The following is a 72,089-nucleotide window of genomic DNA, read 5'->3' on the forward strand; positions in this document are numbered from 1 at the left end:
TGGTGCCCTTCATTTCACCTGTAAATGAACAGATACCAATTAGTATTTTATTCATACTCTCCTGTGGTCCCACTTGGGTAAAGATCCTGTGGTCCCAGCTTGTGTGTATGACAAAATATAGCAGAATGCCATTGTGCAGCTTGCCATGTACTGGAATACATGCAAGCTGCAGAAGCCAAACAGTTAAAAAAAATATATATATATATTATAGAAATAAGTTTTAGTCTATAATACTTTATGGAATTTTATTTAAGGGCATCTGTCAGCAGATTTGTATCTATGAAACTGGCTGACCTGCTGCACATGCGCTTGGCAGCTGAAGGCATCTGTGTTGGTCCGATGTTTATACTGTATGTGCCCGCATTGCTGAGAAAAATAGTTTTTATTATATGCAAATGAGCTTCTAGGAGTAACAGAGACATTGCTGTTACACCTAGAGGCTCTGCTCTCTCTGCAGTGGAGCACTCTCTCCACTTTGATTGACAGGGCCAGGCAATGATAACATCATCACACCTGGCCCTGTCAATCAAAGTTAAGAGGGTGCGGCAGTTGCAGTGGAACCTCTAGGTGTAATGGCAACGCCCCCGTTGCTCCTAGAGGCTATTTGCATATGTTAAAACATAATTTTTCACAGACATATGTGAACATGGGACAAACACAGATGCCTTCAGCTTGCTGCATGTGCACTACATGCAGCAAGTCAGCCAGTTTCATAGGTACAGATCTGCTGACAGATGCCCTTTAAAATAAACATTCTGAGTTTTAAGAGTTAAATACCGAGATAATCTTAAAGCGAACCTTTCACCTCATTTTCACTTTATAAACTAGCAACAGTACCTTATAGATTATCTTGAGTGTGTTGTTATCCATGTTAGTGCCGCTTTCCTGCGCTGTTTATTCATAAAAATATAGTCTTATAAAGTTCAAATTTCGTGCTCCAACAGTCAAGCAACAAGTCAAGGGGGTAGCCCTTCCCTCTCCTCTGGCCGTACCTCCCCTGCCCTAACGCCGCTTCTATGCGCTGTAATTGACAGCCGGCACAGCGCTTGTGAATCCTGAGCATGCGCCGTCCTCCTCCTCCGCTTGATCCAGTCTTTCTTTCGGACACAAGCGCGATCCTGTAACAGTGCAGGAAAGCGGCACTAACATGGATAACAACACACTCAAGATAATCTATAAGGTACTGTTGCTAGTTTATAAAGTGAAAATGAGGTGAAAGGTTCGCTTTAATGGCTTGTCATGGGAAATGCCTGGTGTTAGACCATGTCTGTGCATCATTCATGGTGTGCATATTTAAACATATTTTTGATGCTTCTATTAGTATTACTATTAATACAGACTACAGCGCACATAGTGGAGTGTTTTATTAGATTTAAGTCAAACATTATCAGACCTGAATTACAAAGACGTGCCACTAACAACAAGAAATCAATACATGGGACAAAATCTAATCTCTATCAGCAGCTTTATATGCTTGATCTTATCTTCTTCTTCGCTTTGCCTATCTACTAATTAAATAATTTGTCTTATTGCCATGGTTGATCTTTACCCAAGTGGGACCACAGGAGAGTATGAATAAAATGCTAATTGGTATCTGTTCATTTACAGGTGAAATGAAGGGCACCATGTTGGGAGTTAGGTTTCCACCCCATTGCCCATTTAATAAGTCCCTTTCACTTCATAGTTCTCCGCAGTAAGTTGGGTAGTGGGTGGTGTTCAGCCCAAACTTTGTTGTTCAATTTCTTTTATTCAAAAGAGTTATGAAAGAACATTACCTCAAGAGACATTAACAGCTCGATGACAAGTCGAAGCTGTGTACAAATAGAAATATACACTCCAATGTTTAAAGATACAGAGAACTTCAGGGAGCATATAAGGGTACAACCAGTGGTCATTCTTTACAGTTAAGTGGCGCAGCACAGTCTGGTTGACGGACGCTGTAAAGTAAACGCTCTGTAGCATACAATCACAGAAAGACAAATGACATAGACAGGACATACACAAAAGAACATGGGGGGGGAAGGGGGAGATAGATCCTGACCATAGATGTAGAGAAACAAAAGTCAGAATAATAAAATGCAATTGAAGCGAGCGAGCCAGTCGGTAAACCTATACCCATTTCAGGTGGGAATGGTAACCCGGAGAAGGGAATAGGGTAATGGAGACTAGAGAGGGGGCCAACATCTCCTCAGGGACTGGCCTCATCCCTATTCAGCCAGTTGGTAAATTCGTTAGATCCCTTAAACAAAATCCAGGGAGTCCAGATCTTTAGGAATTTGTCCTCCGCCCAAAGTTCCTCCATTCTATAAATTTTCTCAAAGGTAATAAGCCAGTCCCTAAGGAGAGGGGGAGAGGTGGATTTCCAGAATCTAGGTATAACCAGGCGAGCTGCCTGAACAAAAAATCGTAACAGGCCTTTCCTCAGGGTGGAAGTAGAGCCGGGAAACATGGAGAGTAAGGCACCCTCTGGCGTCCACCTAGTAGAGCTACCACAAACCAGAACATAGAGGTCATTAATGGCCTCCCAGAAAGGTGTAATCCTATTGCAAAACCACCAAATGTGGGACATATTACCCTCTTCATTACCACACCTCCAACAAGTGTTGGGGCATGTGGGAAAGAAAGAGTGCAGCAGGGCCGGGGTCCTATACCACCTAGATAACACTTTAAAATTCTTCTCCTGGAGACCGCAACTGATAGAAGACTTGTAAGAAAGCTCAAATGCCTTCTCCCACTGGTCAGCAGGGAAAGTCTTCCCCAGTTCCCTCTCCCACACCTTTACAAAGGGTAAGGAGGAGATGGTGTCATCTCTCCCCTGGAGTAGCCCGTAGGTCAGAGACACTAAATGTGTAGGAGGGGATGTTTGAGTGCATAATGATTCGAACGAGGTGAGATCCCTAGCCAGAGCTGACTTGGGCCCTAAAGAGGATAAGTAGTTCTTAATGCTATTGTGCTGCAACCACGCCCCTGGCGACGTGTTCTCCGTAAAGGAGGACAGCGGCCGTATAGATCCCTTCTCCATAACTGAGAGTAAAGTAGGATTACTTGCAGGTTCCAACCCCAAAAATGACTTACTCTTCAAACCCATAGGGAAATCAGGATTATTAAAAAGGGGGATTAGGGGGCTAGGTGATTGTGTGAGACCCAGTGGTATTGCGATAGTATCCCAAATCTTCAGAACACCCGAGGTCAAGAGGGGGAGGCGTGGGGGCCTTTTAGATCTAGAGATCCAGAGTAGGCTATGGGTTGAGAACCCAACCTCATGCTTCTCAAACTGGACCCACCTCTTAGATTGTCCGTTGTGAAACCAATCCAGTATATATGAGAGGATGGACGCTTTGTGGTAATTTGGTAAATCCGGGGCCCCCACGCCCCCCCCTTAATCTAGATCTCACCAAAAATCTCATCCCTATCCTAGGAGAGGAGCCCGCCCAGATAAATTTAAGGAACATAGATCTAAGGGTTCTAAAGAAAGAGTTTGGAAGAGGTATGGGGATAGTGCGAAAGAGGTACAGAATGCGAGGGAGAATATTTATTTTGAGCGTGTGAATCCTACCAAACCAGGATAGTGGTAGCCCTTTCCAGCTTTTTAAGTCTTTTTTGATGTCCTCAATAAGGGGAGTAAAGTTCAGGGGGAATAAATCCGTCAAATTAGATGGAATGACCGTACCTAGATAAGCTATATGGCGACGTGCCCACCGGAACGGAAAAGAGGCTTGTAAATTGTTAACCAGGTCTTGGGGTAAGGTGATATTAAGGACCTCCGACTTATGGAGATTAACTTTAAAATTACTGAGGTCTCCGAAGGTCGAGAACTCTCTTAATATATTTGGGAAACCAATTAGCGGGTCTGTGCAGTAGATAAGGAGGTCATCAGCATATATGGCTATTTTCGACTCCAGGTCGCCCATCTTAAGGCCTTTAATAGACTCATTAGCCCTGAGAGCTCTAGCTAAAAATTCCATGACCATAATGTACAACAGAGGGGAAAGAGGGCACCCTTGTCTGGTGCCATTATGGATACGGAAAGGAGTCGATAGAGATCCATTAACTCGGACCTGCGCGCTAGGGTCGCGGTAAAGTGCTAAAATTCTATCAATCATGCCAGGGCCAAACCCAAACGCCTTCAAGGATTCGTGCAGAAAGGACCAGTCTACGCGATCAAACGCTTTCTCTGCGTCGATCGATAAGAGACACAGAGGTGATCCCAATCTGTTAGCTCTGTTAATGATGGCCATAGAACGAATGGTGTTATCGCGCGTTTCCCTCCCCGGGACAAAGCCCGCCTGATCTACATGAATCAGAGATTAAATGAACGGTTTCATTCTGTCCGCGAGGATTTTTGCATAAATCTTCACATCAATATTGATCAGGGATATAGGGCGATAGTTACTACAAAGAAACGGGTCTTTCCCCGGTTTCGGTATAACGCATATATGGGCCATTAGTGCCTGGGGAGGGAAAGACGAGCCAGCAGCTAGGGAGTTACACATAGTGGTGAAAGGAGGGGTTATTACTAGAGTTGAGCGAACACCTGGATGTTCGGGTTCGAGAAGTTCGGCCGAACATCCCGGAAATGTTCGGGTTCGGGATCCGAACCCGATCCGAACTTCGTCCCGAACCCGAACCCCATTGAAGTCAATGGGGACCCGAACTTTTCGGCACTAAAACGGCTGTAAAACAGCCCAGGAAAGGGCTAGAGGGCTGCAAAAGGCAGCAACATGTAGGTAAATCCCCTGCAAACAAATGTGGATAGGGAAATTAATTAAAATAAAAATTAAATAAATAAAAATTAACCAAAATCAATTGGAGAGAGGTTCCATAGCAGAGAATCTGGCTTCCCGTCACCCACCACTGGAACAGTCCATTCTCAGATATTTAGGCCCCGGCACCCAGGCAGAGGAGAGAGGTCCCGTAACAGAGAATCTGTCTTCATGTCAGCAGAGAATTAGTCTGCATGTCATAGCAGAGAATGAGGCTTCACGTCAGCCACCACTGCAACAGTCCATTGGCATATATTTAGGCCTAGCACACAGGCAGAGGAGAGAGGTCCCGTAACAGAGAATCTGGCTTCATGTCAGCAGAGAATCAGTCTGCATGTCATAGCAGAGAATGAGGCTTCACGTCAGCCACCACTGCAACAGTCCATTGGCATATATTTAGGCCCAGCACACACACAGGCAGAGGAGAGAGGTCCCGTAACAGAGAATCTGGCTTCATGTCAGCAGAGAATCAGTCTGCATGTCATAGCAGAGAATGAGGCTTCACGTCAGCCACCACTGCAACAGTCCATTGGCATATATTTAGGCCCAGCACACACACAGGCAGAGGAGAGAGGTCCCGTAACAGAGAATCTGTCTTCATGTCAGCAGAGAATTAGTCTGCATGTCATAGCAGAGAATGAGGCTTCACGTCACCCACCACTGCAACAGTCCATTGGCATATATTTAGGCCTAGCACACAGGCAGAGCAGAGAGGTCCCGTAACAGACAATCTGGCTTCATGACAGCAGAGAATCAGTCTGCATGTCATAGCAGAGAATGAGGCTTCACGTCACCCACCACTGCAACAGTCCATTGGCATATATTTAGGCCTAGCACACAGGCAGAGCAGAGAGGTCCCGTAACAGACAATCTGGCTTCATGTCAGCAGAGAATCAGTCTGCATGTCATAGCAGAGAATGAGGCTTCACGTCACCCACCACTGCAACAGTCCATTGGCATATATTTAGGCCTAGCACACAGGCAGAGCAGAGAGGTCCCGTAACAGACAATCTGGCTTCATGACAGCAGAGAATCAGTCTGCATGTCATAGCAGAGAATGAGGCTTCACGTCACCCACCACTGCAACAGTCCATTGGCATATATTTAGGCCTAGCACACAGGCAGAGCAGAGAGGTCCCGTAACAGACAATCTGGCTTCATGTCAGCAGAGAATCAGTCTGCATGTCATAGCAGAGAATGAGGCTTCACGTCACCCACCACTGCAACAGTCCATTGGCATATATTTAGGCCTAGCACACAGGCAGAGCAGAGAGGTCCCGTAACAGACGATCTGGCTTCATGTCAGCAGAGAATCAGTCTGCATGTCATAGCAGAGAATCAGGCTTCACGTCAGCCACCACTGCAACAGTCCATTGTCATAAATTTAGGCCCAGCACCCAGGCAGAGGAGAGAGGTCCCGTAACAGACAATCTGGCTTCATGTCAGCAGAGAATTAGTCTGCATGTCATAGCAGAGAATCAGGCTTCATGTCAGCCACCACTGCAACAGTCCATTGGCATATATTTAGGCCTAGCACACAGGCAGAGGAGAGGTTCATTCAACTTTGGGTAGCATCGCAATATAATGGTAAAATGAAAATAAAAATAGGATTGAATGAGGAAGTGCCCTGGAGTCCAATAATATATGGTTATGGGGAGGTAGTTAATGTCTAATCTGGACAAGGGACGGACAGGTCCTGTGGGATCCATGCCTGGTTCATTTTTATGAACGTCAGCTTGTCCACATTGGCTGTAGACAGGCGGCTGCGTTTGTCTGTAATGACGCCCCCTGCCGTGCTGAATACACGTTCAGACAAAACGCTGGCTGCCGGGCAGGCCAGCACCTCCAAGGCATAAAAGGCTAGCTCTGGCCACGTGGACAATTTAGAGACCCAGAAGTTGAATGGGGCCGAACCATCAGTCAGTACGTGGAGGGGTGTGCACACGTACTGTTCCACCATGTTAGTGAAATGTTGCCTCCTGCTAACACGTTGCGTATCAGGTGGTGGTGCAGTTAGCTGTGGCGTGTTGACAAAAGTTTTCCACATCTCTGCCATGCTAACCCTGCCCTCAGAGGAGCTGGCCGTGACACAGCTGCCTTGGCGACCTCTTGCTCCTCCTCTGCCTTGGCCTTGGGCTTCCACTTGTTCCCCTGTGACATTTGGGAATGCTCTCAGTAGCGCGTCTACCAACGTGCGCTTGTACTCGCGCATCTTCCTATCACGCTCCAGTGCAGGAAGTAAGGTGGGCACATTGTCTTTGTAGCGTGGATCCAGCAGGGTGGCAACCCAGTAGTCCGCACAGGTTAAAATGTGGGCAACTCTGCTGTCGTTGCGCAGGCACTGCAGCATGTAGTCGCTCATGTGTGCCAGGCTGCCCAGGGGTAAGGACAAGCTGTCCTCTGTGGGAGGCGTATCGTCATCGTCCTGCCTTTCCCCCCAGCCACGCACCAGTGATGGACCCGAGCTGCGTTGGGTGCCACCCCGCTGTGACCATGCTTCATCCTCATCCTCCTCCACCTCCTCCTCATCCTCGTCCTCCTCGTCCTCCAGTAGTGGGCCCTGGCTGGCCACATTTGTACCTGGCCTCTGCTGTTGCAAAAAACCTCCCTCTGAGTCACTTCGAAGAGACTGGCCTGAAAGTGCTAAAAATGACCCCTCTTCCTCATCCTCCTCCTCCTCCTCCTGGGCCACCTCCTGTTCCATCATCGCCCTAAGTGTTTTCTCAAGGAGACATAGAAGTGGTATTGTAACGCTGATAACGGTGTCATCGCCACTGGCCATGTTGGTGGAGTACTCGAAACAGCGCAACAGGGCACACAGGTCTCGCATGGAGGCCCAGTCATTGGTGGTGAAGTGGTGCTGTTCTGTAGTGCGACTGACCCGTGCGTGCTGCAGCTGAAACTCCACTATGGCCTGCTGCTGCTCGCACAGTCTGTCCAGCATGTGCAAGGTGGAGTTCCACCTGGTGGGCACGTCGCATATGAGGCGGTGAGCGGGAAGGCCGAAGTTACGCTGTAGCGCAGACAGGCGAGCAGCGGCAGGATGTGAACGCCGGAAGCGCGAACAGACGGCCCGCACTTTATGCAGCAGCTCTGACATGTCGGGGTAGTTGTGAATGAACTTCTGCACCACCAAATTCAGCACATGCGCCAAGCAAGGGATGTGCGTCAAATTGGCTAGTCCCAGAGCTGCAACGAGATTTCGCCCATTATCACACACCACCAGGCCGGGCTTGAGGCTCACCGGCAGCAACCACTCGTCGGTCTGTTGTTCAATACCCCGCCACAACTCCTGTGCGGTGTGGGGCCTGTCCCCCAAACATATGAGTTTCAGAATGGCCTGCTGACGTTTACCCCGGGCTGTGCTGAAGTTGGTGGTGAAGGTGTGTGGCTGACTGGATGAGCAGGTGGAAGAAGAGGAGGAGGAAGCCGAGAAGGAGGAGGTGGCAACAGGAGGCAAAGAATGTTGCCCTGCGATCCTTGGCGGCGGCAGGACGTGCGCCAAACAGCTCTCCGCCTGGGGCCCAGCTGCCACTACATTTACCCAGTGTGCAGTTAGGGAGATATAGCGTCCCTGGCCGTGCTTACTGGTCCACGTATCTGTGGTTAGGTGGACCTTGCTACAGATGGCGTTGCGCAGTGCACACTTGATTTTATCGGATACTTGGTTGTGCAGGGAAGGCACGGCTCTCTTGGAGAAGTAGTGCCGGCTGGGAACAACATACTGTGGGACAGCAAGCGACATGAGCTGTTTGAAGCTGTCTGTGTCCACCAGCCTAAATGACAGCATTTCATAGGCCAGTAGTTTAGAAATGCTGGCATTCAGGGCCAGGGATCGAGGGTGGCTAGGTGGGAATTTACGCTTTCTATCAAATGTTTGTGAGATGGAGAGCTGAACGCTGGCGTGTGACATGGTTGAGACGCTTGGTGACGGAGGTGGTGGTGGTGGTGTTGGTGGTACATCCCCTGTTTGCTGGGCGGCAGGTGCCAACGTTCCTCCAGAGGCGGAGGAAGAGGCCGAGGCGGCAGCAGCAGAATAGGCCGAGGCGGCAGCAGCAGAAGAGGTAGCAGGGGGAGCCTGAGTGACTTCCTTGGTTTTAAGGTGTTTACTCCACTGCAGTTCATGCTTTGCATGCAGGTGCCTGGTCATGCAGGTTGTGCTCAGGTTCAGAACGTTAATGCCTCGCTTCAGGCTCTGATGGCACAGCGTGCAAACCACTCGGGTCTTGTCGTCAGCACATTGTTTGAAGAAGTGCCATGCCAGGGAACTCCTTGAAGCTGCCTTTGGGGTGCTCGGTCCCAGATGGCGGCGGTCAGTAGCAGGCGGAGTCTCTTGGCGGCGGGTGTTCTGCTTTTGCCCACTGCTCCCTCTTTTGCTACGCTGTTGGCTCGGTCTCACCACTGCCTCTTCCTCCGAACTGTGAAAGTCAGTGGCACGACCTTCATTCCATGTGGGGTCTAGGACCTCATCGTCCCCTGCATCGTCTTCCACCCAGTCTTGATCCCTGACCTCCTGTTCAGTCTGCACACTGCAGAAAGACGCAGCAGTTGGCACCTGTGTTTCGTCATCATCAGAGACATGCTGAGGTGGTATTCCCATGTCCTCATCATCAGGAAACATAAGTGGTTGTGCGTCAGTGCATTCTATGTCTTTCACCGCTGGGGAAGGGCTAGGTGGATGCCCTTGGGAAACCCTGCCAGCGGAGTCTTCAAACAGCATAAGAGACTGCTGCATAACTTGAGGCTGAGACAGTTTCCCTGGTATGCATGGGGGTGATGTGACAGACTGATGGGGTTGGTTTTCAGGCGCCATCTGTGCGCTTTCTGCAGAAGACTGGGTGGGAGATAATGTGAACGTGCTGGATCCACTGTCGGCCACCCAATTGACTAATGCCTGTACCTGCTCAGGCCTTACCATCCTTAGAACGGCATTGGGCCCCACCATATATCGCTGTAAATTCTGGCGGCTACTGGGACCTGAGGTAGTTGGTACACTAGGACGTGTGGATGTGGCAGAACGGCCACGTCCTCTCCCAGCACCAGAGGGTCCACTAACACCACCACGACCATGTCCACGTCCGCGTCCCTTACTAGATGTTTTTCTCATTGTTATGGTTCACCACAACAACAAATATATTATTTGGCCCAATGTATTGTATTCAAATTCAGCGGGATATAAATTTGAGGCCTAGTATTTAGGCGCTGGGTGACCGGTATGGATTTAGTGACAGAATTAGACTTGGAAATGCACAGAAGCGTGTGTGTGAAGTTATTCTGAATGACCCAATGTGCACCTTGAATATTATATACCCTTTTTGGGATAGATTTCAAATAGCTCTGATATAGCAGGAACCACTAAATTATGAAATTGCTAAATTGGGAATTGTACTTCAACCCAGAACAAAAAATGTGCTTTGACGGGCACTAAATAACTTTCCCAGCTACAACAGTACAGCGGTAACGAGAGATTTAGAGGGATTTAAATTTGAGGCCTAGTATTTAGGCGCTGGGTGACAGGTATGGGTTTAGTGACAGAATTAGACTTGGAAATACACAGTAGCGGGTGTGTGTGAAGTTATTCTGAATGACCCAATGTGCACCTTCAATATTATATACCCTTTTTGGGATAGATTTCAAATAGCTCTGATATAGCAGGAACCACTAAATTATGAAATTGCTAAATTGGGAATTGTACTTCAACCCAGAACAAAAAATGTGCTTTGACGGACACTAAATATCTTGCCCAGCAACAACAGTACAGTGGTGGGTAACGAGAGATTTAGAGGGATTTAAATTTGAGGCCTAGTATTTAGGCGCTGGGTCACCGGTATGGATTTAGTGACAGAATTAGACTTGGAAATGCACAGAAGCGTGTGTGTGAAGTTATTCTGAATGACCCTATGTGCACCTTCAATATTATATACCCTTTTAGGGATAGATTTCAAATAGCTCTGATATAGCAGAAACCACTAAATTATGAAATTGCTAAATTGGGAATTGTACTTCAACCCAGAACAAAAAATGTGCTTTGACGGACACTAAATATCTTGCCCAGCAACAACAGTACAGCGGTGGGTAACGAGAGATTTAGAGGGATTTAAATTTGAGGCCTAGTATTTAGGCGCTGGGTCACCGGTATGGATTTAGTGACAGAATTAGACTTGGAAATGCACAGAAGCGTGTGTGTGAAGTTATTCTGAATGACCCTATGTGCACCTTCAATATTATATACCCTTTTAGGGATAGATTTCAAATAGCTCTGATATAGCAGAAACCACTAAATTATGAAATTGCTAAATTGGGAATTGTACTTCAACCCAGAACAAAAAATGTGCTTTGACGGACACTAAATATCTTGCCCAGCAACAACAGTACAGCGGTGGGTAACGAGAGATTTAGAGGGATTTAAATTTGAGGCCTAGTATTTAGGCGCTGGGTGACAGGTATGGGTTTAGTGACAGAATTAGACTTGGAAATACACAGTAGCGGGTGTGTGTGAAGTTATTCTGAATGACCCAATGTGCACCTTCAATATTATATACCCTTTTTGGGATAGATTTCAAATAGCTCTGATATAGCAGGAACCACTAAATTATGAAATTGCTAAATTGGGAATTGTACTTCAACCCAGAACAAAAAATGTGCTTTGACGGACACTAAATATCTTGCCCAGCAACAACAGTACAGCGGTGGGTAACAAGAGATTTAGAGGGATTTAAATTTGAGGCCTAGTATTTAGGCGCTGGGTCACCGGTATGGATTTAGTGACAGAATTAGACTTGGAAATGCACAGAAGCGTGTGTGTGAAGTTATTCTGAATGACCCTATGTGCACCTTCAATATTATATACCCTTTTAGGGATAGATTTCAAATAGCTCTGATATAGCAGAAACCACTAAATTATGAAATTGCTAAATTGGGAATTGTACTTCAACCCAGAACAAAAAATGTGCTTTGACGGACACTAAATATCTTGCCCAGCAACAACAGTACAGCGGTGGGTAACGAGAGATTTAGAGGGATTTAAATTTGAGGCCTAGTATTTAGGCGCTGGGTCACCGGTATGGATTTAGTGACAGAATTAGACTTGGAAATGCACAGAAGCGTGTGTGTGAAGTTATTCTGAATGACCCTATGTGCACCTTCAATATTATATACCCTTTTAGGGATAGATTTCAAATAGCTCTGATATAGCAGAAACCACTAAATTATGAAATTGCTAAATTGGGAATTGTACTTCAACCCAGAACAAAAATGTGCTTTGACGGACACTAAATATCTTGCCCAGCAACAACAGTACAGTGGTGGGTAACGAGAGATTTAGAGGGATTTAAATTTGAGGCCTAGTATTTAGGCGCTGGGTCACCGGTATGGATTTAGTGACAGAATTAGACTTGGAAATGCACAGAAGCGTGTGTGTGAAGTTATTCTGAATGACCCTATGTGCACCTTCAATATTATATACCCTTTTAGGGATAGATTTCAAATAGCTCTGATATAGCAGAAACCACTAAATTATGAAATTGCTAAATTGGGAATTGTACTTCAACCCAGAACAAAAAATGTGCTTTGACGGACACTAAATATCTTGCCCAGCAACAACAGTACAGCGGTGGGTAACGAGAGATTTAGAGGGATTTAAATTTGAGGCCTAGTATTTAGGCGCTGGGTGACAGGTATGGGTTTAGTGACAGAATTAGACTTGGAAATACACAGTAGCGGGTGTGTGTGAAGTTATTCTGAATGACCCAATGTGCACCTTCAATATTATATACCCTTTTTGGGATAGATTTCAAATAGCTCTGATATAGCAGGAACCACTAAATTATGAAATTGCTAAATTGGGAATTGTATTTCAACCCAGAACAAGAAATGTGCTTGAACGGACACTAAATAACTCGCCCAGCTACAGCACTAGGGACAGATTTAGCTGGATATAAATTTGAGGCCTAGTATTTAGGCGCTGGGTGACCGGTATGGATTTAGTGACAGAATTAGACTGGGATATGGCCAAAAAATGAACAGACTATTGCTGGTTAAATGCACTTGGTGTGACAGCTTCACCCTGATGTAGGCTTTAGCCAAAAAACAACCACACCATTGAGGGTTAAATGCACTTGGTGACAGGCGCAGCTTGCCCCTGATTTTGTATATGGCCAAAAAATGAACAGACTATTGCTGGTTAAATGCACTTGGTGTGACAGCTTCACCCTGATGTAGGCTTTAGCCAAAAAACAACCACACCATTGAGGGTTAAATGCACTTGGTGACAGGCGCAGCTTGCCCCTGATTTTGTATATGGCCAAAAAATGAACAGACTATTGCTGGTTAAATGCACTTGGTGTGACAGCTTCACCCTGATGTAGGCTTTAGCCAAAAAACAACCACACCATTGAGGGTTAAATGCACTTGGTCGCAGCTTGTGCTGGCGCACCACAAGACACAAAATGGCCGCCGATCACCCCAGAAAAATGAGACTGACAAACGGTCTGTGCAGCCTAAAAACAGTGAGCAATTGAGGATCAGCAGCTCAATGATCCACAGCTGCAGATCGATCAGTTAATCAAGTCCTTTGGAGGAGTTAATCTGCCTAATCTCGCCCTACTGTCGCAGCCGCAACCTCTCCCTACGCTAATCAGAGCAGAGTGACGGGCGGCGCTATGTGACTCCAGCTTAAATAGAGGCTGGGTCACATGGTGCTCTGGCCAATCACAGCCATGCCAATAGTAGGCATGGCTGTGATGGCCTCTTGGGGCAAGTAGTATGACGCTTGTTGATTGGCTGCTTTGCAGCCTTTCAAAAAGCGCCAAGAAAGCGTCACAAAAGCGCGAAGAAAGCGACGAACACCGAACCCGAACCCGGACTTTTACGAAAATGTCCGGGTTCGGGTCCGTGTCACGGACACCCCAAAATTCGGTACGAACCCGAACTATACAGTTCGAGTTCGCTCATCCCTAGTTATTACTTCCTGGAATTGTTTGTAAAAACGAGGCGTAAAGCCGTCGGGGCCCGGACTCTTGCCAACTATTAACCCTTTGATCGTCCTGTGGACCTCCTGTTCCGTTATTTCGCCCTCTAGTACCTCTCTATGCTCAGAGGACAATTTAGGGCCGAGTAAGCCAGCCATGTAATCCCTAATCTTTTTGAGTTTGGTGTCATTGGAAGTATCTGCAAACTTCCCTCTCAGGTTATATAATTCCTCGTAATAAGAGCGGAACTCCTGGAGAATGTCCCCAGTTGCGTGAATACGTCCCCCCGATCTGCGATTCAGAGCAGGAATATATGAGGCGTTCGTTTTGGGCCGTAACATTCTCGCTAGCAATCTACCACTTTTATCCCCGTGGCCATAGAAAAGTTTCTGCAGCTTATCCCTAGCACCCAAATATTTTTGATCAATTATCTTGCGGAGAGCTGTACGGGTCTCGCAGAGCTCTTGGAAGGCCTCACTGGACAATGACCCCTTATGTTTCTGTTCCAGACCCGCCAATTTCAACAATAATGTTTTGATCTCCCCAGCTCTAATCTTCTTAAGTCTAGAAGCATGAAGAATACATCTGCCTCTAATCACACATTTTAGGGCCTCCCATTGAACGGTCGGGCTAGAGGGGTCATTTACATGATTCAGGGCGAAATCAGAGATGGCGGATTTAATGTCAGCAGCACAGACAGGATCTCTAAGTATGTTATCATTAAGTTTCCAGGAACCAAACGATCTAGAGGAATCGCCAATGTCTAAGGCCACCCAAATCAGGGAATGATCCGAAAATAAGGCAGGTTCAACGCCCGCAGCTGGGTGTGAGTCCAGTAACGAATGGGAAATGAATATGTAGTCTAAGCGGTGGTACGTGTTATGAGAGGCGGAGAAAAATGTGAAATCCTTTGTGGTGGGAAATAATATGCGCCAAGCATCTATTAGTCTGAGGGATCGGAGATGTCTCTTAAAACCACGGGCCACCCCAGGGGAAACAGAGGACCTACCGGAGGAGGTATCCAGGGAGACATCCAGGGGGAAGTTTATATCCCCGCCCAGGACGATCGGCAAGCCATCAGCGAAGTCGGTCAGTGCAGAGAACATCCTAGAGGCAAAGCGGAGGTGTCCTGTATTGGGAAAGTATACATTAGCAATTATAAAGAGTTTCGAGGCTAAGGAGACTTTAATGAAAAGAAACCGACCCAAGCTGTCAGAAACCGAGTCCAATATTTCACATGGTACAGATTTGTGTATGGCAATGGACACTCCCTGAGATTTTGACTCCGGGTGTGTGCAATGCGACCAGGTCGTGTAGTACCTATTTTTGCAGGAAGGCACATGTCCAGATTTGAAATGAGTCTCCTGTAGCAGAGCTATTAAGACCTTTTGTTTATGCAAGCTATAGAGAATTTGGTTACGCTTGGCTGGTTCGTTGAGACCGTTCACATTGTAAGAGCTGATTCTAATAGATGCCATATAGAATAGCACATATTAAGAGACTATATGCAAGTGTGTCAGGAATGGACAGGGGGAGGGAAGAACGAGAGGGGGGACCAGACGAGACAGGGTAGACAAAACAAGGACACACAATTAACATTAAAAAAAAACAGAAACCTGTGGCGTTCAGCCTGAGGTAGTGACATCTCAGGGAAATCGTCAGCCACTCTGTAGAGATAGGAGCGATGAAAGCCCAGGGTGAGCCAGCATCCTCCCACCACTCAATATTAAGGCATAACGGATAAAGAGCTATTTGGTAAACGTGGGACTGCCCCTAAACTAGTCCAACCAGTGGAGTCAGGGATAAGGGCAGAGCCATAAAGAACTAAAAACTACACATAACACCCGCAAGGGAATAAAGGCTAGTGACTCCAAGCCTTGACCTAGGGGTAGGAACCGAATACTTAAACCACAATCAAAGCAAAACGGTTGCAAGAGACCCACACGGAAAGTGGGCACATTAAAGTCCAATACAGACATAATATGATGATCTTCTCACGGCGACTTTCTCGTTTTCGAAGAACGCGGAGAAACTTGCGTCCACTGCACTCTATCTGGCAGCGGTGCAGGGGATGGCATCACCGGCCAATCCGGGAGGGAGACCTTGGGTAGCGAAAAAGTCTCTAAGAATTTAGGGAGGTCCTCAATGTCCCGGAATGTCGCCATCTTGCCGTCCTTCTTGGCGTGGAGTTGAAACGGGAAGCCCCAGCGGTATATTATGTCTTTCTCCTTTAGCAGGGCAAGAATAGGGCGGACCGCTCTGCGTAGCTGGAGTGTCCTTCTCGACAGGTCAGGGAGAATCTGAATTTGAGTCCCCTGGTAGGATAAATCCTCAGATTGCCGTGCAGCCCTCATAATGTCCTCCTTGATTTTAAAGAAGTGTACGCGGCATACGATGTCACGCGGTCTGTTGGGGTCTGCAGATCTGGGCCCTAGAGCCCTATGCACTCGATCTAGCTCAATGGGGGTATCCTCCGACCTCTGCAGCAGAGAGCTGAATAGCGCCTGGACAGTAGCTTCCAAGTCAGACGGCGCGACGGACTCCGCAAGTCCCCTTATTCGGAGATTGTTCCGCCGGTGGCGGTTGTCGATATCATCGATATGGGATAAAATGTGGGAGATCTGTGAGGAGTGCGCAGAGAGCACTTGTTGGTGGTCTGCAAGGTGTTCAAACACTGCCTCCTGTGTTTTCTCAGAGGCCTCCACCCGATTACCCAGATGAATAATTTCTCCCTTCAGTCCCTCCATCTCCGTTTTATATGTCTGCTCGAGTCTGGAAACCGAGTGAGCTAAGTCCTCTTTTGTAGGCAGCGCACGCAGCTGCGCTTGTAAGTCCCAGCCAATATCGGAGACACATGAGGAAGGGCTCCTGGAGTCTGTGTCTGAGGGAGCCGAGCGGGCGCCGCGGTCTGGGAGCGGCGTGGAGGAGCCGGCGGCCATCTTGGGAGTACCTTGCTGTCCCGTCATAGACTGCTGGGAACCGAAGAATTTCTGGATCCCGGTACCGTCTCCTGGCTGATCGGTCTCAGCAGTGCTCTTTGCGGTTTTCCTGCCCATCTTGAGCGGGTTATGGCAGTTTTAATAGCCAGAAAATAGCTGTAATGGTGCGAGTGGCGGGAGAGCTGCAGCGACGCACGTCCTATTCAGCCATGAGCAAGCCACGCCCCCCCAGCCCAAACTTTGGCCCCTTATTTGCTTGGACTGTCCTGTACCACCTGCACTGTCCTGCTCTGCTTTTCTCTAACATGAAATACAAGGTAGCAAGGGGATGGTTGGTAGTGTTGATCACGAATATTCGAATTGCGAATTTTAATCGCGAATATCGGCACTTCGAGAATTCGCGAATATTTCGAATATCGCAAAACATATTCGTAATCACGAATATTCGATTTTTTAAAATACCGGTTCATGCGAATTTTTATGCGAAAATATTTATCCGAATTTTCGCAATCAAGAAAATAATGCCTGCAGATTACACATTCGCGAATTCTCGAATATATGGCGAATATTCACCCAAATATTTGCGAAATATCGCGAATTCAAATATTGCCCATGCCGCTCATCACTAATGGTTGGAGCATGACGGCATCATTAATGCTTGCCCAAAGGAAATATCAGATGAAATGTTTAGTCTCGGTCCAAAATATTCCTTCACACTAAGCGACTTGGGCACATTAGTGGCTGACTAGTCCTTTTTTAAAGGGATAGAAACAAAGTTATAATTGTCAATTAAGTGATTCTCTGTTTTGCATTCACTACATGACAAACTGCATACTGATACACCATGCAGTCAATGAGGCATGACTGGGTCAAACAGCCCTAACACGTAAACTCTTCTGTATTATGGCACAGAAAGTCAGCACAAGACACAGAGTTGTTTTTATGAATCTAGATTAAATGCAAGGGAGGACTGGCCATAGACCCTACAGGGAAATTTCCTGGTGGGCCGATGCCCAGAAAGCCTCTCAAGTAGGGATGAGTGAACTTCTGTTTTCAAGTTGAGCCTACAAGGTTCGGGTTATCTAAGAATTCCGTTATGGTCCGTGGTAGCGGAATCCATAACGGAATTCTTAGATAACCCAAACATTGTACGCCGAACATGAAAACAGAAGTTTACTCAACCCTACTCTCAAGCCCTACTCACGGCCAATGACTGGGTATATAACTATTTCATGCTCTCATCATTAGTTAATGCTAGGAGCATCAGGGACTTATGCACATGCCTAGAAGCCACAGGTGCCCTCCTGTATTCAACTATATCACTGTCCCCAGGATGGAGATACAGTTGAATGCTGCGCAGACGTCTTTTGTGCTGCACTGTGGTATTGGGTTCTGCTGGGGTGGTATTCTGTGCTGCACTACGATGCTTCTCTTGTCCCTGCCTACTTGTGTTGCCCACCTTCTGTCAATTTGGACCTGCCTACATGGGGCCACTTTTATTTATTTTTTTAGGACCACTTTAAGTTCTCAGTCCGCTCCTGATTAACTGTATTCTTTGAAAGGAACATTTCTACATCCTTTGATAATAACTAATGTGGCCTGACATCTATTGATTTAGCCTAGTAGTTCCTATTTGTTTAATATGTAGGTCATTGGATTGAACGAAAACTCCCGTAGTTCTGCAGATTAGCTGCAGGTAACGTCATACTTCTTTTAACCAATTTTACCTCCAGCATTAAAGCCTGCGTGGTATATTTATTTCCATTAAATTCTCCCTTTGGATTTCAGCCTTTTCTACCACCCCTGGATTATTTAATGGATTTGAACAGTTATTTTTATGTAAGCAATAATGATCAATCAGAAAGGCATTTTATGTTTTTATTGACAGGTTGGATTAATGGACTCTTAAAGCAAAACTGTGCAAGCCAAGCTAGGCATTAGGACAGAGGAAGTGCCTAGTCTGCAATTCATAAATGCCTGGGAAGTATCATAATGTGTCCACTGATCTCTATAGGTTCCCGTGCTTAGTTGGTCCCAGAAGGAGTACCCTTTACTTACAAGGAGTACAGCGTATTTTTGCTCTTTTTTAGGGAAAAGTATGTGTTCACCCTATAAACATATCATGTAGCATTTTGAAAATATCATTTGGCGGCACGATGCAAATAAAGTGTACGGCACTGGTAACAGGGTTACCAACCGTCCAGAAATTTCTGGCATGTATTAGTGGCACAAAAAAAAGTATTTGCCGTTGTGTGCTGAAGTGAGAAAATTACATCCCTTTTTGGCGTTTATTAGTAGCAAAAAAATATATATTTGCCATTCATCAGTGTAGTTATATGTTCTAAAGCCCTTTTTGGCATGTATTAGTGGCAAAAAAATATATATTATTTGCCGATCAGCGGTGCAGTTATATGTTCTAAAGCCTTTTAGGTGTGTATACCCTATGTTCTAAAGCTCTTATTGGCGTGTATTAGTGGCACACAAAAAAGTATTTGCCTTTGTGTGGTGAAGTGAGAAAATCACAGCCCTTTTTGGCGTGTGGTAGTGGCAAAAAATATATATTTGCAGTTTAACCGTGTAGTTATATGTTCTAAAGCCATTTTTGGCGTGTATTAGTGGCAAAAATATATACAGTATATTATTTGCCATTCAGCGGTGCAGTTATATTGTAATGCAAGGCACCAACGAAACAGACCAGTGTAGATAAAGTCAAAGGGGTTTATTAACAAAATAAACAAAGTCCAGGTAAACTTCACTGGGCAAATATCAGGCAAACAAAAAACGAAGGAAAGCCAGGAGTAGTCCCGATCCGTGCATAAGTCTCTGTGCAACTTGCCAGGTAAACGGATGTGTCACGAAAAGTCCCGGGTCCTGGGTCCCACTGGAACAGACGCAGTCCCAGCAATCTTCAGTCAGTAGCTAGCAGTACTGACCTGCACCTGGATAAGGAAGGATAACAGTAGGCACTGACCGACCTGGCAGGCCACCTTTTATGTGCCTGCTAACAAATCCCAGGGTGCCAAGTGTCCACTCCCATAGGTCATTGTGGCGAAAATAACCTTGCCACTGGGTTTTGGAGGGGCCTGTTTGCCAGCCTCTTGCCTCAGGATTATGGCCCATATACTAACTTTGAAGAAGAAGACAGACCGGCCGCACAGCCTAAATCTGTGGAACTGTTTTGGGCAGGAAAGCCATGCTTGCGGTCGGCCAAATGTGACTTCCATGGAATTCGGGAACCCCTGCTTGGATCTGGGTGATTTTTGGATATGTTGTTCACCCAGATCAGAGCTATCCATGGATGTATAAATTATGGGGATACGTGGGGTTTTGAGGTGTTTTCTGTGATTTGGGAAAAAATGTGTGTTTTCTGCCTGTGAGTGATTGTTAGCCCATTGTGTTTTGGTAATTGTATTATGTTAATTGCGTCAAAGACAATGCCTATTCTGTTATTGAGTTCGTCACAGGCAATGCCATTGTGTTTGTTAATTGTGTCACAGACAATGCCATTGTGTTTGTTGAATGTATAGTTTTTGTGTTTAAACTGTAAAGGATTGGCTGCTATGTTATGTCCTCAGTTCCCAACCAGGTCCACGGGGGTGGTACCCTTGTTGCAAAATGTGTATATAAGTCAATGCTTGTGTGTTCAATACAGAGACCTGCTTTACCCCTTCATGAAGTTTCGGCTCATGTTTGGTGGATGGGACAACTACACTCTTGGGGATTGCTATATCACAATATTCCCCTGAGTATAAGCTCTTGTAAAGGCTTGTTCATGGTTCCTGCTCTCTGGATTTAGGAGAGGTTCACCCACTGGAAGCTGAAGCCTGGTCTTGGGTCCAGCGTGGGTGGAGGACGGTGAGACCCCAACCAAGCTGCGGCGGTTCGTGGGGTCTGGGGTAGTTATGGTGTCTTTGAGTGCTTGGAGCCCTCGGAAAGCACTAGGAGCTGTTCCCGAGGGCTCCACTATTAAAGCCATTTACGGCATGTAATAGTGGCAAAAATATATATATTATTTGCCATTCGTCGGTGCAGTTATATTGTAATGCAAGGCACCAACGAAACAGACCAGTGTAGATAAAGTCAAAGGGGTTTATTAACAAAATAAACAAAAGTCCAGGTAAAAAAAAACTGCACCAGCTGGTAACTGGCATAGATTTCAGTCATTATTTATGCCACTTTTTTGGTGTAAATAGTGATGGATATGCCAGGGTATATGGCCCTGCCTACAGCCTGCCCTTGTCATCCCCCTTTTAGAAACTGGCAATGGTTTTACAACTTTTTAACCCAAAGAAGGGAGTACTGGAAAAATAAATTTCCCCCAATGTACCTTGTAGGGTTTGCACAGCTGAATACAATGATACCTTTCACTTAGTAATCCGTTGCTTCATTCTTGGGAAAAAGTACATGTAATCCATATGCAAATTATACACTCCATCAAGCTCCATGATCCTTTCATTGTATACACGCACTGATCCTAAGGATAGGTAATTAATTTTATTAACTGGGAAAAATAAAATAATTCAGTCCCTGCTACTAAGTAGGGGCAGTATATATGCGTGTCTGTCAGCTCCCCCAAAGGCAGCCAGGAGCTGGAAGAGCTGAGCCTTGCAGCCCCTTCGTTCCAGAAATCCATGGAGGGTCAGACCCATATCCCTCAAACACCATGTGTAGCTGCACCTGCTCCATACGTAAAGCCACATGCAAACACAGAAAACATGAACTATACTAAATTGCATTACTGCTATACATGAAAATTGTAAGCTCTCTGCACACATTTTGATCAAAATTGTGTCAAGCCCCATCTACCAAAGACAAGGTGGCTTCTTCAGACGCGAACCAACACTATCAGAATTGCCTCTCCTGGTGCTAACCCTACAAAATTCAGGACAGTATAGGATCCAGCTATATTATACTCTATTTAAAGGCCAAAATGTGCGAAAAGCTTCACATTTTCATGTATAGTAAGTATAGCAGTAAAGTAATTTAGTATAATTCATGTCTCCAGTGTTTCATGTGTCTTTGTGCATGGAGCAGGTGCTGTTACATATAGAGTTTGTTTGCTTATGCATGTCAGCCACAGTAACGTGCACCTGTACTTTATTTCACATTGTTTGGAGGTGCTAGTCTAACTTTATTTTTTACATTGGACCCATATAAATCCCCAATTCCAATATTCTTCTCACAAAACTGAGAGGCTTCCTGCATATGGCACAACTAAACAACTCTTATAATAATACCAAAGCTAAAATGTGATTCTGTCAAAGAAACACATTATAAAAAAGGAAGAATAGTCTACTTTTTGTGTGCCCATTTATGCAAAACAAAAAGGGTCTGAGCCTACTTTTGTGACTAAGCAATCAACTGAAAGAATATATATATTTTTCAATGGCAGTTTAGAAAAAAATAAGCTGGATTGGTTGGTTGCTGATGGAAACGAGGCCCTTCAATTTTTTCAATAAATAAAATCTGAACCATGTAGAGATGCCATTAGTCACTGAGAGGGTCTCCACATTTGACAGCTTTCATATGCTCTTACAATTTATTTTATTTTTGACAGTGTTCCCCAGCCAGTTTGACAGCATAAATCCATGTACAGTGCCTTGGAAAAGTATTCATACCCTTGAACTTTTCCAAATTTTTTCACATTACACCCACAAACTTAAATGTATTTATAATGGAATTTTATGTGATAGACCAACACAAAGTAGCAAGTATGTGTGAAGTGAAAAGAAAATGATACATCGTTTAAATTTTTTTAAATAGATAAAAATCTGAACAGTATGTTGTGCATTTGTACTCTGATACCCCTAAATAATGTGTCGACAGGACTTTCTTTCCCGCCCTGCATAACGGAAACCAGACGGAGCCGTTATGCTTGCCCATAGACCTCTATTATGACGGATCAAAACGGAATGCGTCTAAAGGTTTCCATTTTGAATTCCGCCTTACGAATTCCGTTATTTTCCATTGTAACCATGTTATAACGGAAAGCAATAATTGAATTCATAACGTTGATGTGAACCCACCCTTAGTGCATGACCTCTCATAATCACTGCTCCCAATACATCCTAACATCTAATCAGAATGGCCTAAATGGCTGCAGCTCATCAAAATGACCTTCCTGCCTATCTCAGTCCAGTGATGCACCCCTTCTCAAAGTCTGTCAACTGGGCAACATTTCTGTGAGTGCATCGTAGAGGCATGTTAAGCAGACAACCATCTCTTACCAACAGGTGCACTACCCAAAATTAGCCTCTGAGAGACATTTTATAGGGCAGAAGGAAACATACATTTATGCCCTCTTGTGGAAAGACCCAGTGTATAATCAGACCACACCTGTAATATTTTATATATCTGCCTGAGACATAACTGCATGCTGAGTTTTGCAGCAATCCAACATTTCTATGCGGGCGTGTCACTTATGTGAGGTATGTAGTGCTGTATTCTCCTGTTTGTTTGGTAGTGTTAAAAGTCCCGATAGCATGTTGTTGGGAGGGCAGGCTCAGTCCTGTGGTCTGCATCTCACCTCCTTTGCCCCCTATTTAATATATTGATTAGATACAACTGGAAGAGAACAGAACATGGCAGCTGACCCTGGCCACCACGGAGGGCCATTTGTGGTGAGGTATTTTGTTCTACACCCAGGCCTCACTAAGACATTTAGTTCTTCTGGGGAGGTACTGCACTTCGATATTTCGGACCCCACCTACAATATGTGGGCCCATTTTCTTTACAGGGCCATTTTAAGTTCTCATTCTGCCCCTACATACAGCGAAGCTATTAAACATGTTAACACTGCCATATGTAGGGCATGAATGATTGCAGAAATGGTGTTGTCACGGGTCTTGACGTCAACGGAAAAGCCCCTCATTCCTGCACGGAAAAATTAACTTTCTTACATTGTTCTGATTTAAAAACTTATCTATAACAACAGAAATCCATTCGTAAAATTTGTACAGATTTTGTCCAAATGGTTAGAAAGACATCATCCTGTGATTTTTTTTTCTGGAAGACTGATTACTCAGATGCATTAACAGTTTAGGCATTTATATCTGGCTTCTCTCCTTTTTTCCTTTCCCTTCCTTTTTCCTCTCGCCAAGGGATGGGTGGGACACAGAGGGTTGTGGGTGGTATGGTAACTATTGAAAAACTGCATATGTGAATGTTTTTATAAGATTTCTTGATACTTGAATAAAAAAATATATATATACATCATGCAATAATTCCTGATCAGAACTGTTCCCTAATGGAGCAAAGCTAAAAGGCAGCCAAACAACCAATAGCAAAGAAAATAAATATCAATTGTATTGCTCCAGTGCAGGAAAATGAAGCAACTTTACAATAGTTCTTGATTTAAAAACCTACCATTTCGGTATTTACCATATGTGCCTACATGTTGTATGTGACTGACCCTTCGTACATTTGATAGGCTAGCAAGGAAGAGAGGGCATAAAAGGATAATGACTAGGGATAAGCGAATTTCATGTTATGCAGTCCTCTCCTGCATAACGAAAACGGGACGGATCCATCTATTATAACGGAACCTCAACTAGGGCTACTTTCACATTAGTGTTTTCAATTCCGCTATAGATATCCGTTATAGGATCTCAATAGTGGAAGAAAGCGCTTCAGTTTTGTCCATATTCATTGTCGATAGGGACAAAACTGAACTGAGCGAAACGGAATTCACCAAAATGCATTCCATTCCGTTTGCTTGACCTCCCATTGCGGACCGCGATGTGGTGCGGAGCAAGACTGATCCGTCCTGGCACACAATGTAAGTCAATGGGGACGGATCCGTTTTCTCTGACACAATAGAAAACAGATCCGTCCCCCATTGACTTTCAGTGGTGTTCATGACAGATCCATCATGGCTATAGAAGACATAATACAACCGGATCCGTTCATAGCGGATGCATGCAGTTGTATTATGGTAACGGAGGCGTTTTTGCAGATCCATGACGGATCCACAAAAAACGCTAGTAAGAAAGTAGCCTAAACTGTCAGTAAAAAACGGACAACTCGGCACTATAAATCAAATAAGAGCTAATGTTGGCTGATGTCAAATTATTGCCAGAAATGCAGAGTAGTTTGTTGAGTGCTGTAGTCAAATGTACAATGCATTAGCAAAGTCTTCAGACCCTTTCACTTTTTTCACATTTCGTTATCTTGCAGCCTTGTGCTAAAATAAAATAAAAACAAAATCACATTTTCTCATTCATTCTACGCTCAATACTCCATATTGACAAAATGTTCGAAATTTTTGCTAATTTATTGAAATATAGCATTGGCATAGGTATTCAGCCCCTTTACTCAGGACTTAGTTGCAGCACCTTTGGCAGCGATTACAGCCTCCAGTCTTCTTGAGTATGATGCCACAAGGTTCCCACATCTGGATTTGTGGATTTTCTACCATTCTTCTCTGCAGATCCTCTCAAGCTCTGTTAAGTTGGATGGGGACCATCAGTGGACAGCCATTTCCAGGTCTCTCCAGAGATGTTTGATTGGGTCCAAGTGAGGGCTCTGGCTGGGCCACTCAAGGATGTTCACAGAGTTGTCCCTAAGGCTAGTTTCACATCTGCGGAAGGAAACTTCAGCAAGCTGTTCCAGTAGAGAACTGCCTGCTGGAGTTCTCTGGATCTGGCATTTCCAGATACCACCACCATTCCGCTGGACCCCATTGACTTTAAAGGGGTCCAGCAAAGATCCAGCCAGTACCCAGTAAATATGCTGAGAGTTGGCTGGACAAAAGCTGCTGTACGCAGTGTCTGCCGGAACTGCCGGCTGCAAGTGTGAAGGAAGCCTTAGCCACTCCTGTGTTGTCTTGGCTGTGTGACTAGGGTCATTGTTTTGTTGGAAGGTGAATCTTTTGCCCATCTGTGGTCCAGAGTACACTGGATAAGGTTTCCATTAAGAGTACTTCTGTACTTTGCTTGATTCAACTTTCCTTAACCCTAACCAGTCTCCCTGTCGCAACTGCTGAAAATAACTCCTGAATGTAGGAATGGTATTGGATAAGTGATGAGCAGTGCCTGGTTTCCTTCAGACATGATTTGAGGTCAATTTTGGCTTCATCAGACCAGAGAATCATGTGTCACCAAAATGTTTTTCTGCCAGTTAAAATCTGATAGTGATACATCTCCTTTTTTCTAATCTGTTTGTATTTTCTGATTATAGATTTTTTTTTTTTTTCTGATTATGGGGGTGGCCATCTTGTCTGAGCTTTAATTAACAGCATTTAGAAAGCATTAAGAAAATTGCTCTATGGCTCTACTGACGTCCCCTCCTGACCATTGCGTCTATGGCCCATGGGACTATAGACGCAATGGTCAGGAGGGGACGTCAGTGACTTCTATGGGAGAGTTTTCTCGGCATGCCCTGTGACCTGTGCAGAGGTCATTGTACAAGGAAGGAATAGCTAAGCTCTGACAATCACCTATTGTATACGGAGGATCCTGTCTTATCTACACACAGAGGTGATATCATTACATGCAGCATTTAGTCCCCAATAAATTATGGGGCATTGAGTACAGATCAATGGGGGAAAACTTGCCTTTTTTATATTTTATTTGAGCACCACAAAATAACAAAATGTTCTAAAAGTGAAATGGTCTGAAGACTTTTTGAATGCACTATATACATCTTGTATCAGATACTGTGTATGAGTAATACTGCTCATTCCAGAAATGGTTGTGTTCACCTGTGCTGAGGTTCTTGGAGGATCTGTGCTGGCGTCACGTGTATTGCTGCTGATTTTTGGCTAGGAGAATTGGTTTAACTCCAGGTTTATGTTTGTTTTGGCTGTCACTCTTCGTAGCTCAGCAGTCCTCAATGCTGAAAGGTGTGTAGGATGAAGAACTGTACTCCATGTACTGTAAACTGGGAAGTATTGACAGGATGGGTGTCTGATAATGAAAGCTATCCCCGCTCATAGTATCTAATTTGCAGAAAACTAACAGATACACGATAATTGTGAGCGGTCACTGGTTTGTTCAGACTGAGGAACCATGCCAGAAGTTAACTTAGTAATTGGGAACATTTGAGATTGATGTTGTACATATGTAGATCCTGGATTTCACATGTCTATGGTGTATATGACTTTTACATTGCTAGACAACATTCTCAGTCAACTGTATCATAATGGTTTTCTTACAAGGGTGCGACCCCAAATGCCGTCAGTCCATGCCATCCATGGTAACCAATGACCACACGCACTTTCTGCAAGCTTGTGCAGCCATTGGTTGCCACAGGTACACTTTAGGATCGCAACCTAAACAATTAAAATGTATTACATTTGTTAGTAACTGTTTTTCATGTGTATTTTGAGTCAAAGCATAATATTATATTGTTATGGGGAATACGTAATTAATAATACAGTATCTGACGTATAGACTGTAAGGTGTAATGCCTTGTGATGATAATGTACAATCTATGGGATTATATTTTTTAGCGAATTTTCGAATAAACATTTTCTGTTGCTTTAAACATGTCTACCACTGAATTTTATTGGACTTTAAAGAGGACCTGTCGGCAGGATAAACCCAGTTAAACTGGGCACAATGTCTGGTAGTATTGAACCTCCTGAGTAAAAGCATACATTTCTTATGTACCGTATTTTTCGCCCTATAAGACGCACCTAGGATTTTGAGGAGGAAAGTGGTGGGTTTTGAACTAATGGTGGTCTGTGGAAGACACTATTATGGGGGAATCTGTGAATGGCACTGTTATGGGGATCTGTGGATGACACTGTTATGGGGATCTGTGGATGACACTGTTATGGGGATCTGTGGATGACACTGTTATGGGGGGATCTGTGGATGACACTGTTATGGGGGGATCTGTGGATGACACTGTTATGGGGGATCTGTGGATGACACTGTTATGGGGGGATCTATGGATGACACTGCTATGGGGGGGATCTGTGGATGGCACTGTTATGGGGGGATCTGTGGATGACACATATATAGCATCTTATGCTATATATGTGCCTTCCACAGATTCCCCCTATAACAGTGTCCCTGTGTAAATAGTGAATGACCCCCAATACAGGGGGTGGGGGCCGGCAACTGTTGTTGGAATGGCAGCAGGGCCCAATGCAGTCACTGTATTCTATTACCCCGGGCCCCGCTTACTGTAGAATTCATGTGTAACGTGTAGGCATGGGAGCTTTGTTAGACTATAGAAATCCTCTGCAGCAGTAGCGAAATCCACATAGTACTCACTTGAAACTCCCATAGCAGGCAGGCCGGGCGGCAGCGTAACGTCACTCACTACGTCACGCTCCTGCTCCTCCCACTTTATGAATGAAGCAGGCGTGGCAGGTGCGTGACGTAGTGAGTGACGTTACGCTGGCGCCCGGCCTGCCTGCTACGGGAGTTTCAAGTGAGTACTATGTGGATTTCGCTACTGCTGCAGAGGATTTCTATAGTTTAACAAAGCTCCCATGCCTACACGTTACACATGAATACTACAGTAAGCGGGGCCTGGTGTAATAGAATACAGTGACTGCACCGGGCCCCGCTGTCATTCCAATATCAGTTGCCGGCCCCCAGCCCCTCCTCCCTCCCTGCTGATACATCGCCGGCCGTGCTGTGCTGCATTGCGGCCGGCAAAGTATCAGTGTTAAATGGCAGCATTCGCCCCATAAGACGCACTGCCATTTTCTCCCCACTTATGGGGTAAATCAGTTGTGCTGTTCAAGTGCAATTAACAGGGGCGGATTGGGAACTTAAAGCCCTGGAATTTTTTTTTAAAGTGGCCCCGGTTTTGTAGTCAGGTCCAAATTGATGGAACGCAGGGCCATCAATACCATATTGTGGCACATTATACCACCCCAACAGAGCCACATACCACAGTCCCTTACAAAATACTGCCAGCGGCACAAAATACATCCACAAAAACTTCCACTGGCTGGCCGTGAGGAGGGCTCAAGTGGCCCCCCGGGCATCGGCCCACCAGGAAATTTCCCTGTAAGGGTCTATAGCCAATGGCAATTAAAGTTTTTATATTTATGTAAATGTGGTGTTCGGTGCACCAGGAGACAGGCCCGAGCCCCTGGGGCACCTTAGCTTTGCAGCTGTGTCTCACTTTACCTCCATATTTCAGAAAGAGCTTGATGGAGCCTGTACAGCAGTGCATGGGGGATGTATATGGCTGTACTATGGAGCCGTATAGACTAGTGTGCTCCTGTACAGGCACTCCGGTGTGCAGGGTCTTATAAATAGGCCTGTCAGAAGGATCAACCCAATGGAGCCAGGCACAATGCCTGATATGGTAGATCCTGCTAAGTAAAAGCAAAACATTTCTTATGTAAATGAGTTGCATCATTCATGTGCAATAAAAGTTTTTATTATGCAAATGAGATGTTCGGTGCACCAAGGGATGTGTCTGAGCACCTCGGGACACCTTAGCTCTGGTGCTGCGTCTCAATTGCCACTCTCCCTTCCCCTTGATTGGCAGGGCCAGGCATCTTCCACACCTGTACAGTCATTTACAGTATCAGACGCTTTAGTGGTCACTTACTGTGACTGTCCTGCAGAAATCAGTACTAGATTCTTTTCTTAAAAGGACCTGTCACCTCTTCTGACACGTCTGGTTTAGTAAATACTTGCACCCCCCATGTAATAACAATTCTGGAGCATCTATTCTTATGACTCTATGTTGTCACATTCTTGTATTATCTGTCTGAAGTTATGAATTAATTGCTAGCAGTTTGCAATAGAGGTCCAGCTGGGTGATACTAGTTGGGGGGTGTCTCTGCACAGTCTAACACTATCAAAACAGTGCTGCCAGTGTCAGACTGTGCAGGATCAACTGCTAACACTCATCTGGACACTCATTGAAAACTCCTAGTAATTCAGTCATTACTTCTAGCAGGAATAATAAAGGAATGGCACAACATAGAGCCATGAGAATAAAGGCTCCAGAATTGTTATTGCATGGGGGGTGCAAGTAGTTACTAAAACAGAATGTCGGGAGCTATTTAGTTATGTGTATTTTTAACAGTGGGCATCTCCTCATTAAGCCCTGGCACCACCGGGTAAACCCGTATTGATTTCATAGTGAGGTTCCTACAGTACTAGAGTATGCAATCTCTTCCAACTGATGAGGCTTATGTGTCAACGTGCCTCAATTACGTCTTCTAATAAACAGCATTTGATGGGGCAGGGAGGCTGAAGCTGCTTGCATCAGCAGTGATTTGTCATTGTGTCGGGGACAACTTTGAAGGAAGGCGTGAGAATGGATCATTGGCAATGTATCTCTATGGCGTTTCTTTTATATCATCCCCACAATCTCTTTCCTTACTCTGCAGTAGCTCTGGCACTGGAACTATTGTGTAGCGGATGGAGCTTTTACTGCAGCACTGCTTCCATTGACTTCAGTGGTAACAGTGCAGCAGTAACAGCTACCTCCACCACACAGCTGTGTAGTTCCGGCAAAGACTTCCACTGCCAGAGATACAGCAGAACAGCTGATCCGCCAGGGTGCAGGGTGTCAAATCCTTGCTGATCAGCCGGGAATAGGCAATCACTTGTAAAATCCACACCATAGGTCAAGTTATATGCAGATTCCAACACAAAAAATTTCTGCAGCATATGGATTCGAATTTTTAAAATCCACTTTGCTTTTATTGTAAACATGCAATTCTGTTGTGGAAAATCCGCAATATATGCACTAGTATCCTTCAGCATGCTCCTTAAATCTTGTAGGCTACAGTCCTAAAACAAAATATGGTTTACAAGGGTAAGTGACAGAAGGGCGAGGCGGTGGCTCCTGAGTCGTCCTGAGGACGTGGATACAGGGGAAACAGGTGCTAGACAACACCCTGCAACCACAATCATTACACCGCTGAAGTTTACCATGACATAACATTTGAGCCACTCAAACTGTAGATATGGACTACATATATTTGTGGTCATGGCTGCGGAGATACCGACCTGACCTGATGGGTGGAATGACCAACTTACCTGAATGGCCAGAAGTGTTATGGGGGTATCTGTGGATGACACTGTTATTATGCCTCTCATTAGCCCTCTTTATGCCTCTCATCACTCCCATATCAGCCCCCATGCCTCTCATTAGCCCCCATATCAGCCCTTATGCCTCATTAGCCCCCATTATTCCTCTTATTAGCCCCTATTATGCCTCTTATCAGCCCCCATGCCTCTCATTAGCCCCCATATCAGCCCTTATGCCTCATTAGCCCCCATTATAAGCCATTATGCCTCATTAGCCCACATTATGCCTCTTATTAGCCCCCATATGCCTCATTAGCCCCATAAGCCTAATTAGCTCCCATATACCTCATAAGCCCCCATTATAAGCCATTATGCCTCATTAGCCCACATTATGCCTCTTATTAGCCCCCGTATGCCTAATTAGCTCAGATATGCCTCATTAGCCCCCATTAAGTCTCTAATTAGCCCCCATTATGCCTCTCATTAGCCCCTATTATGCCTCTTATTAGCGCCCATATGCCTCATTAGCCTCAATATGCCTCTAATAGTCTAATTAGCCCCGATTGTGTCTCTAATTAGCCCCCATTATGCCTCATTATCCCCCTTTATGCCTCATTAGTCCCCATTATGCCTCATTAGCCCCCATTATGCCTCATTAGCCCCATATGCCTAATTAGCCCCTATATGCCTCATTAGCCCCCATATGCCTCTAATTAGCCCCCATATGCCTCTAATTAGCCCCCATATGCCTCTAATTAGCCCCCATTATGCCTCTCATGATTAGCCCCTATTATGCCCCCAGCAGCCACATTTTTTATAAAATAAAAAACCACTTACCTCTCCTGCTCCTGGACGCCACCTGCAATTTTCTCTCTCCTCAGTTGACTGTGCTCTGAACTAGCACGCACAGCGTGAGGTCACAAAGCGCCCTCACGCTGTGCGCAGCCCTGCACAGCCGACAGCCGAGGACCAGGAAGTGGTAAGTACAGAGCGTTCACCACTTCCTGGTCCTCCATAATTGAAGCGCTCATTAGTATTCACCGGCCTGCTTTGGGGGGAATCAGCAGGGGGCACCTGGGGGGGCAAAGAATAACATAGGGGGGCAATTGCCCCCCCCCCTCACCCCCCTGTAGCGACGCCACTAATGGCCAGGAACTACCTATTTAAAAGGCTAGCAGAAGGCCCTTAGCCCTGAGCGTGGGTAGTCCTATAAGGGGGCATACCCTAGGTGAGGTGCTGAAAGAGGGGAGGAAGGGGCATTGGAAGTGCACGTCTGACACGATCGCGCTCCTAGAAGTATATAAACCCTACTCCCCCTCCCACAAATGCAGGCTGAATTCTCAGCCTGCTGAACTTGCGGTCATAGCTGCGGAGATACCGACCTGACTTGATGGGTGGAATGACCAACTTATCTGAATGGCCAGGTACTAGCTATTTAAAAGGCTAGCAGAGTGCCTTTATCCCTGAGCGTGGGTAGGCCTATAAGGGGGCAAAAAGCAGCCTTAGGCCCTTTTTTTTTTTTTATTAGATGAGTACATCTCAAACTGCCAAATTACAGAAAGCATTGGAGATCTCTACTGTAGGGTTAGGGATGTAACGATCAAAGCATGAGGAACGCCACCGACCCATCTTCTTGATGATATGACCAGGTACTCCGTGTCGGGAGGCTGAGGAAGCTGCTCCAATGCGGAATGAATGTCCTGAAATAAACCTAGGATAAAAATCTAAACCGCAAGCTAGAGTGCGGATATGTGAGATGAATTGAGACGATGTGAGGCAACTGTTCTTGAATGGAAGCAAAGGATTTTCTGAGCATCTCCTGGAACTAGTAAAAGCTTATTTAACACCTGAACCGGGCACCAGTAGTAGCTGACTGTTACTGGAGGTCCCGTTTGAGAAGTTTTGGTGGATGTCAGGAATAGAATAAAATGATCCACCTGCCACTCTAGTTGTCCCTTATTTAAGCCTCTATTCTTGGGAGAGGTGCTGGTGAATTCTCCAGGCCTGAGAAAGCTGTAAAAACTCAGATGCATGGCAGCTTTGATGATAGTGCTGTCATGGGGCCCAAAAGGATTCCCGTCTAAAGAGCTGGATAGTTTCCTAAACAGGTCTCCTGAAACCAGCTGCTTGGTTGAGGTAGACCCTTTGCAACTCTTTTGAATGCCCCTAAGGGTTGCTTTGATCGCCTTAAATGCAAAAATTGATTTGGAATCTGAACGTTTTAGCATGAAAAAATGCTGGACCCCTGCTAAATACAACCTAATGGTGTTATAGGAAAGTTCAAGCTTCGTATGACAGTAGGCTAGGAAGGCCATCATGTATGTGGTTTTGTCGGTGCCGTCCCTGGGATGCAAGAGCGAAAAATTGTTGGGGCGTCAGCCGCGAGGTTCTTAGAACCCTGGATGTGACTGCAAGAAAAGTGAAAATTAAAATGCATAGAAAGCCAAACCAACTTGCGAATGAGATACATGATTTAAGGGGGATTTTGATCTGCCCTTCTCGACTACTGACTGATTGTTGGTGATAAAGGCCACTGGGGAGTTAACCCAGTGCCTACCCCAGACTTGGGCGGCTGCTACATATGGATACATTTCTAACAGGGGAAAAGATTTCAGAGCTTCTCTGGCCAAAGAGATTTCTGGTGGCCATGCAGCCTCCCAGGCTGAAAGGCTCAGGCTGGGAATGATGATCAATTGTCTCAGCCGAGACAAGATCCTGCCTTTGGATCCCTAGAACTGGGAGCTCCTACACACACACCCTACCCCTAGCAGGGGTGAGTTACACACTAACTTAACTTTTCCTCCCCATGAGGCAGGACACGGGCCAGCCAACTTCTGCTCATAGAGGGGGAGCTAAACTGGAATGTACTATTCCAGTCTAGAAACACTAAGCTGTAGCTAAGTCCTTGATAACATTGCTGCCACGTGCTGGTGAACATGGAAATTACAGCAATATACATGTACAAGGCTTAGAATGTTCAATTGTGAGGAAATTACATGAGATTACACAAGATAACAATGTGAATGCCCTTAACAGGCTGTAGCGGGGTAAAAGAGTTTCATAACATAACTCTGGGATGTTACACAGCCCTGGGCCCAAATGAAAGAATGGCGCTGAAAAGAGCTCCTTGGAATATCTGAGTTTGGGATCACTTGTTTGGCAAGACTCTTGATGGTGGAAGGAAGGAGAATCAGGGTGAGGATTGTTTGGACCAGACTCTTGGCTACTGAGACTGGACTTGGTGGAAGACAGGGTAGTGCTTAACCGACTGGAAGCATTATCTGCTGCAATCCAAACAACCACGTGGTCGCACTGGTCTGACTTTGAGAGCGTTGTCCTGCACCACCCTGCAAACTGGTACATGAAGTTAAATATCGTGGATGATTGTTTTTCTTGTGCTCTGGCAGCAGGCACAGTTTCAATGCGCCCAGGGCCACAGCCTCTGCGTGCACCATTAGCATCACGGCCACTTCCCTGTCCCTTACTTCTCGCCTTCTTCATATTAAATGTTATAAATGCTTGAAAGTATGTCACATGTACAGTAGCGTAGGATTTATAAGTGTATGCATAAAAATATTTTAAAAAGGTATTTGGGATGTGGAAACATCACACATGACATGTACCAGAGATAATGTCACTGATGTCAGCAGCGGCAAATAAAAAATTACAGGGAATGTCACAGGTATTTGGTATGTGGAAATGTTACACAGGAAATGTACCCCAGGTAATGTCACTGTCCGTAGCGGACACCGTCTACGGAAAAAGTACACTGGATGTCACAGATATTTTTGGGATGCGGACACGTTACACAGGAGAAATACCGCAGATATTGTCGCTGATGTCAGCAGCAGCTAATATAAATTACAGGGAATGTCCCAGGTATTTGGAATGTGGAAACATTACGCAGGAAAAATACCGCAGATAATGTCGCTGATGTGACCAGTGGCTAATATAAAATAACAGGGAATGTCACAGGTATTGGGATGAGGAAACATCACACAGGAGATCTACCGCAGATAATGTCGCTGATGTCAGCAGCGGCTAATAAAAAATTACAGGGAATGTCACAGGTATTTGGGATGTGGAAACTTACTTTACACTGGAAATGTATCCCAGGTAATGTCACTATCCGTAGCGGACACCGTCTACAGAAGAAGTACAGTACACTGGATGTCACTGATATTTTTGGGATGTGCACACGTTACACAGGAGATGTAACACAGCTAATGTCACTGTCCACAGCGGACACCGCCTACGGAAAAAGTACACTGGCTGTCACAGATATTTTTGGGATGCGCACAAGTTACACAGGAGAAATACCGCAGATAATATCGGTGATGTCAGCAGCGGCTAATATAAATTACAGGGAATGTCACAGGTATTTGGGATGTGGAAACATTACACAGGACAAATACTGCAGATAATGTCGCTGATGTCAGCAGCGGCTAATATAAAATTACAGGGAATGTCACAGGTATTTGGGATGTGAAAACGTTACACAGGAGATGTATCCTAGGTAATGTCGCTGTCCGCAGCAGACACCGTCTACGGAAAAAGTACACTGGATTTCACAGATATTTTTGGGATGCGCACATGTTACACAGGAGATGTAGCGCAGATAATGTCACTGTCTGCAGCGGCCTAACTATTGCACGCTATTTAGCGCAGGATGTGTTAAAAATAGATATTGCTGCCACACACAATAGTCCTTAAAAGGACTTTTGGGTCTCTGGTAAGTTTTTCCCCTTCTTCAGCACAGCTCTCCCTGACTAACACTGAGCCGAACACGTGTCATCAGGTGCTATATAAGCACGCGTTCCGGCCAGCCAATCACTGTAATGCCAGTAACCAACCCGGCTACGGCATTACAGTGAAAGGCAGTACTTACCTGCGCGATTATTGGCTGCGTAGCAGTCAACAAAACGTTCGGGGAGGAGACTGGTGTTCGGCCGAGCATGCTTGATCAACACTAGCTAGCATTTATCATTTGATGAAGCAGAAAACGTGACTTAGCTGAGGTCCAATTCCGATACCACTGCGAAAATCGAAGCCTCTTCTACTGATTTAGCTTCGTTAGCAGAGATGCGGTGACCATCCATCAGCTTTGGTGCACCATATGCAGTAGGGTTAGCTGAACTGTTGTGTTAGACACACATCTGGTTGCCCCCTGGTTCATTTTGGCGGTAAGCTGCACCCAGGGGCGTAGCTAAAGGTTCACGGCCATGGTGCAAGAGTTCAGATTGGGCCCTTCCTTTCCTTAGTGCTTTGTGGCCATGGGCTGGGAAGCACATAGGCTTCGTGCTGCCTGAGGCAAAAATTAATATGCCACCCCCCCCCCCCCCCCACCACCCACCACCATGCCAAATTCTTGACCTAACCCCTTCCCTCCAGCCAGAGGTGTAACTTGACCAGCATGCACTTTCTATAATACTGGTGTCTTTTTATGTGGCACAAGTCTTTTTGGGCCCCCTCAGGCTCCTGGGCCCGGTAGCGACTGCTACCTCTGCACCCCCTATAGCTACGCCCCTGGCTGCACCACTGTAAAGTGTATGCCTGCCCTTGGACACTTTCAAAGCCAACGTTCACCTCTAACATCAATGGCACGTGGTGCTCCGTAGTTTACACGTCACTTATTCACAGTGGTATAACTTGATACACTTTCACCACAGCAGCATGAGAACAGTTCACAAACTGTGCAGAATCAGAAACACTGTCATCGTTGGCCTGAAAGCCAATAATTAGAGATGAGCAAATTTGTCAAAAATTCGATTCGGCAGGTTCACAGAATTTTTCGAAAAAATTTGGTTTGACCCGAATTTATTTGTGGCGAATAGCGTTAAAAAATGGCTATTTCCTGGCTGCAGAGAGCCTTTATACTGGTGTAGAACACTGTGCCTTGCAGTAACACGCATAGAGAGTCTGCTGTGGTAGTAAAATAATACTGTGAGTCAGTATGACATGCAGATGACAGGCGTTGCTCTTAGAATCACTGCACACTTCACTTATTTGGTCAGTTATGGGGCCAAAACTGACCAAATAACTCAAGTGTAAACTCAGCCTTACAGGTCAATGTTAGCGCCAAGAAGAAGCGCACTCCTTTTACACCGTCGGCAGCTGATTCCACATTAATGTCTACAAAACCTGTTCTATTAAACGCTGTTCTATTAAACGCTTTTACAAGTAGAGCCCCCCCCCCCCCCACGACAGAGTGGAGAGGGTGTCAGCAGTAAGTTTGTGTTGACGTCACTAATTATTTTGCCCTTCCTCTGATCCATCAGGACAAAAAAAATAAAAAATTGGATCCTGTCTGTGGAGCATCCGCCTTCACTCGGTCCGCATTTGGTCAGTAATCCATCAGTATTGCTAAAGTCAAAAAAAGACAGGAGTCGATCCAAAACAGAGATGACATGTGAATGGAATATTTACATGTCTTCTGTGTTTTGTACCCACTCCTGCTTTTGGCTACCAAATCATATAAATCAATCAACAGATCAAATAAATAAATAAAAAGGAAATTAAAACACCCCAAAAAAGTCTATAATTTTCTCACTTCACCGCACAACGGCTATAAAGCCCTTTTTTCCCCCCACTAATACACGCCAAAAAGGGCTTTAGAACATATAACTGCACCGCTGAACGGCAAATACATATATTTTTTGTCAATAATACAAGCCAAAAAGGGCTTTAGAACACATAACTGCACCGCTAAATGGCAAATAAATGTATATTTTTTTGGCACTAATACAAACCAAAAAAGGGCTTTAGAACATATAACTGCACCGCTGAACGGCAAATAATATATATTTTTTTGCCACTAATACACGCCAAAAAGGGCTTTACAACATATAACTTCACCGCTGAACGGCAAATAGGACCATACTTTTTTCCACTTATACACACCACAAAAGGCTTTAGGACATATAACTGCACCGCTGAACGGCAAATAATATATTTTTTTTTTGCCAGTAATACACGCCAAGAAGGACTTTTGAATATATAACTGCACCGCTTAGCGTCAAATAATGTATATTTTTGTGCCACTAATACACGCCAAAAAGGGCTGTAATTTTATCACTTCACCACACAACGGCTAATAAGCCCTTTTTCCCACTAATACAAACCAAAAAATGCTTTAGAACATATAACTGCACCGCACAAGGGCAAATAAGAAGTAGAAATATTTCCTTGTAATAAACCCTGTTAATCGCTGTATCAAACAGCACTTGCACCCTAATAACAAGAACGGTTTGCTGGAAATACAGAGCTGTATAATGGCCATTTGGGTGCCCAGTCAGTGCAGCAAGGTGTAATAGGATTGTTTCTATTACCCAGGCTGTAACCTCCCCTACTGAACCCTGTTCTGCTTCAATACTGTGGAATGATTCCTCCCTATCCTTTCCCTGAACTTCTATACAGCTAAATAAAAGTATTAAAGTTTTTCCTAGCCCTGTCCCTAGCGCCTGCTGACGTCTCTCCCTGCACTAAGTACACTGTAAAATGGCTGAATCCAAGATGGCTGAGGCTATTTATAGGGCTGTGACATCACAGAGCTGGCTGGCTGCTGATTGGCTGCATGCATGGCATTGTGGGTAATCCCTCGTCCCCAGAGTTCCTTGCTCCATGTCCTAACATGTGCAGCAGCCATTTTAGGAAAACATTTGATTTATTAACATGAATCGTGAGGAAATTTTTCCTCAAATTCAGATCGAATTCCACTTCGTCAACTTCGATTTACTCATCTCTACCAATATTCATCCCTTTTTGCAACTCTGATGAATCTCCCCTTTTATCCATGACCGTAACAAGGGATATGTTTGCGGACAGAATATGGCACACCTTATCTACCCACCAAGTCTGCTTATGATACGTGACCTCCTTCATGAGCTACACGCTGCTGACATCGAAAGTAGGAGGCGGTCATAATAATGTGACTTTACCGTGTAATATATTATCAGAATAAAATCCAATTGTCGAGAGGGAAGCATTCCTTCCCGGCAATCGCCTGCTCCTCAGCCACTGCTCGTCCCCATACTGAATCGCTGATTGCCGGCAGCAGATCGTGATTACACAGCACAATCTGCCGCCAAGAAACAATAAGTTTAAACCTGCTAAAAGATTCCAATTACCAGATGAGTGTGCGTTTCCTCGTTCATTGGGCACTTGACAGCAGTATTACACTGCCAGATAATCGCTACCGAACGCTTGTTAGCGCTGATCTTCATGATTATCTGCAGGTGTAATATAAGCTTAAAAATAATAATAGCAGTAATAAAAACATTGATACATTTCAATCTCTTTAGAGTGTTCTTAACACAAGTATATTTGAGGCAGTAATGGAACAAACGAGCAGCCTGCAGGTGGATTTGGCCATTTCCTTGTTATGTCATCTGTATTAAGTAGTAACAATCAGTTACTTGTTTATTTGGCACAATACGTGTCACGCATCTGTTTAGCTCAGAGCAGCATTCATGTCCTGTGTGCTAAAGCTTCAATTCAATATTGTTCGGATATCTGAATGAATGGGAATTTTTGCAGAGTCTGCGGAATGTAAGGTCAAGGTTATTATCACTGACTGAACGCTTATTCAACTCTGATGTTTTCAGTAGCAAAAACTGTTATACAATTAAAGGGGAAATCTAACTAAGGCCACGTTCACATCAGCATTTTTGCAGGATCCGTCATGGATCAGCAAAAACACTTATGTCATAATAATACAACCTTCTGCATCCATTATGAATAGATCCGGTTGTATTGTCTTTAAAATAACAAAGACGGATCTTTCATGAAACACCATTGAAAGTCATTGGGGGACGGATCCGTTTTTATATTGTGTCAGAGAAAACTGATCCGTCCCCATTGACTTACCTTGTGTGTCAGGACAGATCCATCTTGCCCCGCATCACATCGCGGACAGTAAAAAGCTGCTTGCAGCGTTATTCTGTCCGTGATGGGAATGCAACCAAACAAAATGCATTCTGGTGCACTCCGTTTTGTTGAGTTCAGTTTTGTGCCCATTGACAATGAATGGGGACAAAACGAAAGCGTTTTCCCCCCGCTATTGAGATCTCAATAGCGGAAAGGGAAAGCGCAAGTGTGAACGTAGCCTAAGATTGAGTTTACACAAAGACTTTTAAGACCTTGACCAAACACCTTTCTTTAGGCCATACACCTTTCATTGTCACACAACTAAGGCCGAAAGCACACGGCCATGTTCCGCGGTCGTGAGCGGTCTGTGGTATGCCGGCCTGGATTCCTGCTGACAGCAGGAGCACGCGGCGTCATTGGTTGCTATGACGCTGCGCGCTTCATACCGCCGCTACACTACAGTAATACACTTGTATGATCTATACAAGTGTATTACTGTAGTGCAGCGGTGGCATGAAGCGCGCAGCGTCATAGCAACCAATGACGCCGTGCGCTCCTGCTGTCAGCAGGAATCCAGGCCGGCATACCACGGACCGATCACGGCCGCGGAACAGGGCCGTGTGCATTCGGCCTAAACATGAGACTAAACTAGAGGTAAAAAAGTCTCATACAAGACTCATGATGTCACAGTACATTACATATGAAGAAACCATCTGTTGAGGTCCCTGAGCTTGGTCCTACAGTATGTAGCAATTGTCCCATTTTTTCTAAAATACTCAATTTACCATTTGTAATTGGGCATTTTTAGCGCATTCAGTGCATCAATATACTATTATTATCGAAAGCATTGTATTATTGCAAAATAGCATTCAGTTACAGCAAAAATTTGCATTTTAGTGCAATAAAACCAGTAGAATAACCATGTTAGTGAACGCATTTTTATTACTGCAAGATACTGTATAGTTACAGCAAAACATTTTACTACCAAAAACGGCATTTTTATAGCCATCAAAGCATTTGAAGCAGAATTCGATCGGAAGTTTAGGAAAAATATGATTCACCGCTAAGCTGAATTTCCTCGTGCTTCGTGGTAACTAATCAATTTTTCCTAAAATGGTGGGTGAACATAAAAAAATATACTCACCTCATCCACTTTATCGCGGAGAGGCCGTCCGCTTCAACTTGATTGAAGAAAACCCACCAAAGGACCTGCAGCGAGCGTGAAGACGTCACCATGTGATTATTCTGGTCGTGCGCGGTGACGTTACAACGGCCTTTTTAAGTGGATGAAGTGAGTATAATTTTTTTTTTATGCTGGATTGACCCCCTGAGCACCTGAATGTGAGTCTCAAATGCTGGGATCACCGTTGAACGTGGCATCTGAGGGGTTAAATGATGGGGGTGGCGCGATCACAGTTCCCCATCATTGCGCCCGCTCCATAGTAATTCATAATGAATTGCATTTCTGGATGAAGTTCGGCGAAGCTGCCAAATCGAATTTTTGAAAACTTCGCTCACCTCTAATAGCCATGCTATTGAATGTGTTTTACAGAATAAACTAAAGATATAAAGTATGAAAATAATCAGCACCTATGTAAATAGAAAATAAAATGAACAATAAGAGCAGAGATTAAATGAATAAACTACAGGTTTTACTGTATCTTTCCCCAGAATACTATATATCAGTCTGCTCAGCTCCTCCCGCTCTATAATGTGCTGCCTGCAGATTGCCCTGCATTTCATGGCGACAGGTTCCCTTTAAATGATAGCAATGTTGCTAACAGGTTTTTGTATGAATGAGCGGCTTGGTATTTATTATATTGAATACTCATTCCAGTTACAGCAATAATTGCTACATGCAAGCAGACCGGAGCAATCTTCGCAGTAGATTTCCCAGGTCATCAATAAGCAGCCTGCATTTTCCTAGTCTGCTCTTATAGTTAATTCTTCGACGTCTTGTTTACATACAATGTGTAGCTGAGATGTAGTGCTTGATACAGTTATGTTGAAGAAGCATGAGCTGAATGTTTGCTGAGAAATAGATTTTTCCCGAGAACAAAGGACTGATTGTTTGCGGCACAACATTGCAGGCTTTGTTATAATGCTAATTACATGACCTATAGTAAATGCAGAGGCCCCAGAACTAGAAAGTCACGCCAAGGAGAGAAAATGAAAGGAAAGTGATAGCAAAAGAATGAGGAAGAATGTAAGAAATGAAAATAAATAACCAAGCCTGGTGGAGACATCGCTGTACACAAGAATTTATCATGAGGGGAATAATTGAAGTCAGTTTTGCTTGAGTCTGCATTGAGTACTTTATACCACATTTATCAAATTTCGCATATTGTTTAATAAATTTATTTTATCCTTTAATCAAACACTTTTGTCTAAAAAAGCTTTTGCAGTTTTCCTACTCCACCCTCCAACTTTTTTGCAACTTGCAAAACTGGAGTGAGTGGTGTAAAAATGTAAAAAGTTGCAAATTTTGGGGGCAAAAAAGTTCAAAAAGTCACAAACGCCCGTTTTTTTTTATTATTGCACTTTTTTAACGTAAAAATACAAACGAAAAATTTATTTTGTACATAATGTCAGTTAATTTGTTCAGGTAGCACGAGTATAGTTTCTTCTTAACCCTGGACTGTTTCAAATGTCCATTTAATATATAGGTTTTCTTTCTGTACTATACTCAGACGCCATATTTCTTCTTTAGAGCTGCATAAGTTTCAGTTGTTTTCTTAGCTTTTTCTACATAGGCAAATAAAGCCCGGACATCTGTATATAAAAAAATAAAAATAAAAATAAAAAAAAAATCATTGTAAAAGAGGAATGAGTACTGTACGATCAACGGTGATCCCTAATAAAACATCACTTTTAATAAGTGCAATTAATAAAAGGTCCCTAAGAATGTAACAGGTCAAAAAGGAAAAAAATACAATAGGAGTGCTCAATGACACTCAAACATGATGGTGCCCGGCGGCACCTAAAAAAGTAGCCGGTAGGCCTACCATACCGTGGGAGTCCTCCGGACTACGTGGATATTATTGCACTTTTTTGAAGCCAGATTTCTGAAGTGAAGGCATGATAAATCAGGGCCAATGTGTCCATTAAAAAGTCAGTTCTTGGAATGGAATATATGGCTCCAAACTAAAGAATGTCATAAGGAACCAGGTGGCTAACTGGAATCCAATGGCTTTATTGATGTCAACTGAGGCAACAAACTTGGTGGTCCCAGTCTCACAAGGGCCATGTGGTTACAACAGTCTCTGAAGGCACGGGCTTAGGCTACTTTCATACTAGCGGCACAGACCTCCGGCAGGCTCTTCCGTCGGGTAAACAGCCTGTCGGATCCGTCCTGCCCCTAGAGAACGTGTGCCCCCGGACTGCTGCTCTGTCCCCATTGACTATAATGGGTGCAGGTCGGAGTTCCGGCGGAGGCACAGCAGTGCACGGCGAGAGGCTGTCAGAATAAATGTCGAACATGTCGTAGTTTTATTCTGGCAGCCTCTCGCCGTGCGTTGCTGTGCCTCCGCCGGAACTCCGACCTGCCCCATTATAGTCAATAGGGACAGAGCGGCAGTCCGGAGGCACACGGTCACTAGGGGCAGGACGGATGTGACCTGCTGTTCACCCGACGGAACAGCCTGCCAGAGGTCCGTGCTGCTAGTGTGAAAGTAGCCTTAGCCAGAGGCAATAGGTTAGGAAGGTATACTGTCTCTTTAAGTGGCAACAACTCATTCCCTGTGGCTTGTGTTGCATCCAACTCCCTGGGCTTCAGCACTCTGGCTCTGGTCTTTGGTTGTATCATTTATCACCACAGCTTTCTCTCCAGCTGACACCTACTGCACAATCTACATAGGCATCTATCAGGATGCAGTATCTCTCTCGTCAGTACACATTTCATGTGCACAGTCAACATACCCATGTTGACACAGGTGATATGCCTATGGCAATCTGGCTGGTCTGTAACTCCTGACCCGGCTTCAGGTCTCTAGCTGCTTCAGGGTACAGGAACTAGTTGGCTACCCCTGCCCCAGGCTGTCCGCTGTTGTGCTCAGCTGCTCTGTGGCCTCATCTAAGCAGTGTTGTACTGAGGTGCACAGGGCCAACCACAGGGTGATACTGAGCACCCACATGTAGGGGCAGGAGACGGATTTTTAACAGCAGTTTCTCTGCTTGGTGTGTGGGATGCCTGTGGTGAAGCACAGCACAGAAAATGACACCTACTATAATAATCAAATAAACTAATGATGCCAAGTCAGGTTAACTCTGCTATGTAGGTTTGTACCAAGCGAAACTACAGCTCACAGTAAGACCTGGATAGTGGTGAGAGTATGCTGGGAGATGTCCTCCCCCCAGTGTCCTTTAAGAGTACTAGTACTTGTTTTGCAATGAAGCAACTGTCATGGAACCATGAACCAGACGTACAACAAGAGATAAGTGGAAATAAGAAGGCTTTATTGAAATCAAGCTGTAAGCAAAAGTCCAAACGGATGGCAAAACCGAAGCAGGGTCTTGCGTAGCCAGAGGTCAGGAACCAGCAGGGTAGTCAGACGAAGCCTGGATCAGGAACCAGCAGGGTAGTCAGACGAAGCCAGGATCAGGAACCAGCGGGGTAGTCAGACGAGGCCAGGATCAGGAACCAGAAGCAGCAGCAGTCTTAGAAGCATGTGAACACAGGAGGACCAAGCAAGGAACTGAAGCCACAGACCTCCTATATATATGAGCTAGGCATCCAGCTCCTCCCAGTGGGAAGGAGAAGCCGCAGGGTGGGAGGCTACAAGAAACCCAGAAACCAAGATGGCCGCCAGCACATGTCAAACGAAGGAGGACGGCAAGAAGGTAAGACCATGACAGTACCTCCCCCTCAAGGGCCCCTCCTCCGCGGAGTAAGGAACGGTTTCTGAGGGAAGCGTGCGTGGAAGGCTCGGAGCAAAGCAGGAAGCATGGACATCTGCGGAGGGAACCCAGGAACGCTCCTCTGGACCATAACCACGCCAATGGACCAAAAACTGCAACCGACCGCGGACCAGGCGTGAGTCCAGGATATTGCTCACCTCATACTCCTCACGATTGCCCACTTGGACCGGACGAGGCCGAGGAACCGAGGAAGTGAAACGATTACACACCAATGGCTTCAACAGGGAGACATGAAACACATTGGAGATCCGCATGCCAGGAGGAAGCGCAAGGGCATAGGCTACCGGGTTTACCCTGCGAAGCACTCGGAAGGGACCAACAAAGCGAGGCGCCAACTTGGGAGTGGGCACTCGAAGGTTGAGGTTGCGGGTGGACAACCATACACGGTCTCCGACCTGGTAGGAAGGAGCGGGCGCTCGTCTGCGATCAGCCTGGAGTCTCTGGCGCTGCGCAGAGACCTCAAGGGACCTCTGGATCTGTACCCAAGAAGCACGTAGGACGGAAAGGTGATCCTCCACAGCCGGAATATCCTGGGGAGAGAATACCTCCGGTAACACGGCAGGTTGGAACCCATAATTGGCCATGAAGGGAGACGTCCCAGAGGAAGAGTTCACCGCCGTGTTCCTGGCAAACTCAGCCCAAGCCAGGAGGTCAACCCAATTGTCTTGGTGATCGGAGACATAGCAACGAAGGAATTGCTCCAAGGCCTGATTGGATCGTTCTGCGGCCCCATTGGACTGAGGGTGGTAGGCCGAGGAGAAAGAGAGATGAATCCCCAATTGGGAACAAAAGGCGCGCCAGAACCTGGACACAAACTGACTCCCCCGATCCGACACAATCTCCTTGGGCAAACCGTGCAACCGGAAGACCTCCCTGGCGAAAATCGTGGCCAACTCTTGTGCAGAGGGTAACTTCTTGAGAGGAACACAGTGGCACATTTTGGAAAACCGATGCACAATCATGAGAATGACCGTATGGCCTCGGGATGCAGGGAGGTCCACAATGAAATCCATCCCCAGGTGTGACCATGGGCGCTCCCCGGTGGCTATGGGTTGCAAAAGGCCCAACGGAAGGTGCCGAGGGGACTTACTCTGGGCACAAACGGAGCATGCCGCTACATATGCGGCGATGTCGGAACGTAGAGAAGGCCACCAGAACAGACGTGAAACAGCCCAGGACAGCTGATTCTTTCCAGGATGCCCCGCGGCCTTGGAGTTATGGTAGGTTCGCAACAACCGAGTGCGCAACTCCTCAGGCACAAAACATCTGCCGTTGGGTCTCCCAGAGGGAGCACCAGATTGAGCCGCCAAAATCTGCTCACCCAGGGGAGAGGTCAGGCTGGTGCGAATGGCGGCCAGGATCTGATTCGGAGGTATGACCGAAGTCGGAATAGACTCCTCCCCGGACAGCTCGGAGTACTGCCGTGATAAGGCATCCGCTCTGATGTTCTTGGAACCGGGTAGGTAGGAGACCACGTAATTAAAACGTGACAAGAACAGAGCCCATCTGGCCTGACGTGGTGTCAATCTCTTGGCCTCAGAAAGGTAGGTCAGATTCTTGTGGTCCGTCAGGATGAGAACCGGAACCACCGAACCCTCGAGCAAGTGCCTCCATTCTTTAAGGGCCTGCACGATGGCCAATAACTCCCTGTCACCAATCTGATAGTTGCACTCCGCGGAAGACAGTTTCCGGGAGTAAAACCCACAAGGAAGCAGAGGACCCTCTGGTGTTCTACGCTGAGACAGAAGGGTGCCTACTCCCGTCTCAGACGCGTCCACCTCGAGGACAAAGGGCAACCCAGGGTTGGGATGCGACAGAATCGGAGCCGACACAAAGGCGGACTTTAGAGCCTCAAAAGCTCGGATGGCCTCGAGCGGCCAGACCTGGAAATTACTGCCCTTCCTGGTCAGATCCGTGAGAGGCTTGGCTAGCATAGAAAAGTCCCTGATGAACTTCTGATAATAATTGGCGAAGCCCAAAAAGCGCTGCAGGGCACGGAGACCACTGGGCTGGGGCCACTGTAAGACAGCCGAAACCTTCTCAGGATCCATGGAGAACCCCTCAGCGGAAATGATGTAACCTAAGAAGGTTACCTGGGATCGGTGAAATTCACATTTCTCAAGCTTACCGAACAGCCTGTTCTCTCGTAACCGTTGCAACACTCGTCTGACATCCATAATGTGGGCCTCCATGGATTCAGAATATACCAAGATGTCATCCAAATAGACCACCACACACTGCTGCAACAGGTCACGGAAAACATCGTTGATGAATTCCTGGAAGACTGCGGGCGCATTGCACAACCCAAAGGGCATAACCAAGGATTCATAATGACCGGTCCTGGTGTTAAACGCGGTCTTCCACTCATCGCCCGCCTTGATTCTTACCAGGTTATATGCCGCCCTCAGGTCGAGTTTGGTAAAGACCGTGGCCCCTTTGAGGCGATCGAACAGCTCGGAAATCAAGGGTATCGTTCTTGATCGTGATGCGATTGAGACCCCTGTAATCAATGCAAGGCCTCAACTCACCGCCCTTCTTTTTCACAAAGAAAAATCCAGCCCCTGCCGGGGACGAGGATTTGCGAATGTGTCCGCGTGAAAGCGCCTCCTTCACGTACTCCTCCATGGCCTCATTCTCCGCTACCGACAGTGGATAGACTTTGCCACGAGGAGGAACGGCACCAGATTGTAACTCTATGGCACAATCGTATGGGCGGTGCGGAGGTAGGGCAACCGCGCGCACCTTATCGAATACATCTTCGTATTCAGGAGGCAACAGAGAGTCCGAGGAAGTACACAGCAACTTGACAGGCCCATGGATGCAACTAGCCCCACACTGCGGTGACCACGAGAGGATCTCGGCCGATCTCCAATCGAAAGTCGGATTATGCTTCTGGAGCCAGGGGTACCCCAAGACCACCGAGTAGTGTGGAGACGAAATAACCTGGAGACAGACCGACTCTCTGTGAACGGCACCAATGGCTATCCCCACTGGAAGGGTCTCATGAGTCACGTGTGGCGGCAGAAGGGGTCTGCCGTCTATCGCCTCAAGAGCCAGTGGGGAACCTCGAGGCTGCAGAGGAATGGAATTGGCGGCAGCGAACACACTATCAATGAACAAACCACCAGCACCAGAGTCCACCAACGCCTGGGTCGTCACCGAGCCCCCGACCCAGGAGAGGACAACAGTGATCAGTGGTTTGTCAACACGGGAAACCGGGGACGAGGAGACTCCACCCAAGATCTGCCCCCGACAGGATCTCAGGTGCGAGCGTTTCCCGGACGGTTCAGACATGCCAACCGAAAATGCCCACCGAGACCACAGTACATGCATCGGCCCTCGCGTCTCCGGAGTACCCTCTCCCCCTCGGACAGGCGAGCAAACCCCAGCTGCATGGGTTCACCCCCAGACAAGTCATCCCCAGGAGGCGTGGGAGGAGAGGGAGGCACGGGTGGGACAGCAAACGTAGGCGCCAACCTCCGCAGGCTCTCCTTAAAGGAAGGTCTCTCCCTGAGTCTGGTGTCAATCAAAATCAGGAAAGAAATAAGAGACTCGAGCTCCACTGGTAGGTCCTTAGCTGCAACCTCATCCTTCAAGGCATCCGAGAGACCATGAGAGAAAGCAGCGACCAGAGCCTCATTATTCCAGCCCACCTCTGCTGCCAGGGTACGAAACTCAATGGCGTATTCAGCTACGGATCGTGAACCCTGTCTGATGGACATAAGGAGCTTCGCAGCAGAGGCAGCACGAGCCGGCACATCGAATACCTTCCGAAGAGAAGCAACAAAACCGGAAAACTCGGCAACCACCGGATTGTTGTTCTCCCATAAAGGGCTGGCCCAGGCCAAGGCCTTGTCCGAGAGCAGCGAGATCAAGAAGCCCACCTTTGATCTCTCAGTAGGAAAGGCATGTGGCAGCAACTCGAAATAAATGCCCACCTGGTTAAGGAAACCTCGGCACTGAGTTGGCTCTCCCCCAAAGCGCTGTGGAAGGGGGGCAGAACCGGTCATACCCCGAGACACCGCAGGCGCAGCAACAGGTGTCAGGGTAGACTCTGGCGCAACAACCGGAGCGGCAGTAGGAGCGGGCCCAGGAGCGACAACCGACCCATCGGCAACGGAAGCAAAATGAGCCGTGCGTTCAAGCAGGGTTTGCAATGCCACAGCGAACCGACCCAACAGGTGATCCTGCTGATCAAGTCTGGCAACCAGCGTAGGTAGCGAGGATGGCCCTGTACCGTCAGAATTCATGGCTTGGTCCTAATGTCATGGAACCATGAACCAGACGTACAACAAGAGATAAGTGGAAATAAGAAGGCTTTATTGAAATCAAGCTGTAAGCAAAAGTCCAAACGGATGGCAAAACCGAAGCAGGGTCTTGCGTAGCCAGAGGTCAGGAACCAGCAGGGTAGTCAGACGAAGCCTGGATCAGGAACCAGCAGGGTAGTCAGACGAAGCCAGGATCAGGAACCAGCGGGGTAGTCAGACGAGGCCAGGATCAGGAACCAGAAGCAGCAGCAGTCTTAGAAGCATGTGAACACAGGAGGACCAAGCAAGGAACTGAAGCCACAGACCTCCTATATATATGAGCTAGGCATCCAGCTCCTCCCAGTGGGAAGGAGAAGCCGCAGGGTGGGAGGCTACAAGAAACCCAGAAACCAAGATGGCCGCCAGCACATGTCAAACGAAGGAGGACGGCAAGAAGGTAAGACCATGACAGCAACAAAGGCACAGGACCCCTTTTAGTGATACTGTGGACGGTACCCAGGTGTAGGAATGTCCGAGTGGCATAGGGTGGCCTAAATGTCCCTTAATGTTGGTACACGTGTCACAGTGTACCAACAGTGTACCAACATGGATACGCTGGACCCCAGGCGTTGACCTCGAATCAATGAAAGGAGGTTGTTGATGAAGGGGATGATGAAATAAATTGAGTCCAGACCTTGTGATGAAGTTCAATTACAGCTTTACTTTCAATAAACGTTTCTCCAACAGTTTCAGGCTTTGTCTTGCTTCCCAGCAGGCTTTAGCATTAACTCTGGTAGGCAAGCAACTCAACACTGCTACAACTGTTGCTCCCGGCTCCGCTGCGTTGACAGCCCGACTGAATAATCTTGCAATAATCTTGGCAGGGAGTAAACTAGAACTGACTCTAACTAGAACTCCACCCTCCCTGCAGCAAGTGGGACACCCCCACCACACAACAGAGGGGGTGTTAGAATGGAAAGAAGGGTTCCACTATCTATAACTGTAGTTCTGCCATGCTTGCTGCCATCTTCTGGTGAACCAGGTAAATTACATGAACAAGAACAGTTACCAACATTAGAAATGCACAGTGTTTGGACCTGAAATAAATGCATAAGATGACACTATATTAGCCCATAGGAGACAGTAGCGGGGTGCAGAAGTGGTAATGCCACTCTGGGGCGTTACAGTTGTTGCATTACAAACAAGAATAAGAGGCGCCCAGCATCTCTCTGCAGACCTTATGAGTGACTACAGGACTGATTCCATGTAGGGATGAGCGAACTCGAACTGTATAGTTCGGGTTCGTACCGAATTTTGGGGTGTCCGTGACACGGACCCGAACCCGGACATTTTCGTAAAAGTCCGGGTTCGGGTTCGGTGTTCGTCGCTTTCTTCGCGCTTTTGTGACGCTTTCTTGGCGCTTTTTGAAAGGCTGCAAAGCAGCCAATCAACAAGCGTCATACTACTTGCCCCAAGAGGCCATCACAGCCATGCCTACTATTGGCATGGCTGTGATTGGCCAGAGCACCATGTGACCCAGCCTCTATTTAAGCTGGAGTCACATAGCGCCGCCCGTCACTCTGCTCTGATTAGCGTAGGGAGAGGTTGCGGCTGCGACAGTAGGGCGAGATTAGGCAGATTAACTCCTCCAAAGGACTTGATTAACTGATCGATCTGCAGCTGTGGATCATTGAGCTGCTGATCCTCAATTGCTCACTGTTTTTAGGCTGCCCAGACCGTTTGTCAGTCACATTTTTCTGGGGTGATCGGCGGCCATTTTGTGTCTTGTGGTGCGCCAGCACAAGCTGCGACCAAGTGCATTTAACCCTCAATGGTGTGGTTGTTTTTTGGCTAAAGCCTACATCAGGGTGAAGCTGTCACACCAAGTGCATTTAACCAGCAATAGTCTGTTCATTTTTTGGCCATATACAAAATCAGGGGCAAGCTGCGCCTGTCACCAAGTGCATTTAACCCTCAATGGTGTGGTTGTTTTTTGGCTAAAGCCTACATCAGGGTGAAGCTGTCACACCAAGTGCATTTAACCAGCAATAGTCTGTTCATTTTTTGGCCATATACTAAATCAGGGGCAAGCTGCGCCTGTCACCAAGTGCATTTAACCCTCAATGGTGTGGTTGTTTTTTGGCTAAAGCCTACATCAGGGTGAAGCTGTCACACCAAGTGCATTTAACCAGCAATAGTCTGTTTATTTTTTGGCCATATCCCAGTCTAATTCTGTCACTAAATCCATACCGGTCACCCAGCGCCTAAATACTAGGCCTCAAATTTATATCCCGCTAAATCTGTCCTTAGTGCTGTAGCTGGGCGAGTTATTTAGTGTCCGTTCAAGCACATTTCTTGTTCTGGGTTGAAATACAATTCCCAATTTAGCAATTTCATAATTTAGTGGTTTCTGCTATATCAGAGCTATTTGAAATCTATCCCTAAAAGGGTATATAATATTCAAGGTGCACATTGGGTCATTCAGAATAACTTCACACACACCCGCTACTGTGTATTTCCAAGTCTAATTCTGGCACTAAACCCATACCTGTCACCCAGCGCCTAAATACTAGGCCTCAAATTTATATCCAGCTAAATCTGTCCCTAGTGCTGTAGCTGGGCGAGTTATTTAGTGTCCGTTCAAGCACATTTCTTGTTCTGGGTTGAAATACAATTCCCAATTTAGCAATTTCATAATTTAGTGGTTTCTGCTATATCAGAGCTATTTGAAATCTATCCCTAAAAGGGTATATAATATTCAAGGTGCACATTGGGTCATTCAGAATAACTTCACACACACCCGCTACTGTGTATTTCCAAGTCTAATTCTGGCACTAAACCCATACCTGTCACCCAGCGCCTAAATACTAGGCCTCAAATTTATATCCCGCTAAATCTGTCCTTAGTGCTGTAGCTGGGCGAGTTATTTAGTGTCCGTTCAAGCACATTTCTTGTTCTGGGTTGAAATACAATTCCCAATTTAGCAATTTCATAATTTAGTGGTTTCTGCTATATCAGAGCTATTTGAAATCTATCCCTAAAAGGGTATATAATATTCAAGGTGCACATTGGGTCATTCAGAATAACTTCACACACACCCGCTACTGTGTATTTCCAAGTCTAATTCTGGCACTAAACCCATACCTGTCACCCAGCGCCTAAATACTAGGCCTCAAATTTATATCCCGCTAAATCTGTCCTTAGTGCTGTAGCTGGGCGAGTTATTTAGTGTCCGTTCAAGCACATTTCTTGTTCTGGGTTGAAATACAATTCCCAATTTAGCAATTTCATAATTTAGTGGTTTCTGCTATATCAGAGCTATTTGAAATCTATCCCTAAAAGGGTATATAATATTCAAGGTGCACATTGGGTCATTCAGAATAACTTCACACACACCCGCTACTGTGTATTTCCAAGTCTAATTCTGGCACTAAACCCATACCTGTCACCCAGCGCCTAAATACTAGGCCTCAAATTTATATCCCGCTAAATCTGTCCTTAGTGCTGTAGCTGGGCGAGTTATTTAGTGTCCGTTCAAGCACATTTCTTGTTCTGGGTTGAAATACAATTCCCAATTTAGCAATTTCATAATTTAGTGGTTTCTGCTATATCAGAGCTATTTGAAATCTATCCCTAAAAGGGTATATAATATTCAAGGTGCACATTGGGTCATTCAGAATAACTTCACACACACCCGCTACTGTGTATTTCCAAGTCTAATTCTGGCACTAAACCCATACCTGTCACCCAGCGCCTAAATACTAGGCCTCAAATTTATATCCCGCTAAATCTGTCCTTAGTGCTGTAGCTGGGCGAGTTATTTAGTGTCCGTTCAAGCACATTTCTTGTTCTGGGTTGAAATACAATTCCCAATTTAGCAATTTCATAATTTAGTGGTTTCTGCTATATCAGAGCTATTTGAAATCTATCCCTAAAAGGGTATATAATATTCAAGGTGCACATAGGGTCATTCAGAATAACTTCACACACCCGCTACTGTGCATTTCCAAATCTAATTCTGTCACTAAACCCATACCTGTCACCCAGCGCCTAAATACTAGGCCTCAAATTTATATCCCGCTAAATCTCTCGTTACCGCTGTCCTGTTGTGGCTGGGAAAGTTATTTAGTGTCCGTCAAAGCACATTTTTTGTTCTGGGTTGAAATACAATTCCCAATTTAGCAATTTCATAATTTAGTCGTTTCTGCTATATCAGAGCTATTTGAAATCTATCCCTAAAAGGGTAGATCATATTGAAGGTGCACATAGGGTCATTCAGAATAACTTCACACACCCGCTACTGTGCATTTCCAAATCTAATTCTGTCACTAAACCCATACCTGTCACCCAGCGCCTAAATACTAGGCCTCAAATTTATATCCCGCTAAATCTCTCGTTACCGCTGTCCTGTTGTGGCTGGGAAAGTTATTTAGTGTCCGTCAAAGCACATTTTTTGTTCTGGGTTGAAATACAATTCCCAATTTAGCAATTTCATAATTTAGTCGTTTCTGCTATATCAGAGCTATTTGAAATCTATCCCTAAAAGGGTAGATCATATTGAAGGTGCACATAGGGTCATTCAGAATAACTTCACACACACGCTTCTGTGCATTTCCAAGTCTAATTCTGTCACTAAATCCATACCGGTCACCCAGCGCCTAAATACTAGGCCTCAAATTTATATCCCGCTGAATTTGAATACAATACATTGGGCCAAATAATATATTTGTTGTTGTGGTGAACCATAACAATGAGAAAAACATCTAGTAAGGGACGCGGACGTGGACATGGTCGTGGTGGTGTTAGTGGACCCTCTGGTGCTGGGAGAGGACGTGGCCGTTCTGCCACATCCACACGTCCTAGTGTACCAACTACCTCAGGTCCCAGTAGCCGCCAGAATTTACAGCGATATATGGTGGGGCCCAATGCCGTTCTAAGGATGGTAAGGCCTGAGCAGGTACAGGCATTAGTCAATTGGGTGGCCGACAGTGGATCCAGCACGTTCACATTATCTCCCACCCAGTCTTCTGCAGAAAGCGCACAGATGGCGCCTGAAAACCAACCCCATCAGTCTGTCACATCACCCCCATGCATACCAGGGAAACTGTCTCAGCCTCAAGTTATGCAGCAGTCTCTTATGCTGTTTGAAGACTCCGCTGGCAGGGTTTCCCAAGGGCATCCACCTAGCCCTTCCCCAGCGGTGAAAGACATAGAATGCACTGACGCACAACCACTTATGTTTCCTGATGATGAGGACATGGGAATACCACCTCAGCATGTCTCTGATGATGACGAAACACAGGTGCCAACTGCTGCGTCTTTCTGCAGTGTGCAGACTGAACAGGAGGTCAGGGATCAAGACTGGGTGGAAGACGATGCAGGGGACGATGAGGTCCTAGACCCCACATGGAATGAAGGTCGTGCCACTGACTTTCACAGTTCGGAGGAAGAGGCAGTGGTGAGACCGAGCCAACAGCGTAGCAAAAGAGGGAGCAGTGGGCAAAAGCAGAACACCCGCCGCCAAGAGACTCCGCCTGCTACTGACCGCCGCCATCTGGGACCGAGCACCCCAAAGGCAGCTTCAAGGAGTTCCCTGGCATGGCACTTCTTCAAACAATGTGCTGACGACAAGACCCGAGTGGTTTGCACGCTGTGCCATCAGAGCCTGAAGCGAGGCATTAACGTTCTGAACCTGAGCACAACCTGCATGACCAGGCACCTGCATGCAAAGCATGAACTGCAGTGGAGTAAACACCTTAAAACCAAGGAAGTCACTCAGGCTCCCCCTGCTACCTCTTCTGCTGCTGCCGCCTCGGCCTATTCTGCTGCTGCCGCCTCGGCCTCTTCCTCCGCCTCTGGAGGAACGTTGGCACCTGCCGCCCAGCAAACAGGGGATGTACCACCAACACCACCACCACCACCTCCGTCACCAAGCGTCTCAACCATGTCACACGCCAGCGTTCAGCTCTCCATCTCACAAACATTTGATAGAAAGCGTAAATTCCCACCTAGCCACCCTCGATCCCTGGCCCTGAATGCCAGCATTTCTAAACTACTGGCCTATGAAATGCTGTCATTTAGGCTGGTGGACACAGACAGCTTCAAACAGCTCATGTCGCTTGCTGTCCCACAGTATGTTGTTCCCAGCCGGCACTACTTCTCCAAGAGAGCCGTGCCTTCCCTGCACAACCAAGTATCCGATAAAATCAAGTGTGCACTGCGCAACGCCATCTGTGGCAAGGTCCACCTAACCACAGATACGTGGACCAGTAAGCACGGCCAGGGACGCTATATCTCCCTAACTGCACACTGGGTAAATGTAGTGGCAGCTGGGCCCCAGGCGGAGAGCTGTTTGGCGCACGTCCTTCCGCCGCCAAGGATCGCAGGGCAACATTCTTTGCCTCCTGTTGCCACCTCCTCCTTCTCGGCTTCCTCCTCCTCTTCTTCCACCTGCTCATCCAGTCAGCCACACACCTTCACCACCAACTTCAGCACAGCCCGGGGTAAACGTCAGCAGGCCATTCTGAAACTCATATGTTTGGGGGACAGGCCCCACACCGCACAGGAGTTGTGGCGGGGTATAGAACAACAGACCGACGAGTGGTTGCTGCCGGTGAGCCTCAAGCCCGGCCTGGTGGTGTGTGATAATGGGCGAAATCTCGTTGCAGCTCTGGGACTAGCCAATTTGACGCACATCCCTTGCTTGGCGCATGTGCTGAATTTGGTGGTGCAGAAGTTCATTCACAACTACCCCGACATGTCAGAGCTGCTGCATAAAGTGCGGGCCGTCTGTTCGCGCTTCCGGCGTTCACATCCTGCTGCTGCTCGCCTGTCTGCGCTACAGCGTAACTTCGGCCTTCCCGCTCACCGCCTCATATGCGACGTGCCCACCAGGTGGAACTCCACCTTGCACATGCTGGACAGACTGTGCGAGCAGCAGCAGGCCATAGTGGAGTTTCAGCTGCAGCACGCACGGGTCAGTCGCACTACAGAACAGCACCACTTCACCACCAATGACTGGGCCTCCATGCGAGACCTGTGTGCCCTGTTGCGCTGTTTCGAGTACTCCACCAACATGGCCAGTGGCGATGACACCGTTATCAGCGTTACAATACCACTTCTATGTCTCCTTGAGAAAACACTTAGGGCGATGATGGAAGAGGAGGTGGCCCAGGAGGAGGAGGAGGAGGAGGAGGAAGAGGGGTCATTTTTAGCACTTTCAGGCCAGTCTCTTCGAAGTGACTCAGAGGGAGGTTTTTGGCAACAGCAGAGGCCAGGTACAAATGTGGCCAGCCAGGGCCCACTACTGGAGGACGAGGAGGACGAGGATGAGGAGGAGGTGGAGGAGGATGAGGATGAAGCATGGTCACAGCGGGGTGGCACCCAACGCAGCTCGGGTCCATCACTGGTGCGTGGCTGGGGGGAAAGGCAGGACGATGACGATACGCCTCCCACAGAGGACAGCTTGTCCTTACCCCTGGGCAGCCTGGCACACATGAGCGACTACATGCTGCAGTGCCTGCGCAACGACAGCAGAGTTGCCCACATTTTAACCTGTGCGGACTACTGGGTTGCCACCCTGCTGGATCCACGCTACAAAGACAATGTGCCCACCTTACTTCCTGCACTGGAGCGTGATAGGAAGATGCGCGAGTACAAGCGCACGTTGGTAGACGCGCTACTGAGAGCATTCCCAAATGTCACAGGGGAACAAGTGGAAGCCCAAGGCCAAGGCAGAGGAGGAGCAAGAGGTCGCCAAGGCAGCTGTGTCACGGCCAGCTCCTCTGAGGGCAGGGTTAGCATGGCAGAGATGTGGAAAACTTTTGTCAACACGCCACAGCTAACTGCACCACCACCTGATACGCAACGTGTTAGCAGGAGGCAACATTTCACTAACATGGTGGAACAGTACGTGTGCACACCCCTCCACGTACTGACTGATGGTTCGGCCCCATTCAACTTCTGGGTCTCTAAATTGTCCACGTGGCCAGAGCTAGCCTTTTATGCCTTGGAGGTGCTGGCCTGCCCGGCAGCCAGCGTTTTGTCTGAACGTGTATTCAGCACGGCAGGGGGCGTCATTACAGACAAACGCAGCCGCCTGTCTACAGCCAATGTGGACAAGCTGACGTTCATAAAAATGAACCAGGCATGGATCCCACAGGACCTGTCCGTCCCTTGTCCAGATTAGACATTAACTACCTCCCCATAACCATATATTATTGGACTCCAGGGCACTTCCTCATTCAATCCTATTTTTATTTTCATTTTACCATTATATTGCGAGGCTACCCAAAGTTGAATGAACCTCTCCTCTGCCTGTGTGCTAGGCCTAAATATATGCCAATGGACTGTTGCAGTGGTGGGTGACGTGAAGCCTCATTCTCTGCTATGACATGCAGACTAATTCTCTGCTGACATGAAGACAGATTCTCTGTTACGGGACCTCCCTCCTCTGCCTGGGTGCTGGGCCTAAATATATGCCAATGGACTGTTGCAGTGGTGGCTGACGTGAAGCCTCATTCTCTGCTATGACATGCAGACTAATTCTCTGCTGACATGAAGCCAGATTGTCTGTTACGGGACCTCTCTCCTCTGCCTGTGTGTGTGCTGGGCCTAAATATATGCCAATGGACTGTTGCAGTGGTGGCTGACGTGAAGCCTCATTCTCTGCTATGACATGCAGACTAATTCTCTGCTGACATGAAGACAGATTCTCTGTTACGGGACCTCCCTCCTCTGCCTGGGTGCTGGGCCTAAATATATGCCAATGGACTGTTGCAGTGGTGGCTGACGTGAAGCCTCATTCTCTGCTATGACATGCAGACTAATTCTCTGCTGACATGAAGACAGATTCTCTGTTACGGGACCTCCCTCCTCTGCCTGGGTGCTGGGCCTAAATATATGCCAATGGACTGTTGCAGTGGTGGCTGACGTGAAGCCTCATTCTCTGCTATGACATGCAGACTGATTCTCTGCTGTCATGAAGCCAGATTGTCTGTTACGGGACCTCTCTGCTCTGCCTGTGTGCTAGGCCTAAATATATGCCAATGGACTGTTGCAGTGGTGGGTGACGTGAAGCCTCATTCTCTGCTATGACATGCAGACTGATTCTCTGCTGACATGAAGCCAGATTGTCTGTTACGGGACCTCTCTCCTCTGCCTGTGTGCTAGGCCTAAATATATGCCAATGGACTGTTGCAGTGGTGGCTGACGTGAAGCCTCATTCTCTGCTATGACATGCAGACTAATTCTCTGCTGACATGAAGCCAGATTGTCTGTTACGGGACCTCTCTCCTCTGCCTGGGTGCTGGGCCTAAATTTATGACAATGGACTGTTGCAGTGGTGGCTGACGTGAAGCCTGATTCTCTGCTATGACATGCAGACTGATTCTCTGCTGACATGAAGCCAGATCCTCTGTTACGGGACCTCTCTCCTCTGCCTGTGTGTGTGCTGGGCCTAAATATATGCCAATGGACTGTTGCAGTGGTGGCTGACGTGAAGCCTCATTCTCTGCTATGACATGCAGACTGATTCTCTGCTGACATGAAGCCAGATTCTCTGTTACGGGACCTCTCTCCTCTGCCTGTGTGTGTGCTGGGCCTAAATATATGCCAATGGACTGTTGCAGTGGTGGCTGACGTGAAGCCTCATTCTCTGCTATGACATGCAGACTAATTCTCTGCTGACATGAAGACAGATTCTCTGTTACGGGACCTCCCTCCTCTGCCTGGGTGCTGGGCCTAAATATATGCCAATGGACTGTTGCAGTGGTGGCTGACGTGAAGCCTCATTCTCTGCTATGACATGCAGACTAATTCTCTGCTGACATGAAGACAGATTCTCTGTTACGGGACCTCTCTCCTCTGCCTGGGTGCCGGGGCCTAAATATCTGAGAATGGACTGTTCCAGTGGTGGGTGACGGGAAGCCAGATTCTCTGCTATGGAACCTCTCTCCAATTGATTTTGGTTAATTTTTATTTATTTAATTTTTAATTTAATTCATTTCCCTATCCACATTTGTTTGCAGGGGATTTACCTACATGTTGCTGCCTTTTGCAGCCCTCTAGCTCTTTCCTGGGCTGTTTTACAGCCTTTTTAGTGCCGAAAAGTTCGGGTCCCCATTGACTTCAATGGGGTTCGGGTTCGGGACGAAGTTCGGATCGGGTTCGGATCCCGAACCCGAACATTTCCGGGATGTTCGGCCGAACTTCTCGAACCCGAACATCCAGGTGTTCGCTCAACTCTAATTCCATGCAATCAGCGGCGGAATAAACCTTTACAGCTTTCAATCAACTTTTACATATAATCCCCAAGATCCTCATACTGCCAAAAATGCTATCCTGAGTAAATTAATGACACAAGCTGGGCCTCCTCCAAATATCATTACACAATATGCCCCTAAAATGATCTCACACACTGCACTCCCAGAAAGAAATAATTCAATAAACTATGCCCCCAGAAATAAATACTAGAATGCACTGCATCTCCATAAATACATGATACTGCACCTCAAAAATAATTAATACAATCAGTGGCGTACATAGCAAAGTAAGGGCCCCATAGTAAGGATCAAACCAGGCCCCCAACACAGGACAGAAGGGTTTCTGCCTAAACCCTTTTCAATGACCCTTGGGCCATTTTTACACTGCCTCATTTGCTAAAAGTTGTTTCTTTAGAGGGTAGAGCCCTGACCAAGTTTTCACCTCCAGTAGAAGAGGAGAGGATCCCAAGACTGGGCCCCCTCTTTTCCTGGGCCCCATAGCAGTTCCATGGTCTGCCACTATATTAGTTACGCCCCTGAACAGGGACGGCTCCAGGTTCATGTGGGCCCTTGGGGGATCAAGTCTCAGTGGGCCCCCTTACACAGTGATAACTCTCTGAGTACAGATAATATAGTAGATATCACCTGCAGTCCTATGTAACAACACAGATAACACAGTGATGGCTATCTGAGTACAGAAAATGTAGTAGTATTACCTGCAGTCCTATGTAAAACCACTGATAACACTAGTGCTTATAATGTGGTAGTGTTACCGGCAGTCCTATGAAAAACCACAGATAACACTAGCGTAGATCATGTGGTAGTGTTACCTAAGTCCTTTGTGTGCCTCCCTGTGTCTCTCCCACGGACTCCATCCTGGCGGCGCTGCCTCGTCTTCCATATTCTTCTTGCCCCGCACAGAACATTCTGATGCAGCTGCGTCAAGGCGTAGGAACACTGTGAGCATGGTGATGGTGGCACACAGGGAGAGACACTCACACAGAGGGAGAGACATGCACACAGGGAGAGACACACACACAGGGAGAGACACTCACACACAGGGAGAGACACACACACAGGGAGAGACACATACAGAGGGAAACACACAGACACACACACCGACAGGGACAGACACACACAGGGACAGACACAGGGACACAAACACACAGGGAGAGAGACAGACACACACACACAGATACACACACTCACAGGGACAGACACAGGGACACAAACACACAGTGACACACACAGGGAGAGAGAGACAGACACACACAGCAACACAGACACACACACAGGGACAGACACACACACAGGGACAGACACACACACACACATGGACAGACATGTTAGATCGTCAACTAACTTCTATCTAATGTGTGGCCACCTTTAGAGGACATTAAAAGGGAATTCCACCTTCAGTTATGCTCCAACCTTTTGTTGTCTTCTAATATGACCCCCACTGATTCCCAGTACTGAGGGGACATGGACTGGGGTCTAAAAATGAATTCTTAACATGTACCAGAAGTTGGTCTAAAGTGTAACCCATTAGGCACTGGCTAGACTGTGTTATGGAGTCTAAGCAATGCCTTAGACACACACACAGAGGTACACACACACAGGGGCACACACATACACAAGGGTACACACACAGGGGCACACACATACACAGGGGTACACACACACATAGGGACAGATACACACACACGCACACACAAGGACAGGCACACACACAGGGACAGACACACACACACAGGAACAGCCACACAAAGGGACAGACACACACACACAGGGACAGACACACACACAAGGACACACACACACAGGGACAGACACACACACACATGCACACACACGGAAAGATACACAGCTAGGCCTCGCCACATGGTGGTCTAGGTTCCAGAGATTCCCTTGAATAATTGACACCAAACATTAGATAATATTAACTGAAGTGATTTATTAGTATATGGTATAACAAGTTTTATTTGTGGATTATATAGGCCACAATGTTTGATTATTTACCATTTTAAACTTATCAATCCAAAAAATTAAAACAGAATAATAACTCATGTCCACTCAAACATATGAGCAACTTACCCCATATGCCATGTAATTTATTACATGGCATCCCCCAAACATTGCAAGCCTGACTTTATAATGTTTTGGGAACCTACATTAACAATATCGTTGCCAACGTCAGACAGAAATTATTTGACAAAAGGCCTATTATAAATCCTTCAATTTTAATGTGTCTGTAAGAATAAAATCCTAAATGCCCCAAAAAATTCTAAATGCTTATTCCATATTTTGCGCTCTATAAGACGCACCTGCCTATAAGACGCATCTATGTTTTTTAGGAGAAAAATGCGGGAAAAAAAACATTTTGAACCAAAAGGTGTGCTTTTGGTAGGTTTTGAACTAATAGTGGTCTGTGGATGACACTATTATGGGGGATCTGTGGATGACACTGTTATGGGGGAATCGGTGGATGATACTTATGGGGGATCTGTGAATGACACTGTTATGGGGGATCTGTGGATGACACTGTTATGGGGGAATCGGTGGATGATACTTATGGGGGATCTGTGAATGACACTGTTATAGGGGATCTGTGGATCACACTGTTATGGGGGATCTGTGGATGACACTGTTATGGGGGATCTGTGGATGACACTATTATGGGGGATCTGTGGATGACACTGTTAAGGAGGGGATCTCTGGATGATACTGTTATGGGGGATCTGTGGATGGCACTGTTAAGGGGGATCTGTGGATGGCACTGTTATGGGGGATCTATGGATGGCACTGTTATGGGGAGGGGAATCTGTGGATGGCACTGTTATGGGGAGGGGGATCTGTGGATGGCACTGTTATGGGGGGATCTGTGAATGACACTGTTATGGGGGGGATCTGTGGATGACACATTCTGAATGAATGAGAGGAAAATGTAAGGCTCGAGTAGCCAAGTTGAACAATGCATTTCTTCAATATGTAGTTAAATTGGTATTTTCTGACTGGTGACAAGTCTAGATGTATAAATAACGGACCATGTAATTTAGGTCTGATATCCAGCCATCTTTTCATAGCCTGAACTGGACAGATTAAAGGGTTACGATAAGAGTTTAAAACAATCCAGTGTCCTCTATTATATTGATCTGTTTTAGACTTTTTTTATGAGGATTTTTAATTGTGAATCGAGTAAACAAATGTCAGATAGCAAAATGGGTGATGGTTCTATTTTGTTTGGCGTAGTTATTTCGCTAATGCGGAGCGCGCGAAAAAAGTCAAAAAAGACATAGTACGAAAAAGTTGTGACTCGAAGAGCAAATTGAAGGTAAACTTTTAATTATATCGACTAAATTGTTTAAAGAAAATCGTCTGTTTTTTTCTGTTTGAGTAGATAGCTTTTTTAGACCTTCTAATATTTGGTTCAAAAATAAATTTGAACTGATAGGATTAAAACCTAAGGAAAGAAATACCAGACAAAGTTTTTTATTGGAACTGATTGCGAAATTTTTCTCAACCATTTCCATTATGAATTGAAACATGTTTAGTAAATTATATTGGAACTTATCTATTTTGAATTGGTCACAGAAAGTTGTCCACATTTTCCAAGCTGAGGTGTAGGAATACCAAGTATTTTCGGCTAGAGAATTTCTCGATCTTCGATTGTAACTAAATTATGTCCCAGAGGTAAAGCGGACATGGAGTGTTTTCTGCTGCAGCGTCTGGTAATAGCTTTTTGAGGGTCTGCATGTTCTGTCGGGATAAAGAATCAGCCATTAAATTACTCTTTCCTTGTATATATTTGGCTTTAATCCAGATATTGTTAAATAAGCAGAAGAAAACTAATTCTCTTAGTAATTTGATAACTGGTTCTTATTTAGAAGACAAACAGTTCAAACCGTATACCACTCCCTTATTGTCAGAGTGGAGGATTATCCTTTTGTTTAAGAATGAGTTTTCCGAATTTCCAATGCAACCAGGACACATTTCTATAAAAACAGAATTTTTGTTAAGCCATTGAAGAACCATTTCTTAGGCCAGACTTCTGCAGACCACATATTTTAAAAAATGACACCATAACCAACAGATCCTGCTGCATCTGTGAACAATTTTAGTGCGTCGGAATCAATAAAGTCCTGATGCCAAATATTATGACTAGAGTTGAGCGAACACCTGGATGTTCGGGTTCGAGAAGTTCGGCCGAACATCCCGGAAATGTTCGGGTTCGGGATCCGAACCCGATCCGAACTTCGTCCCGAACCCGAACCCCATTGAAGTCAATGGGGACCCGAACTTTTCGGCACTAAAAAGGCTGTAAAACAGCCCAGGAAAGAGCTAGAGGGCTGCAAAAGGCAGCAACATGTAGGTAAATCCCCTGCAAACAAATGTGGATAGGGAAATGAATTAAATTAAAAATTAAATAAATAAAAATTAACCAAAATCAATTGGAGAGAGGTTCCATAGCAGAGAATCTGGCTTCCCGTCACCCACCACTGGAACAGTCCATTCTCAGATATTTAGGCCCCGGCACCCAGGCAGAGGAGAGAGGTCCCGTAACAGAGAATCTGTCTTCATGTCAGCAGAGAATTAGTCTGCATGTCATAGCAGAGAATGAGGCTTCACGTCAGCCACCACTGCAACAGTCCATTGGCATATATTTAGGCCCAGCACCCAGACAGAGGAGGGAGGTCCCGTAACAGAGAATCTGTCTTCATGTCAGCAGAGAATTAGTCTGCATGTCATAGCAGAGAATGAGGCTTCACGTCAGCCACCACTGCAACAGTCCATTGGCATATATTTAGGCCCAGCACCCAGGCAGAGGAGGGAGGTCCCGTAACAGAGAATCTGTCTTCATGTCAGCAGAGAATTAGTCTGCATGTCATAGCAGAGAATGAGGCTTCACGTCAGCCACCACTGCAACAGTCCATTGGCATATATTTAGGCCCAGCACACACACAGGCAGAGGAGAGAGGTCCCGTAACAGAGAATCTGGCTTCATGTCAGCAGAGAATCAGTCTGCATGTCATAGCAGAGAATGAGGCTTCACGTCAGCCACCACTGCAACAGTCCATTGGCATAAATTTAGGCCCAGCACCCAGGCAGAGGAGAGAGGTCCCGTAACAGACAATCTGGCTTCATGTCAGCAGAGAATTAGTCTGCATGTCATAGCAGAGAATCAGGCTTCATGTCAGCCACCACTGCAACAGTCCATTGGCATATATTTAGGCCTAGCACACAGGCAGAGGAGAGGTTCATTCAACTTTGGGTAGCATCGCAATATAATGGTAAAATGAAAATAAAAATAGGATTGAATGAGGAAGTGCCCTGGAGTCCAATAATATATGGTTATGGGGAGGTAGTTAATGTCTAATCTGGACAAGGGACGGACAGGTCCTGTGGGATCCATGCCTGGTTCATTTTTATGAACGTCAGCTTGTCCACATTGGCTGTAGACAGGCGGCTGCGTTTGTCTGTAATGACGCCCCCTGCCGTGCTGAATACACGTTCAGACAAAACGCTGGCTGCCGGGCAGGCCAGCACCTCCAAGGCATAAAAGGCTAGCTCTGGCCACGTGGACAATTTAGAGACCCAGAAGTTGAATGGGGCCGAACCATCAGTCAGTACGTGGAGGGGTGTGCACACGTACTGTTCCACCATGTTAGTGAAATGTTGCCTCCTGCTAACACGTTGCGTATCAGGTGGTGGTGCAGTTAGCTGTGGCGTGTTGACAAAAGTTTTCCACATCTCTGCCATGCTAACCCTGCCCTCAGAGGAGCTGGCCGTGACACAGCTGCCTTGGCGACCTCTTGCTCCTCCTCTGCCTTGGCCTTGGGCTTCCACTTGTTCCCCTGTGACATTTGGGAATGCTCTCAGTAGCGCGTCTACCAACGTGCGCTTGTACTCGCGCATCTTCCTATCACGCTCCAGTGCAGGAAGTAAGGTGGGCACATTGTCTTTGTAGCGTGGATCCAGCAGGGTGGCAACCCAGTAGTCCGCACAGGTTAAAATGTGGGCAACTCTGCTGTCGTTGCGCAGGCACTGCAGCATGTAGTCGCTCATGTGTGCCAGGCTGCCCAGGGATAAGGACAAGCTGTCCTCTGTGGGAGGCGTATCGTCATCGTCCTGCCTTTCCCCCCAGCCACGCACCAGTGATGGACCCGAGCTGCGTTGGGTGCCACCCCGCTGTGACCATGCTTCATCCTCATCCTCCTCCACCTCCTCCTCATCCTCGTCCTCCTCGTCCTCCAGTAGTGGGCCCTGGCTGGCCACATTTGTACCTGGCCTCTGCTGTTGCCAAAAACCTCCCTCTGAGTCACTTCGAAGAGACTGGCCTGAAAGTGCTAAAAATGACCCCTCTTCCTCCTCCTCCTCCTCCTCCTCCTGGGCCACCTCCTCTTCCATCATCGCCCTAAGTGTTTTCTCAAGGAGACATAGAAGTGGTATTGTAACGCTGATAACGGTGTCATCGCCACTGGCCATGTTGGTGGAGTACTCGAAACAGCGCAACAGGGCACACAGGTCTCGCATGGAGGCCCAGTCATTGGTGGTGAAGTGGTGCTGTTCTGTAGTGCGACTGACCCGTGCGTGCTGCAGCTGAAACTCCACTATGGCCTGCTGCTGCTCGCACAGTCTGTCCAGCATGTGCAAGGTGGAGTTCCACCTGGTGGGCACGTCGCATATGAGGCGGTGAGCGGGAAGGCCGAAGTTACGCTGTAGCGCAGACAGGCGAGCAGCAGCAGGATGTGAACGCCGGAAGCGCGAACAGACGGCCCGCACTTTATGCAGCAGCTCTGACATGTCGGGGTAGTTGTGAATGAACTTCTGCACCACCAAATTCAGCACATGCGCCAAGCAAGGGATGTGCGTCAAATTGGCTAGTCCCAGAGCTGCAACGAGATTTCGCCCATTATCACACACCACCAGGCCGGGCTTGAGGCTCACCGGCAGCAACCACTCGTCGGTCTGTTGTTCTATACCCCGCCACAACTCCTGTGCGGTGTGGGGCCTGTCCCCCAAACATATGAGTTTCAGAATGGCCTGCTGACGTTTACCCCGGGCTGTGCTGAAGTTGGTGGTGAAGGTGTGTGGCTGACTGGATGAGCAGGTGGAAGAAGAGGAGGAGGAAGCCGAGAAGGAGGAGGTGGCAACAGGAGGCAAAGAATGTTGCCCTGCGATCCTTGGCGGCGGAAGGACGTGCGCCAAACAGCTCTCCGCCTGGGGCCCAGCTGCCACTACATTTACCCAGTGTGCAGTTAGGGAGATATAGCGTCCCTGGCCGTGCTTACTGGTCCACGTATCTGTGGTTAGGTGGACCTTGCCACAGATGGCGTTGCGCAGTGCACACTTGATTTTATCGGATACTTGGTTGTGCAGGGAAGGCACGGCTCTCTTGGAGAAGTAGTGCCGGCTGGGAACAACATACTGTGGGACAGCAAGCGACATGAGCTGTTTGAAGCTGTCTGTGTCCACCAGCCTAAATGACAGCATTTCATAGGCCAGTAGTTTAGAAATGCTGGCATTCAGGGCCAGGGATCGAGGGTGGCTAGGTGGGAATTTACGCTTTCTATCAAATGTTTGTGAGATGGAGAGCTGAACGCTGGCGTGTGACATGGTTGAGACGCTTGGTGACGGAGGTGGTGGTGGTGGTGTTGGTGGTACATCCCCTGTTTGCTGGGCGGCAGGTGCCAACGTTCCTCCAGAGGCGGAGGAAGAGGCCGAGGCGGCAGCAGCAGAATAGGCCGAGGCGGCAGCAGCAGAAGAGGTAGCAGGGGGAGCCTGAGTGACTTCCTTGGTTTTAAGGTGTTTACTCCACTGCAGTTCATGCTTTGCATGCAGGTGCCTGGTCATGCAGGTTGTGCTCAGGTTCAGAACGTTAATGCCTCGCTTCAGGCTCTGATGGCACAGCGTGCAAACCACTCGGGTCTTGTCGTCAGCACATTGTTTGAAGAAGTGCCATGCCAGGGAACTCCTTGAAGCTGCCTTTGGGGTGCTCGGTCCCAGATGGCGGCGGTCAGTAGCAGGCGGAGTCTCTTGGCGGCGGGTGTTCTGCTTTTGCCCACTGCTCCCTCTTTTGCTACGCTGTTGGCTCGGTCTCACCACTGCCTCTTCCTCCGAACTGTGAAAGTCAGTGGCACGACCTTCATTCCATGTGGGGTCTAGGACCTCATCGTCCCCTGCATCGTCTTCCACCCAGTCTTGATCCCTGACCTCCTGTTCAGTCTGCACACTGCAGAAAGACGCAGCAGTTGGCACCTGTGTTTCGTCATCATCAGAGACATGCTGAGGTGGTATTCCCATGTCCTCATCATCAGGAAACATAAGTGGTTGTGCGTCAGTGCATTCTATGTCTTTCACCGCTGGGGAAGGGCTAGGTGGATGCCCTTGGGAAACCCTGCCAGCGGAGTCTTCAAACAGCATAAGAGACTGCTGCATAACTTGAGGCTGAGACAGTTTCCCTGGTATGCATGGGGGTGATGTGACAGACTGATGGGGTTGGTTTTCAGGCGCCATCTGTGCGCTTTCTGCAGAAGACTGGGTGGGAGATAATGTGAACGTGCTGGATCCACTGTCGGCCACCCAATTGACTAATGCCTGTACCTGCTCAGGCCTTACCATCCTTAGAACGGCATTGGGCCCCACCATATATCGCTGTAAATTCTGGCGGCTACTGGGACCTGAGGTAGTTGGTACACTAGGACGTGTGGATGTGGCAGAACGGCCACGTCCTCTCCCAGCACCAGAGGGTCCACTAACACCACCACGACCATGTCCACGTCCGCGTCCCTTACTAGATGTTTTTCTCATTGTTATGGTTCACCACAACAACAAATATATTATTTGGCCCAATGTATTGTATTCAAATTCAGCGGGATATAAATTTGAGGCCTAGTATTTAGGCGCTGGGTGACCGGTATGGATTTAGTGACAGAATTAGACTTGGAAATGCACAGAAGCGTGTGTGTGAAGTTATTCTGAATGACCCTATGTGCACCTTCAATATGATCTACCCTTTTAGGGATAGATTTCAAATAGCTCTGATATAGCAGAAACGACTAAATTATGAAATTGCTAAATTGGGAATTGTATTTCAACCCAGAACAAAAAATGTGCTTTGACGGACACTAAATAACTTTCCCAGCCACAACAGGACAGCGGTAACGAGAGATTTAGCGGGATATAAATTTGAGGCCTAGTATTTAGGCGCTGGGTGACAGGTATGGGTTTAGTGACAGAATTAGATTTGGAAATGCACAGTAGCGGGTGTGTGAAGTTATTCTGAATGACCCTATGTGCACCTTGAATATTATATACCCTTTTAGGGATAGATTTCAAATAGCTCTGATATAGCAGAAACCACTAAATTATGAAATTGCTAAATTGGGAATTGTATTTCAACCCAGAACAAGAAATGTGCTTGAACGGACACTAAATAACTCGCCCAGCTACAGCACTAGGGACAGATTTAGCTGGATATAAATTTGAGGCCTAGTATTTAGGCGCTGGGTGACCGGTATGGATTTAGTGACAGAATTAGACTTGGAAATGCACAGAAGCGTGTGTGTGAAGTTATTCTGAATGACCCTATGTGCACCTTGAATATTATATACCCTTTTAGGGATAGATTTCAAATAGCTCTGATATAGCAGAAACCACTAAATTATGAAATTGCTAAATTGGGAATTGTATTTCAACCCAGAACAAGAAATGTGCTTGAACGGACACTAAATAACTCGCCCAGCTACAGCACTAAGGACAGATTTAGCGGGATATAAATTTGAGGCCTAGTATTTAGGCGCTGGGTGACAGGTATGGGTTTAGTGCCAGAATTAGACTTGGAAATACACAGTAGCGGGTGTGTGTGAAGTTATTCTGAATGACCCAATGTGCACCTTGAATATTATATACCCTTTTAGGGATAGATTTCAAATAGCTCTGATATAGCAGAAACCACTAAATTATGAAATTGCTAAATTGGGAATTGTATTTCAACCCAGAACAAGAAATGTGCTTGAACGGACACTAAATAACTCGCCCAGCTACAGCACTAAGGACAGATTTAGCGGGATATAAATTTGAGGCCTAGTATTTAGGCGCTGGGTGACAGGTATGGGTTTAGTGCCAGAATTAGACTTGGAAATACACAGTAGCGGGTGTGTGTGAAGTTATTCTGAATGACCCAATGTGCACCTTGAATATTATATACCCTTTTAGGGATAGATTTCAAATAGCTCTGATATAGCAGAAACCACTAAATTATGAAATTGCTAAATTGGGAATTGTATTTCAACCCAGAACAAGAAATGTGCTTGAACGGACACTAAATAACTCGCCCAGCTACAGCACTAAGGACAGATTTAGCGGGATATAAATTTGAGGCCTAGTATTTAGGCGCTGGGTGACAGGTATGGGTTTAGTGCCAGAATTAGACTTGGAAATACACAGTAGCGGGTGTGTGTGAAGTTATTCTGAATGACCCAATGTGCACCTTGAATATTATATACCCTTTTAGGGATAGATTTCAAATAGCTCTGATATAGCAGAAACCACTAAATTATGAAATTGCTAAATTGGGAATTGTATTTCAACCCAGAACAAGAAATGTGCTTGAACGGACACTAAATAACTCACCCAGCTACAGCACTAAGGACAGATTTAGCGGGATATAAATTTGAGGCCTAGTATTTAGGCGCTGGGTGACAGGTATGGGTTTAGTGCCAGAATTAGACTTGGAAATACACAGTAGCGGGTGTGTGTGAAGTTATTCTGAATGACCCAATGTGCACCTTGAATATTATATACCCTTTTAGGGATAGATTTCAAATAGCTCTGATATAGCAGAAACCACTAAATTATGAAATTGCTAAATTGGGAATTGTATTTCAACCCAGAACAAGAAATGTGCTTGAACGGACACTAAATAACTCGCCCAGCTACAGCACTAGGGACAGATTTAGCTGGATATAAATTTGAGGCCTAGTATTTAGGTGCTGCGTGACAGGTATGGGTTTAGTGACAGAATTAGACTTGGAAATACACAGTAGCGGGTGTGTGTGAAGTTATTCTGAATGACCCAATGTGCACCTTGAATATTATATACCCTTTTAGGGATAGATTTCAAATAGCTCTGATATAGCAGAAACCACTAAATTATGAAATTGCTAAATTGGGAATTGTATTTCAACCCAGAACAAGAAATGTGCTTGAACGGACACTAAATAACTCGCCCAGCTACAGCACTAGGGACAGATTTAGCTGGATATAAATTTGAGGCCTAGTATTTAGGCGCTGGGTGACCGGTATGGATTTAGTGACAGAATTAGACTGGGATATGGCCAAAAAATAAACAGACTATTGCTGGTTAAATGCACTTGGTGTGACAGCTTCACCCTGATGTAGGCTTTAGCCAAAAAACAACCACACCATTGAGGGTTAAATGCACTTGGTGACAGGCGCAGCTTGCCCCTGATTTAGTATATGGCCAAAAAATGAACAGACTATTGCTGGTTAAATGCACTTGGTGTGACAGCTTCACCCTGATGTAGGCTTTAGCCAAAAAACAACCACACCATTGAGGGTTAAATGCACTTGGTGACAGGCGCAGCTTGCCCCTGATTTTGTATATGGCCAAAAAATGAACAGACTATTGCTGGTTAAATGCACTTGGTGTGACAGCTTCACCCTGATGTAGGCTTTAGCCAAAAAACAACCACACCATTGAGGGTTAAATGCACTTGGTCGCAGCTTGTGCTGGCGCACCACAAGACACAAAATGGCCGCCGATCACCCCAGAAAAATGTGACTGACAAACGGTCTGTGCAGCCTAAAAACAGTGAGCAATTGAGGATCAGCAGCTCAATGATCCACAGCTGCAGATCGATCAGTTAATCAAGTCCTTTGGAGGAGTTAATCTGCCTAATCTCGCCCTACTGTCGCAGCCGCAACCTCTCCCTACGCTAATCAGAGCAGAGTGACGGGCGGCGCTATGTGACTCCAGCTTAAATAGAGGCTGGGTCACATGGTGCTCTGGCCAATCACAGCCATGCCAATAGTAGGCATGGCTGTGATGGCCTCTTGGGGCAAGTAGTATGACGCTTGTTGATTGGCTGCTTTGCAGCCTTTCAAAAAGCGCCAAGAAAGCGTCACAAAAGCGCGAAGAAAGCGACGAACACCGAACCCGAACCCGGACTTTTACGAAAATGTCCGGGTTCGGGTCCGTGTCACGGACACCCCAAAATTCGGTACGAACCCGAACTATACAGTTCGAGTTCGCTCATCCCTAATTATGACCATTAAAAATATCAACCAGGTTTTGAGATCTTCTTTTAAATGATTATTTATACGTATGTGTAAGAATAGTGATGTTTTACCCTTAGTAGCCATATACAAACGTTATGAAAAGACTCTACTGATAGGAATCACGCGTGAAATGAAATTTCAAGAACCTAGTAAGGATTAAAGATCCTTCAGGGTAGTTTTCTTCTTAGTAAGTAAATTGGAAATAGCGATTCTAGTGTTTTTTATTTTCTCAGATGGAATGCTAAATTGCATGTTCCTTGTGTCAATATCGATACCTAAGAACGTTAGGTAAGTAGTGGGAAGAGACTTTTTTTCTTCAGCAAGTGGGATATTAAACTCATTTGAGATGTTTAAACATTTTTTACAGTCATCTTATCATCACGATAATGAATTGTTTTGCCTTTAGAGGGAGGTTGATCTAAAATCCAGTTTAAGAAGGTGGAGAAGGCTTCAAAACAGAAGCAGGATAGTGTGAAACCCATTGGTAGAGCTTTGTCAAAGAAAAATGAACCTTGGAAATTAAACCACTTGGGTGTATGGGCAATAATCTAAAAGCAAATTTTATGTCGGTCTTGGCTAATAATGCAACTTGACCCATATCGTTTAGTATTTTTAAACCCGAGTCAAAAGGTGCGTAAGAGACAGAGGCAATATTTTTATTAATTTCATCGTTTAACGAATCATTTATTGGATAGGGCAGGTGGTGAATTAAACGGAAGGAGTTGAATAATTTTTTAGGTACAAAACCAATAGGGTATAGACGTAAATTTAACAAGGGGGGGAGCGGAAAAAGGACCCGCTACCCTACCCTCTTCTATTTCTTAGAATTTTTTTTCTTTAACCTTTATATGATTATTATTAACCGATTT

The sequence above is a fragment of the Bufo gargarizans genome, chromosome 5, assembly GCF_014858855.1.
Source record: "Bufo gargarizans isolate SCDJY-AF-19 chromosome 5, ASM1485885v1, whole genome shotgun sequence".
Taxonomy (NCBI): Eukaryota; Metazoa; Chordata; class Amphibia; order Anura; family Bufonidae; genus Bufo; species Bufo gargarizans.